The 72,089-nt window shown below is 39.4% G+C and overlaps 3 protein-coding genes across 5 annotated transcripts in view; 1 reads left to right on the forward strand and 2 right to left on the reverse strand.

The window, feature by feature from the left end:
* LOC127657125 (sphingomyelin synthase-related protein 1-like) overlaps nt 1-3,934 on the reverse strand; it is an 8,283-nt gene extending 4,349 nt beyond the window's left edge. Inside the window, exons 1-4 of one of the 3 annotated variants that reach the window (XM_052145782.1) lie at nt 3,789-3,934; nt 2,749-3,337; nt 1,960-2,055; nt 1,353-1,470 (exon numbers count right to left, since the gene is read on the reverse strand). In XM_052145782.1, coding sequence (XP_052001742.1) covers nt 1,353-1,470; nt 1,960-2,055; nt 2,749-3,335 — 801 coding nt within the window. In that variant the 5' untranslated portion in view covers nt 3,336-3,337; nt 3,789-3,934. Of the gene's footprint in view, nt 1-1,352; nt 1,471-1,959; nt 2,056-2,748; nt 3,373-3,788 lie in introns of all 3 variants that reach the window. The other 2 variants (XM_052145781.1, XM_052145783.1) reach the window with 2 other exon arrangements.
* Nucleotides 3,935-22,719: 18,785 nt separating this feature from the next.
* sh3pxd2ab (SH3 and PX domains 2Ab) lies at nt 22,720-35,610 on the forward strand. Its single transcript, XM_052145925.1, has 7 exons — nt 22,720-23,343; nt 26,149-26,253; nt 27,852-27,969; nt 30,560-31,173; nt 31,631-31,680; nt 31,809-31,928; nt 32,758-35,610. The coding sequence occupies exons 1-7, from the start codon at nt 23,127-23,129 to the stop codon at nt 34,345-34,347; spliced, it is 2,814 nt and encodes a 937-aa protein (XP_052001885.1). The 5' UTR covers nt 22,720-23,126; the 3' UTR covers nt 34,348-35,610.
* A 3,418-nt stretch (nt 35,611-39,028) lies between these two features.
* neurl1ab (neuralized E3 ubiquitin protein ligase 1Ab) lies at nt 39,029-52,879 on the reverse strand. Its single transcript, XM_052145177.1, has 5 exons — nt 52,709-52,879; nt 49,905-50,110; nt 47,886-48,207; nt 40,174-40,815; nt 39,029-39,885 (listed from the first exon to the last, which is right to left on the reverse strand). Exons 1-5 carry the CDS (start codon nt 52,740-52,742, stop codon nt 39,650-39,652), a joined length of 1,440 nt encoding a protein of 479 aa, XP_052001137.1. The 5' UTR covers nt 52,743-52,879; the 3' UTR covers nt 39,029-39,649.
* Nucleotides 52,880-72,089: the final 19,210 nt, after the last annotated feature.

Genomic DNA, 72,089 nt, shown 5'->3' on the forward strand with positions numbered 1-72,089 from the left:
GTGGTGTTCATTACATCAGTCGTGATAGCAAGAGCACCACTGGTTAGTTGATCTAGATGAAATATAGTTATAGCCTAAACGGTCAAATACACTTTATAATTTGCCAATGCCCGTCTTGATGAGGCATTAATGTAAATGCAGTCGTTTATGTCTAAAGTGAATTTAAACAGTGGGATAAAAAACGTATTTGCATCAAAATGCGGACTTGAAGTGTACAAGTAACCGAATTGAGCACTGTCTATTAGGCTATGTCATATAAAGGCTATTAATCAAACAACATTAACAAGGAAACAAGAAAACCACTCACTACGTTTGTGGAACTAAATCATTGTGGAACATTGTATCTCAAAAGAAGGACAATGTGCCCCCATGTGCTACTTAAAGAAATAATTCACACAAAATATAAAATTCTCTTAGAATTTACTCACCCTCATGCCATCAGTCTATGACTTTCTTTCTTAAGAAAGTGAAAGTTAAAGTGGCGATTGACAGAGCATGGAGTAGAATTAGTAAAAAAGGAATTAAATATTGATCTGTTTCTGCTTCTGAAGACATGGATTAAACCACTGGAGGCACAATGATTAGATTACTTTTATGCTGATTTATGTGATTTATGGAGCTTCAATATTTTAGCACTGATTCACTTTCATTGTATGGACCAAAAGAGCTGAGATATTCTTCTAAAAATATTAATTTGAGAATTTTCATTTTGGGGTGAATTATTCCTTTTTAAGCGTGATGTAGCCCCTGTGCCATATAATTTTCCCATGCCTGCTCTACCTCCTCTATTGTGCAGGACATAACAAGCCAAGTGATCTGGTTTATTTAGCATTATTTAGCATTCCTAGCATTGTTTGAACATGTTTTATGCACAACAATAACGCTCTGTTGGCATTAAGGAAAATTTAGACCCTCAACATACACTGATTTTAATGTATTTGTTTCATACATTACGATTTAAAATGGTGATCAGTGTATTGAAAAAAACTTTTTTAATATTTTAATTTCTGTTATCATGTCTCCCTTTTATTTTTTGGAATCAGATTCATGTAGTGTTTATCATAGATAAGAGATGTATTTTAAAATTTGGCATACAGCGTTCATTATAATGGGCAATAATTAACAACTCACTACTCATGAGTACTTTTAAATGAGCTACAGTTTTACTCTTACTTGAGTAGTTTTTAGGACAGCTAATTTTACTCTACTCACACTACATTTTTTGGGAAGTAACAGTACTTCTACTTGAGTATATTTTTCAGTACTCTTTACACCCCTGCTATTAGAGCTACCAAAAATATATCTTACTCCATAGTCCACCCCCAAATTGTATATATTTGCATATTCCTCACCTTGCCTGAACACTGCAGATGATGACCAGGTACAGACAGTGAAGTGACAAACATAGTGACACAGCGGAGCAAGAACACTGTCCCCATTAAACTACACAGCCTGCGAAACAGAATGGACCTAAACACACACACATGCACACACACACACACACACACACACACACACACACACACACACACACACAAAAGAAAGAAAGGCAGACATATGAAAATGAAATGAAACTAAATGAAACTGATCATTAAAGGAGCAATAACACACTAATGATGTACAGTATGTAATTTATTGTTTACCATGGTAAAAACACAAGTCAGCTATGTACAATTTATTGAAAATATAAAAACCAAACAGTGTGACCTAACGTGTTTAAACACATTACATCTACAGGAACATTTCTCTCTGATGCCGACAACCTTCATAAAAATTGCTGATAAAATTTACATGAGATTGTTTGCATAGTAATAAAGTATTTGCATATGTCCCAGCACCTTCTGAAAAGAACTCCTTTGTCTCTGAGAGTTTTGTAATTATGTAATATTAACACTGCCCTGAGACCACAGTAAACTTTCTCTCTAAGTTCTGTCTTGTATTTCGACCATTTGTGTTTACCTGTGTTTGTGCATCAACAACACTAGCAGTAATATGAAACCCAGCACCACTCCACATGCTTCAGCCATGGCGAAAGCCCAGGGAATTCTGGGTACACTGACACATAAATCACAAATCATGAGTCTTTAATCATAATTATTAATATATAATACCCAAAAACCACAAGCTACGCAGCATAAACACTAACATAAACAAACTTCACACATTCAATAAACTGTGATCATAACCAGGAAGCAGGTTAGGGATGTGTGAATTTAATATCCAGGTAATCATATTTCAATATGTTTTAGCATTTTGACCAAATTCCATAAATATTTTTTAAATTGTATTTGCAATATTCTTAACCAAACAGCCATTGTTTCCACATGGATTAATATTTTTTAATGAAGGAAGTAAAATACAGTAAAAAAATCTAGTTTCAAATCATATGTTTTTTAATAAGTGAACACATGGAAGAATTATATTTATATGTTCCAATATTTCTACATGTGTACCAAAAATTATTTCTAATAAAACATTTTAACTGAGTCACAGAATCAGTTTCAAAAGAACAGATTCATGGAAATAAATCAAACTGAGTTATAAATCATAGAGGGTATTAAAACATTTATGTCTTAACACTCTCGTGGAAATAGCCTACTGGCACAGATATTAGGATCTAATGATAATAGGATTTAATACAGTATATTCAATATATCACCAAACCCTACACCCAGATGAGCTCTGTGCTGGTGGAGCTATGCAACACAACTCTTCTAAAATATATCCACACATACAAACATAACTCACCTGTCCAGAAATATGTCTGGAAGTGGCGGGTACATCTGCATGTCAGGTACTCGCTCATGCACAAGCACCATTACAAATGATGTCACTCCACACACCAGCATGGCATATAGGGCACCGAGTGCAGTCTTCCAATACTCTGGGTCCAACCGACCAGAATTCTGTTTACGCTTCCCATTAGAATAACCAGTGCTATGTTCTCCACCTACTGTGGTGACCGCCCCTACCCCGTTACAGTGTTGGTAGTTTCCTGACCCTCGTTCTGCAAAGCTGTTACATACTGTATGGTCCAGTCCCACAGTGTGAATGGGAGACAATGCATTGACCTCTGACACCAAGTATGAGAGAGCTGTGTGTTGTCTCTGTAGTCTCCGCACTGCCAGCATCAGTCTCTTTATGTCACCCAGCACCTTAAGCTCTAGTGGAGGGGACCGTAGATCAGTTTCACTAAGGCACAGCATGCTGGCTCCATCCAAACGGTGTTTAGAGCACAGTAGATCCACATATTCACAAAATCCCTGTTCCTTCAGCCAGCTAGCTACCTGCTTACTGCTCCAACCCTCCACACAGACGTACCTGGACCCCGGCATACCTGCAGACAGGGAAAAAGTTCTCACAAGGAGAACTCTTAAATACACAGTACAATAAACCTTAACTATGTTATGTGCAGCTCATCAAGGCAAGATGACACTTATACTTAGATAAATGAACAAATAATCTTATATCTTCTAATATTCCTTAAGCCTTTGCATTTAAATCGACACATTGAATTTTAAATTTTACAAATATTCCATATTTGGTTTTAAATTAGTCCAAAATGTACAGACAGCCTTGTCAATGGCTAATGAACAATTACTGTTTCCAATTATTCTGTGAATTGTGAGTAAATTTGTATTTATTATTCACTGTATATAGCTGCATTATACTGGCAATCGGCCACCCTGCTTGAGTCTAGCTACTGGTATCAGTCATTAAAAAAAAATTTTTTATAAACATATTGGTCGACCACTAATTAAAATTCAACCAAATTAGCAGAGACTTACTTAGAATGCGCTTGATCTCTTTGAATTACTATCTGAAGCTCACCATCTTGAACTGCTCTTTCTGACTCCAAAGGTACTTATTAGTTTTCTTACACTGGGATTTCAGTGCAAAAGTGCAGAGTTTCTTAAAACACACACACACTGTACACTTGCTTATCAGTGATTGCATGTAACCTCTGTATTCAGTTCAAAGAATGTCTGAAATGTGTTCAGATTGGTTCAGTAAGGGGGTGTGCACAAGTTATCAGATATAACACTGTGTAAGTTTAATTAAGTCTTAATTAAAAAAAAACTGACTGACTGGTGCTGACTGGAGAATTGTAAACAGCATTCATGCAATATCTCCAAATACCAAATCTGTCCAAATATACGTGTGATCTCTCCAAATATTAGAATAGATGAGTGAAGAGTACATGAGTTCTACAAATTCTACAGTTGATCTTAAGGAGCAGAAGTCTGCTTAATTGAATTTAAATGCTTGCAGTTGTAACCAGGGCCAAGGACTTACAAATTGTTCCCAGATTGACAGGAACTGATAACATTGATGACTTTTTAAACATGCTGATCACACATAAAATCTTTTACTAGGGCTTTACTTTAGATCTACTGACACAACAGGAAACTTCAAACAGGTCCCATATCTCTTTCACAGTCCAGCCCTGGTCACTGCTGACACATTTACACACAAACAAAAGTGGCATTCATTATTTATGGATAAACACATCAACACAAAAGCTGAACTGAACTTCTGATTTGGAGGGAGATTCATAACCATTAGGGTTTTATATTAATAGTTCAGCCAAAAACGAAATTCTGACAAATTTTCACCTTTATTTCCTTACTAACACATTATGCTCTTTCTTCCATGAAACACAAATGGACATTTTTTGCAGTAGGGCTCAGCAATTAATCGCAATAAAATCAATGAATGAGCATGTGAAATTTCAGAATGGAAGCAAGCTGCAAAAGCTTATTTTGTGATCTTTAATTCACAATTTAATTGGTGCACATTTATAGCACACTGATGAGATCTCCCCAATCAGAATTCAGAGTGCAAACACAGGGACAATTGAGATAACAGAAATTGGGAAGGTGAGTAAAGATAAACAAAAAGTCGAAGAAAAAACTGACGCTATCATCTATTGCTTTTGCGAAGACATTTTTTTCTTCATTAAATTTGTTTTTGAACACTGACATTTTTTTTTAATGAAAGATGTATGAATAAGGCAAAACATTTGCCAAATTTGCATTTAAAATTACAACTGCAATATCTATAAATCTCAAACAAAAACAATATGTATTAAAAACGGAATAAAAAAAATCCATATTGCACAGCCCTATTTTGCAGAATTTCCTTGCTGCTCTTTTCCATACAACAAAAATGGATGGTCATTTATACTGCCATGCCAAAAAACACCAGTGACAAAAAGGACAATGAAATAGTCTTTATGACTCATGCCCTATAAGTATTCTGAAGCCATATATATTACTAAACTGATATATGATGTTTAAATCCAAGCACCACAATGGCATTGTAAGGGTGTAAGTGTACTGTACACAGATACCCAAACAGAATGCCCCTCCATACCAAGACTAATTATTTATTCAGGGACACTACCAAGCAGTTCAAATCGAGCGTCTGTCCTCTTACGAAACGCTGTCTGAACAAACAGACTGTTGTTATCGATTCCATTTTTTTTTTCTATCTGCCACTGAATCTGTAAAACAGAACAGTATTGTCAAATCAAAGAATATACATACTCGCTCAAGCTTAGGACATTGAAACATTACGTAATATGTCACACGCCCATAAAGCGCACTCGCTGATGTTTTCAAGTCGCGTTTGGCGCTTGGTCAACCACTGACTCCGATTTCTGTGTTTTGGCTCCGATATACATTGTACCGGGGACGCGTGAGCCTATCGTTGGCAGTAACCACAGATCCGAGAACGACTGTGAAACTAAACCTGTGCTCTCAAAGACTGATCTTCTTGTAATTCTTGTAACGATACGCGTCCCCTGGCGCGTAAAAACTCCGCACAAGTGTTTTTTTATCCAGTCACTGTATTTTCATAAGGAAGTCTGTTTGGAGTCTCACATTTGCTCACAGTCACAATGTATGCGTGCAATCATCACTTGAAGTCCACTGTTGATTAAAGCACTGAATCTAGCAGAAACGTCAACATTATCCTCATACGTTGAACGACGTCACTGCTTTCAGCTTACAGCCATTGGTCGGCGCACGGCGTTTTTCAGGGAAATGGAAAGTAGCTTGAGACACTAATGTAATCTGTGTCGAACCTTGAACGAAACCATCAACACCCTCATAAAAATATTTTATTTTATTATCATTATTATCTTGGTTTACATGTTCCTGAAATGCACTACTGATATTGAAGTTAAAATAAAGGTCATGGGTAGAGAAAAGTGTATTTTTGTGGTATTTAGGTATTTAAACATTTCTAGGTGAGTATGAATGTGTTTAGTGAGTAGCCCACTTTTGTGCTATCAATAATAATAATTAAAAAAAAAAAAAATCAAATTTGATTAGATTTTTACTATTGAACTAAAAATGGATTAATGGAACTTGTAATGGATTAAATGTACATTCAGTAATTTGGGGCTAATTTAAAAAGTTTTACACATTAACAAATTATTTGTTATTGTGTAGAGTGATCTGAATGGTGTGCACTCACATGAGATTAAGACTGTACTCATAATAGTTTTCTATAAAGAGTTTTTTTTTATTAAACTGTATTTATGTATTTATTATTTGTTGTGGATTTTGAGTAAACCATGACATTGGTTTGCTTGAAAACCAAACATGTTCTTCAAATACAGTTTTCATGGACATGCTAAATATGATCATTGAAAACATTTCTAATCTTTCCTTTACCATAACATTCTCTATCGCTAGATAATTGAGGTTTATTTCATGCTAAGCTGTTCTCTAATAAAGGTAATAACTGTCTTTAGAAATAATGTGAAACATATACAGATTCCAAAGATGACTGATTTTAGGGACAATAATAATCTGTCCTTAACTGTAGAAGTCTGTTCGCTTGAATTATGATATTTGTTTTTATGCAAAGCAAGTATATTATTGTAGTAATACATAACTTTAGAAATGACCTCAAATTCCGACATTTTCCAGATGCAAATGATATTACAAAGCTGGTAGGGGCAGCAGAGACAATCATCCCAGATAACCAAATTACGTGGCCATTTCACAACCGCAATGTAAATTGATGACCATTGTGGCAACATAAATTATTACTGGAAAAGTGAAATTCCTGGATTCGTATCCACAACCAGGGGTATAAAAAGTACTTGAGAATTATACTTAAAGTATGGATACTGAGTGAAAATTGGACTCAAATAAAAGTCCAAGTATCTAGCCAGAAATATACTTGAGTGAAAGTAAAAAAGTACCACATTAAATTGTACAAAAGTAAAAAAAAAAAAAAAAGTAAAAGTAACATAGCAACAATGAAAAACAGATTTGATGGTTAATTTCTGAAAATGTATTTGGTGAGTGGGAGACAAAGGAGACATGTCATCTTGTATGAATCCTTACTAACTCCACTAAAGGAAAATAATTCACTAAGGAAGGGCCTAGGGCTGTATGATAATAAATATGACACTATAGTGCATATATTATATTTTGTTACATGTTTATTGTGTAATAACATAATTTGTACTATTCACAGGTATTTACATTGAGTTGTTCAACACATTCTAAAAACTGGTACTCTCTCTTTAAGAAAACCCAGCATTTCTGTAAAGAGTATCTGTAAATGAGCAAAAGTTAACAAGAGACACAAATGGCTTTATTTCATCTGTGTTATGCATGATTAGAATGAAATGTTTATTTTGTGTTGTTTTTGATCAACAACTGACTGCAAAGAACAGGAGTGTTAAAAGAGACATTATTCATAGACAAATTGGTTGCAAGGATCTCGTCTTTGGAAACACAGGGAACAAATTTTACTTTCAACATGCAGTGAAAGGATTTTGCTGCTGAATACTCCACCACTAAACTACAAAATTAATTCACTGATGAGTGAAATCTAAACATTTACCAGCCAGTTACCAAATATATAACATTTTAGTCATATAACTTGAAATTTGGTAGCAAATGCGAGTACTTTCCTCTCACTGTAATTGAGGGTTGCACAGAGCAAAAGATCGATACATAGGTTTTGAGACTCGATATCGACAATAAAAAATAGATAATAACAAAACAAGGTTTTGGCAATATCGAGGATACATAGTTTTTTGTTTGTAACCAGTTGGTATTTTGAGCTTTTAATGATTATTCTATGGGCGGACATGCAGTAGTCTAACCTAATTTATGTCCTCATTTGCCCAAAATTAATTTAGAGTCTATTTAAACAGTTGTGCATGTGAATAATGAATGCAGACTAAAAGTTAATGTACTTCATTTATTTTGATAGAGATCAGAGAAAACAATGCAACACTAAAATGCCACAGAATTTCAACGAATTATAAGCCTGAATGACTTTTGTACCAACTTAACACCTAATGCCTTGAATTACATTTGTTAATTTAATTTAAACAATTTTAAGGATATGTAAAAATGGTTAATGGCTTCATTATAATATAATCTTCAGAAGATCTACATATTTTTTTCAATAAATATTTATCTTAATTTATAGCAAAAAAAAAATAATTAATCAGTTAGCAAATACTTAATAAAAAATGAAATGATAGATAGATAGATAGATAGATAGATAGATAGATAGATAGATAGATAGATAGATAGATAGATAGATAGATAGATTATATTATATTATATTATATTATGTATCCATTTATTTTAACATATTTATATACATGAAAATTTATCTTGTATAATACACTTCCTTTATAAACATTTGGCATAACGGCATAAGACATTTCAGATGTTTAAAGCTGCCAAATAATCACAGATGCAAACATATTAACAGAACTTCTGATGTAGTTGTTGAACACTGAGACAGAGGTGCAGCTGCAGTCTTCTACAGTTTGGGTTTGGTCCGATTGCCATTGGCAGCTCCACTGCTAACAGTGCTATAATGGTAAAAACAGGTTTTATGTTCCGTTTTTAATGATGGAATGTCCCATATTTGGCTGGTATAAATTTGGCAACCCTATGATATTCAGTTTGCTTATTTCTTAGTTTTTAATATTTTTGGTGACATTTTTATTGGTAGAATAAAAACTGGTAGAATAAAGATCCAAACGGATTTGTAACAAAGCTTGTTATTCTTTCAAAACATGCTCTCAATTGTCATGATGGTTATACATGTTTACTTTCCACATGGTCATTATATTGTAATTAGAATAATAATTTGTTTTAATCACCTAAACAGAACGGTATGGTCCTCTTTCAATTTAGTACTTTTAAATTTCAGTAAATACAATCGCAAACATACCACCTATATATAATTTTATTGTTTTTGTATATGTAAATATATTTGTAGATGTACTTGACACTCTTGAGGCATACCAGTGCTTCAAGTGCACAACATTTCAATTTCAAATGTACCTGTGTATTTGAATCTAACCTGATCTGAAAATTAAATCTGTAAACATACTAAATTAAGAGAGAAAACAACAACAACAACACAAATGTTACTGTGTTTAGCATATACACAAATGAACTTTTGATATTGTAGCTGTGTTATCAGTGGTTTATGTTAATCCAGTGGCTGTGGTCTCTGAGCCTGTGGCAGGCTGCAACATATCTAGCTGCTGTTTGTGAAAGACTTGAGATTTCTCCTTAAGTGTGACTATTTAGTTTCATTTGGTAATGACATGTACTCACATTTTTGGAAGTGCAAGAATGCGTTTGGTATGAACCAGGGTCAGAAAATAACAAGGGCTCAGGGCAAAATTGCCACTGAAGGTGACAAAAATAACCCCGAAATTGAAAATGTGGGGGCAAAAAAATGTAAGAAATTATTTTTATTTATTATTTGTAACATTGGATATATTTATTTTTATTTTAGATACGTATAACATTAAATTATTTGATGTTCATTTACATTTATTGGTAACCGTTTATCTGATTATTCAGGTTGAACATGTTTTAAAAGGAATTGATTAATTAGAAATATTTGATGTAACAAGATAACGTCATATTGTCATATTTTCTGAATATGCCTTAACTTTTAAATCATAATGGTGTAAAATGCTCCTAAAAACAACTCCAGGGGGCAAATGTTTCCCCTTAATAGAAAAGTTAATTTCTGACATGTCTAAATAGCCTCTTTTAGAAGTGCTTTAGTCAATTGTTACATAAATGCTATACATACTCAAGAAAATAATAATAATAAAAAATGCTTTTCTCAAAGTCACCAGACTATAATGCTTTGGTGTCGTTTTGCCGAAAAAACAACAACAACAAAAACAGTAATAGTACACTTAAAATATGTTTTTAAATATAACAGATTAACATGTGTTATTCTACTTTTTTCCAGCTGTATGGAGTTTGCAGGTATGATATAACTGAAATTATAGATTAAAGATGTTTCATTGTTTTTGTTTTTTAGTTAGCCTAGACTTCAATGACATGCTATCGGGATAACATGATAGGTTTTTGCTCAGGCATTACAAACAGAATGTGTCAGGAATTGTGCATCATTGTAGTTGCCGAATTGTGGGGATGTATCTGTGCAATTGGGTGGAGAGCTCAAGGTGCATTTTGGGGTTTCTACTTTCTACACTAGAGGGCGCAAAAAAACAAATTTTGCCAGTGAGAAATACATGAACTCTGTTTGAATGTTATTTTAGACTAGGCTGAAATAAAAACAGTGGTAAATCTAAGATTGTTTTTTTGCATACCCCCATCATAACCTCACTTACCCCAGATTGAGAAACAGTGGTCTGCTTGGTGTTTTTTAAGTTAGGTTTCTGTATAATTCTGTTAGAATCTAATGGATTTGAATGAATCCAGGAATGTAGTTCCCTGTAGAATGGGGACAGATGGATCTATACACAGGCTTTTATCCTATTTCGTGTGTTTATAGGTTTACAGGCATATAAGAACACACACACACACACACACACACACACACACACACACACACACACACACACTGGAACAAACAACATACAAATTTTCACAAAAAACAAGGATTGGCGGACGGTACAATAGCCATAACTCTAACGCAATGCTCCTGAATGGATGATATGCGAAGGAAGAAGACACTCCCGCAAATTTATTAACACAAATGTTTTATTAATATAACATTTTCAGTGTGAATGTGTGCCATATATTTTAATTGTTTGAATGATTAAATCATCAAATATATTATTGTAGGCTGTATTAATACCCTGTGCTGGAAAGTAATCGACTGCATGTAATCAGGATTATGCTAACTTAGTAGAAAAATCAAGTACTTGTAATCAGATTACTTTATTTAAAAATACTTGTAATCAGATTAAAGTTCATTTTAAATCGGTTATATGATATCATATGAATCAGGCAACAGCAGTAAATTGTTTATAATTTAATAAACCCCCTAATTCTTCTTTTTTATGTTTTAAAATACAATATTTGAAGGATGTTCCAAAGAGTAGGTAGCAAAATTACACTAGCCAAAATAAATATAATGATAAACAACAGCTATTATTTGTCCATAACGGAACATTACACAGCACAAGAGTAGTAAAGTTGAACTTAATATCATTTACTGAATAATGTTGTAATATCCATAAAATGTGAGAGTATGCATGCTTTTTCTGCTTAATGTGTGTATGAAACAAGAACTCAGTTCTGCTGTTTTATGCAACTCTGCATTCCTCCACTATTGTCAAATGGAAACACTTACTGTATGTGTGTGTGTGGATATATGAGCCAGATGTAGAGCCTTATTAGAGAGGGAGAAAGAAAATTAAGTTGCCCTTCTGTCACTCACTCGACGTTGTGTCGAATGAAGTGACACAAGGGTTCTTCCTGGGATGCCAAACGTACCTCTGAACCTGAGAAAAGGCCAATGTCAAGTTGGCAGGCAGAATTTGCATGCCCCGCCCCGGACATACGGGTATAAAGGGAAGAGGGCAGTGAGTGCCAGTCAGAATTTTTCTTCATAGCCGAATGGTTGTACAACAGCAAGCTGAGTTCACCATTATTTCGCTCACCTCTACTGGCTATAAGCACTGCTGTTGGATCTACGGCGCGTTTCCAGCTGGCGTTCTCTCTCTCTGCACGCTGTGCAGTCTACGCCCCTGGGCACCTCGACAGCGCTTTCATTGCCTGAAAGAGTGTTTCTCCTCCTAAAAAGAGTTTTTTCCTCTAAAAGAGTTTAATTTCCCACTCATAAAAGAGCAATACACAGCAGGCGTTGAATGTCCTTTTCAGGACGCGTCTTTTTAAAGATGTCTTTCTGCCTCTGTGTAGTTCCTGGATGCGGTTGATTTCTCTCCACTTCTGACGGTCATATAAGCTGCCTCGCGTGCAGGCAGCGTTTTATGAATGGTTCATGTTCTCAGTGTGAGAACATAGCCATGGCAACATTGCGGTCGCGGCTTTCTTTTCTCACGAGAGAAAGCCACTTCAGCCTCCCCCGCATCGTTCCTTCTTCCCACGGGATTGAGGATGACCCGGCTGGCGATGAAGGCGATTTGGGGATGACAACGGGCTCGGGGACGCACAGATGTCCGCTATGCTTTCCCGGGCCGCCGTGAGCATGAGGCTGGACTGGAAACCTCCGTCTCCCCCTCACGGCTACTCAATCGGTTCCTCGGGTCAGGGCGCCGCTCATAGCCACGCCACCCCCCCTCCCCCACGCATGACGAGCTGCCCGGAACCTCTCCGCTCGTCCGCTCTCACTACCCTGGATGGCCGGGTGGCCCACAGTTACACAAAGGTCCCCCAGGTGGACAGAGCAGTTGCAATCTACTTGTGTCCCGAGAACGCCGCCACCTGGCGGGACCACTCGGTACTCCCCTCCAGAGCCTCGCCCTGCATGCCATAGCTCTCCTGCAAGTTCACCAAGCCAAGGCACTCAAAGATCTGCACCTGGGTAGTTCTGGCCCTGAGCTATGAAGAGCCATGAAGGTCACCTCGCTCTCAGAGCCACGAAGGTCACAGCGCAGGCACTCGGGCTGGCAATGGCCACCCTCGTGGTCCAGGAGCATCACCTCTGGCTGAACATGGTCGAGATGCAGGACGTTGACAAGGCACGCTTTCTCAACGCCCCTGTTTCCCAGCTTGGCCTCTTCAGTGACACCGTCAACGACTTTGCCCAGCAGTTTTCGCCGGTGAAGAAGCAGATGGCACATCTTGCCACAGCGCCGCCAAACCAGCGCCCCCCCCCTGCTCGCCAAGGGCATCCCCCTGCGGGTCTCCAGGACCCCTTCCAGGACCAGGAAAGCTCCGAAGAGCTCCTGAGACGGGCGACCCAGGCAGTCAGACGTTTGCTCCGGAGCTGGTGACAAGACCACTCTGTCCCACTGTGGAGGGCTGGTAAGAGAATCCTTGTTTCATTTGAAGCACTGCCTTCGGGCTGTGGCATCCACATTCTCAAGAAAGAGTGATTTCCTCACTCCCTGGGTCATCCATTCGACCCTGGCCCCAAAACTCTACGGTCCTGGCTCCCCGGATGCAGTTCCCTCGCCTCCGGCCCCACGACTGCCCAGCCCCGGCAGGCAAGTGCTGACGAGTTCCGAAGACACCTCTCTAGGATCTCTTCCTCAGACTCCAACTCGCCCCCTGCCGGGTCTTGCCCTGCTAAGGGAAGTGGGCATCCGCATACTCAACCACCTCGACGACTGGCTCATCCTGGCTCACTCTCGTGAGTTACTGTGCGCTCACAGGGACAAGGTGCTCACGCACCTCAGCCATCTAGGGCTTCAGGTCAACTGGGAAAAGAGCAAGCTCGTCCCGGTTCAGAGCATCTCTTTTCTTGGCATGGAGTTAGACTCAGTCTCAATGACAGCTGCGTCTCACAAACGAGCGTGCTCAGTCAGTGCTCAGGTGCCTTGCTCTCTTCGAGCCCTGGACAGCAGTTCCTCTAAAACAATTCCAGAGGCTCCTGGGGAATATGGCATCCTCAGCCGCAGCCACGCTGCTCGGGTTGATGCATATGAGACCGCTTCAGCAATGGCTACAGACTCGATTCCCAGAGATGGGCATGGCACCAAGGCACATACCGTGTGACAATCACTCCGACTTTCAACCCTTGGACAGACCTCTGCTTTCTGCGGACCGGAGTCCCCTTCCAGCATGTGTCCAGATGTGTCGTGGTGACCACAGACACCTCTTGACAGGGTTGGGGCGCTGGCCTCTGGACAAGACCCCGGCAGCATTGGCACATCAACTGCCTAGAGTTGTTGGCTGTATCTCTTGCCCTACGTAGGTTTCTACCACAAATCCGGGGCAAGCATGTATTGATCTGTTCAAACGGCACCGCGATGGTAGCGTACATAAATCGCCATGCCGGCATGCGCTCTCATCATATGTCACAACTCGCCTGCCATCTCCTCCTTTGGAGTCAGCCGCGACTCGCTGCGCACCACTCACATCTCTGGCAACCGCAACACAATGGCAGACGTGCTGTCACGGCAGGTTTCGCACAGTGGAGAGTGGAGGCTCCACCCCCAGGTGGTCCAGCTGATATGGGACCAGTTCGGCAAGGCACAGATAGATCTCTTTGCCTCCCAAGACAACTCCCACTGCCCGCTCTGGTACTCCCTGACAGGAGCTCCTCTCAGGACAGACGTGCTGGCACACAGCTGGCCCCGGGGGCTGCGCAAGTACGCATTTCCCCCAGTGAGCCTTCTTGCACCGGTGCTGTGCAAGATCAGGGAGGACGAGGAACAGGTCATCCTGGTGGCCCCTTACTGGCCCACCCTGGCCTGGTTCTCAGATCTTACGCTCCTCGTGACAGTACCTCCCTGGAAAATTCCCCTGAGGAAGGACCTTCTTTCTCAGGGACAGGGCACCCTCTGGAACCCGCACCCAGACCTCTGGAACCTCCACGTCTGGCCCCTGGATGGGATGCGGAAGATCTAGTGGATATACCTGCAGTCATAGACACAATCAACCAAGTCAGAGCTCCCTCCACCAAGCAATTTTACGCCCTAAAGTGGCGCTTTTACACAAATTGGTGTTCTTCTCGAGCCGAAGACCCACAGAGGTGCGCAGTTCGATCAGTGCTTTCATTCCTACAGGAGAGGCTGGAGGGAAGGCTGTCCCCCTCCACCTTGAAGGTTTATGTAGCTGCTATCACAGCCCACCACGATCCAGTAGATGGCAAGTCCCTAGGTAAGCACAACTTGATTATCAGGTTCCTGAAAGCGCCCAGAGACTGAATCCTCCCCGGCCTAGCCTGTTCCCCTCCTGGGATTTCTCTGTGGTCCTCTCGGGCCTTCAGAGACCCCCCTTCGAGCCGCTTGATTCAGTTGAGCTCAAGGCCCTCTCCCTGAAGATGGCCCTCCTGATTGCGTTAGCCTCCATCAAGAGGGTTCAGGACCTGCATGCGTTCTCTGTTAGCGACATCTGCCTGGAAATCGTTTCGGCACATTCACACATTATCCTGAGGCCGCGACCGGGCTACGTGCCCAATGTTCCTACGACCCCCTTCAGGGACCAGGTCGTGATCCTGCAAGTAAGCTGCCCCGGGAGGAGGCAGACCCAGCCTTCTCGTTGCTGTGTCCGGTACGTGCTTTACGTATCTATTTGGACCGCACGCAGAGCTCTAGATGTGCTGAGCAGCTCTTTGTCTGCTTGGGCGGACAGCGGAAAGGGAACGCCGTCTCCAAACAGAGGTTAGCTCACTGGGTCATTGATGCTATTTCCTTAGCTTATCACACCCAGGATATGCCCGCCCCCTTGCGGGTTTGAGCACACTCGCATCTCCTTAGCAGACATCTTCAGAGCAGCGGGCTGGGTAATACCCAATACCCTTGCCAGATTTTACAATCTCAGGAATGAGTCGGTCTCGTACCTTGTTTGGTCAGGTCCGAGCCGGTAGAACTCGGTAATGCGGCACAACCGAACGGGTGTTCCGCTTGCACACAACGCCCTTCACCAAGTTGATCCAGTGCACCTTTTATCCCAGGTTAGCCACTAAGCGTCACTCCCTGGATGTTCTCCTCCCTAGCCTACTGGGAATTTGCGGCCAGACCCACTACGAGTCACAGGGCCCCACAGGCTTAGTTCCCTTTTCAGGCAAACGCCCCGTTATCTATTTCCCACGGTACGGTCCCCCTGTCGGCAGACCCGCGTTTCCCTTGGGCAGCCCCGCTTTCAGGTTCAGAGGTGTGTTTGGCATCCCAGGAAGACGCCTTGTGTCACTTCATTCGACACAACGTCTCGTTCCTTCCCTCGGGTAACGGATGTTACAACAGTAACCATGACGTTTTTCCTGAATTTGTGGATAAATCTGCTTATGCCTCTATTGGCTGGAGATTGTTTTATAGATTATTTTCTGTTGTGTAATTATGTCTCATAAAATGTGTATAGAAACAATGTGTATTGAGCAATCCGATGGCAAAGTTGTCACGGGGACTCTCGTAGGCGTACATGTCATGCACGGGATTATTGTGCACGGTTTTCTTTTTTCTGTTTTTTTTTTTAAGTTTGGGGGACGTTCAGGGTTTTGATTATTGCACTAATGTTGGAATGCGGTTGTTATAATAATTTTTTTTTTTTACACTATTTATCTATTCTATTCTATAATATGTCAAAATGTAAAATGTTAATATGAGTGGATTGTTTCTCTCCATTTGGAATGTGAATGGGTTGGGGCACCCCATAAAAAGAAGGAAGGTTATTTATTTTCTTAAATGTAATAAATACCTGTATGATATAGTGTTTCTTTAAGAAACGCATCTTTCTCTGCAGGAAGCTGAAAAATGTGCAAAGAAATGGGGTGGACATGTTATCTTTAGTGATGGCTCAAGTAAGAGCAGGGGAGTCATTACATTAAAAAGAAAGCATCTACAATTAAAATGTCTCAAACAGATTAAAGATAAATTAGGATGAGTCATTATTTTTTTTAATCAGAAATACAGGGGCTAAGGTTGATTTTGTCTAATATTTACGCATCTAACACTGATAATCAGGGATTTTTTTATATATGGGAGGAGACATTAATCTTTTGATGCAAAGCCCCCTAGAGACACTTTACAGGATGTGAAAAAATCTTGGTCTCACAAATATTTGGAGACTTTTAAACCCATCTGGTAGGGACTATACATTTTTTTCATCAGACCATAAGATTTATTATAGAAAATATATATATTTTTTATATCTAAGTCCCTCATTTCATCTGTTGTTGACTGTTCAATTAGAAACATTTTAGTCTCAGATCATGCCCTGGTGAGTTTAGAGGTGTTGCCACATACGGAGGAAAATAAATCATATAGTTGGCCCTTTAATAGTCTATATGGAGACCAACTGGTCCTCAGTATCCTCTGTGAGCATGGCTTGGGAGGCACTTAAGGTGGTTCTTTGGGGTCGGATCATACGGTATGCATCATGAGCTAATAAATTTGGGGGATAAACACATAAAAAATTGGGTTCTGACCAGTATCATGATTAGCAGGCAAATTATTTCAAGTGGATGGATGTCGGAGTGATTTCCGGAGTGGTGTGCGGAGATGCTGGAGGGTGGCAGCTTTCAAGGAGGTGGCAAGTAGAAGGCTGGGGTTTTAGGACTTGTTTGTTAGGAAATGGGGCAATTATTTAGCGTTTTTGGGGGAATCTCGGGGAGGGGATGGGGAGAGAGATGTTTAGTTTAATTATGTATATTTATTATATTTTTTTGTTTTCTATTTGTGTGTGTGTGTGTTATGATATGTGACTACAGGGGTGTTCGCTGTGGGTCAGGGTGGTGTTGGTGATTGGGGAGGGATATTAGTGGGGGTTAAATGTTTATTCGATGTTTGTGTTGTGTTTTTCTTTGTTGTGTATTTATGAATTAAAAAAAATTTAATTGGAAGAATAGAATAAAATCTAATAATGCATAAAATGTAGAAAAAGTACAGAGAAGTCTTTCAAACACACTCATGCACAAAACAATATTCTCTCATCATCAAATGTGTTTTATATTTCACTTCACAAATTCATATTCATATAATTTTGAGAGCGATAAAGATAAACAGTTTAGGCCTTATGAAACAGCTTGACTGATAAGACTCAGAGGTTGAGTTTGAATCCCCCAATAAGACCAGTTTAATTAAAGAAAAGGTGTTTTTGGGGTGGTGAGTTAAGGCCAAAATATACTTCATACGAACTCGCAGAATGAACGGGTGTGAAGTCATTTAGAATGAAATCTGGCCAAAAAGACGGTGTTGTTGTGTTTGTTTTGGTGGTTCGAAACAGCTCGGCTGGGAAAACTTCTAACCGGCTGCTAAACACCTTCTTCCTGCCATTGGTCTACATCATTGTTAGATGTGTCCTGGAGCTCCACCTACCTTTAAGCCTACAGCTCATTGTGTTTATCTTGTTCAATCAGTCAACAAGGACAAATTGGTGTGTAAAGTTATTAGCGAGCTGGTGCAAATGTACCAACATCTGTACGATCGTTCCTGTAGAACATTTTTCCGAGACCATGTCATGCAGTTTAAAAAAAAAAATGTTTTATTAGTCTACCAAAGGAATCAAATCTACTCAAACACTCTCAAGTGCCCATTCACCGATGTGCCATCTGCAGTGAAAGCCATTTACACATCTGATCTGCCCAAAGTAAGATATGTCTCCATCACCACTGTTTTATCTTTATTTTGATCTTTTCTGTAGTATCAGTGTCATCATAAATTACAATAACATAGTGTAATCGGCGCATATTATGACTGCGAATTGTGCGTTCAAAATTCAAAGTAGTACAAATTAAAAATGTAAATATGACAAATGAATACATTTTCTACTGCATATATATTACTTTAAATCAATCATCACTGATCTCATGTGAATTCTACTCATAGAATGAGGCATACAATTCATTCATAACACATTTTAATGTCACATTAGTTTAGAATTTACATGTAGCGCCTTATATTTGAATGTAGACCTACTTCTAAAAGCCTCACACAGTGGTATGGCGGGTGCCTAAATGTTCACAAACAGTATGCTGTTGCTCGGCTGATTAAGAAAGTTTCCAGAGGTATATTGTGGCCTTTAAGCAGCATCAGACAGGAGAATGCTGCTACAGTATAATCTGGAGTAAATAGAGCCATGAATCCTCCAGGCATGTATGCACAAACATGCTTAGAAACACACACACACAAATACCTTTTTGTAAAGAAAGCTTTTTGTATTTTTTTATTTTCATTATGTTAGACATCATTTTTTATAAACTATTTTCTTCAGTGGGGACTGTTGGCTAGTCTCCTTAAAATAGGCAAACCACAACACACAAATCTTTACCTAGCAACTGCATCTATGTGAGGTCTTCATTTTGTCATCTTTTGTTCTTAAAATAAGCCACTTACAATTAATCTAGACTAACAAAGAGCATTATTTTTAGACATGACATATACATTATTTAGTCTATTTGTAATCATTTTGCCTTGAGGACATCTCCAAAAAGTAATTTTCTTTTTCAGATTTAGCTTTTAACTTAAATAAATTTGTCCCCAAAATGAACTTAGATCAGAAACATAAACACACCACCCACACACAGAGAGCAGTAAATGTGCTTAACATACAACCACTGAAAATGCATGAGCGACAAACTTTTTTTATGGAAAGAAAGACAGAAACAGACTATTTGAAATAGTCTAGAGACTGCAGAGTATTTTATGTGCAGTCTGATTTATAGAGTAAGAAAGTACACTGTGCATGTTTATTTTGGATGTCAACTGAATTCCTTATGAAAAACGTATAGCAGAAATAAGCAAGAAAGACATGCAGGACATGTAAAATATGATATTGAGGTCAGAAAGAGAGTGTGAGAGAGTATAGAGAGAAATACAGAGTGAGAGAGACAGCTGGAGAAAGAGAACGATAAAGCAGTTCAGAGGGAGGCCGTTGACGTGGCAGAAAGGAAATGGTTTCAGTGTGATGGGGGAATAAGGATGGGGGGGTATAAGGATAGGAAAGAGAGAAAGCTAGAGCAAGGCAGAGAAAGAGACTGTAAGACAAGGAATAAAACATCCCCGATTATAGGTACAATGTGTGTCAAAGTTTTGTGGTGGAGGACTGGCAAATAGTGACTGAATATACTTACATTATAGCACAGTACCTTACTGTAAGTAAGAAAATAAGCAATTCATGTTCTGGATAAGTGTTATGCCAAATGCCTTAAATGTTAATGAGTATATAAAGGCATTTAGCTTTTTTAACATTAATAATATTTTTAGGTTAAAATGTATGTGAATAAATGGGAATTTGTAGAATAAATACAGGTAGAGTAAATAGGGCCACTTTTTGTTTCATGGGAATTAATGGCTAAAATTTTACCCAATTCATCTGAAATCACCCCTTTAATTTTAGAATTTCAGAATCAGATTACAGTTGCTTTTATTACTGACTTAAATGTGAGAGCCGAAGGCCACGTGTCCCCTAATGATTTTTTTGTGAAAATCTAGACTTTAGTTTGAATTCAAACAATAATTAAAAATGTAATTCATTACACTATACTTTTTGTAAAGTAAAAGTGTAACAATTAACGATGGCAAAGGAGGAAGCTGGGGCCAGCTTGACAAACACATTTCTAGGGAGTAAGCATCGACGGGTCACACCGGTCTCTGGATCCGACCTCTGTGTGCCTGGGAGGGGGAACAGGGTGTAAGACAGGAGAAAGGGAAGGGGGGGATAACAAAAGGGAGAGAGAAAGTAGAGAGGGGAGACAGAAGAGAGAGAGAGGAGCTTACTAGCCCCAGATACGCCATCGAGTGGTCCTCAGACTGCTGTCCTGCTTCTGTCCATGACACCGGGTAAGGCACTGGACCCCTTAGCCTTTCCTTCCAGTTGCTGGTTGATGCAGGGTTCCAGCGCCACCCGATCAAACTCTCCCTCTGTGTTGCTACCACCGGTCTGCAGCGAGGGCTCCTTGGATGGCGCATCATTCCTCCTTCCCGGGTTTCAGTTCCAGTATAACAATTAAAGATGGCAAAGGAGGATGCTGGGATCGGCTTGACATACACATAGACATTTAATAACACTTTTCAGTGTATAAAGAAACAAAAACACACAAGAACGTGGACAAGCTTCGTGCATCTCTCTCCCATCTGCTGCTGTCTCTTCTCCTTAAATACTCCTGCCTCCCCTTATTGGAACGATGCCCAGATGCCACTTGGCTCCGCCCTTCTCACCACAATAAGTAATCTGATTATGTAATTACTTTGTAATTCGATTATACATAGTACATGTTTTACGTTTTTCAACATTCTTAATCACATTTCTTTTTTTGCAGTTCACAAATAGTTCTGCAGTGTGGCAAATGAATGTTTAAAAGTACAAATATTCCAAAATGTTAATTGTAATGTGGATGCTCAAAGAGAGAGAGAGAGAGAGAGAGAGAGAGAGAGAGAGAGCTGTAGGATCCAATTGCAGTATTTATTAATCAAAGATGCAAAGACACAACAATAAAGTGAATGAAGCTACAAGAAAGACAGAGAACTAAATCAACCTCACCAACAATACAGTCACAAGTGGACAGGACCAGACAATGAACAAGTGAAAAATGAAGGCTGAAATACACATAAAGCATATTCCAAACTAAGACAAATCTGGGCAAGGTAATAGCAAAAAACAGCAACAAGGATAATACAGAAAAGCAAAAGTCTATCAAAATAGGAGTCAAAAAGCACAAACATAAAAAAACACACCATATACATTAAATTAATATTAGGTCATAAAATTGCATGCATTCCAATTATAATTAAATAATTAATGATAAAATAATTATAGAAAAATGCAGCTGACTGCATCACTGCTGTGACATGTCTTATCAACAGCCCTTATGCAAATTTGTCTAACTGAGCAGAGAGTGGTAAATTTTCGTGCACTATATTTTATAGGTAGCCAAATTCCTCCCCCATCACTAATTTTTATACTCTCTTTAGGCTTGTTCTGTACACACAGTGTGTACATATTTTAATAGATGCACGTGGCACTGTGATTGCTGCAGTCGACACAAACTTTGATTCCAAATTGAAATTAGGTTGATAATTAACTGAGCAAATGTCTTTGAGTGTATTAAGCATGCATTGGCTTTCTGCATCTGCAAACCCTCTGTCTTCAGGTCATCCTAAATCAGTCTTGCATATTCACTGAACACTGTCAAGCAATATCCTGTATGCTCCTGTTCTACCTGCTCCGTATGGGACTCGAACTAGCGTCTCCGGCATGGGAGGCAGGTGCGCTAACAAGGAGGCTAAATGCTACAGCCACTAGAGTCAGTCACTAGTGCACCTCTTGAGGTCAGGAGAGTGAGGTTTATACACATTGCATAGCTATCTATCAGCTGGCCATCATTACATTCACCCCCCTAAACCTCACTCCCATCCGGGTCACGGCACCATTGTGACGCTCCTGTTCTACCTGCTCCGTACGGGACTTGAACCAGCGTCTCCGGCATCTAGAGTCAGTCACTAGTGCATCCCTTGAGGTCAGGAGAGTGAGGTTTATACACATTGCATAGCTATCTATCAGCTGGCCACCGTTAAACTCTCTGAAAGCTTAATTTTTAAGATCTTTATTAAGATAGATAGATAGATAGATAGATAGTTAGATTATGAATGTGAATTAGCTGCTTTTGTTTGTGTATCAGTGAGAGGTTGTATATGTTTCATCAAATTAAGTTGGAGAGAATGTATGCTGTTTTTGTGTGTGCATGCTCTATTTTCATAGGCCATATGTTTCTGTTTAAAACAGTTTTAAAGGGGTGGAGGATAATTTGATTGGCATCTGTTTCCCCTTTCTCCATTGCCCCGCCTCCAAGCCTTTAGCTCTTGGTTTATTTTCTTCATCTCATCTTTCACTCCTTCGTCAGCTACTCCTTCACATTCTCCCTCTTTCTTTCTTTCCCTCCTTTGCTTCATTCCTTTATTCAGTTAAGCCTCTGTCCTGCTACAGAAAACATTTGTAACTTCCAGAGGATTCCTCTGTCCCAGAAAATTGCAAGACACTCGACCCCATTTAAGCTCTGGGCCCAGAGCCGGTAGGATGTGCCTCAAGATGAACTGTGGTTGCTCAAAACTCTTTACCTTGGAATTTTAGTGCTGGATGAAACTGGATCTGTTTACCTGAATTGTGATTTTAAATTTTATTTGTTAAGACTCTAATTCCACAGATCTGACCCTAGGCCTATGTTCTTGTGGATGGCCCATTGATCTCTTACTGCATGCTGATTGGCCAGGGCAGTATTAGTCTTGGTGAATGGCGCGGCGCAGTTCAGGTGGACGCGGGCATGGAGGCAGTTGGCTCACGGCCTGTTTTTTCCCGTCATCCTCAGGGAGAGAGCGTGGAGATGCTCTGGGTGCTGAGGATTGTATTTGTGTGTATGTGGTGACGGCAGACTACCAGCGGCAGGAGAATACAGAGATCAACCTGAGAGCAGGAGAGAGAGTGGAGGTGATCGAAAAGAGTGAAAGTGGTGAGCAATAAACACAGACACACGTTTACTAGCAAAATGAGGACATACTTTAGACTTTAGGCTAATACATTTCTATAGACTAACTCATAACCCATAAAAGAAAACTCTTTGCATTTTTAGAATAAACAAAAACTGTATTTCTATTCTGAACATTTATTAAAATGTAATTAATTTAGAATTAAAAGCCCTAAATAGCATCTGTACTGGCACTAAATCAAAGTGTTAGTGTGTGATGTGTGTGTTCCTGTTCAAACTAAACATGCAACCCTAAAAACAAATCATTCAAACATTCTAACCATGGAGTCAAACTGTCTTTTTGTAAAGATCATTGCATGTGTGTATGAGATGTTTACTAATTTAAACTTTAGGTGAAGGTATTCCTGTTTTAGGTAACACGTTATTCAGAGGTTGACAATCTGACAGAATAGCCAAACCTATTTTTCTTGGTTGTGTGATTTGAGCCAATCCTTTTTTAAATCTAGAAAGACTCTTCCCCTGAAATCCGCTCACATGCAGGTCTTCCAATTTTGACAAACTGTTTTTTTTTTTAATGCACTTGCTGTAACAACAAATCTATATTCTGATTATCCTGTGCTGTTAATGCATTACTTGACCTTTTGCAGATCTATTGTCATTGGAGTTGTGCCATGGTATTGTTATCTGGCACTTTTGGAACCTAAATGAGTAAATAATGATACTATCTATCATCTTGCCCAAAACTGCAAAAAAGACCAATTTAATTCCAAAGAAAATTCTCAAAGGCACTAATTCAAAATGGATCACATTAAAACCAGAAACAGGTTTTAAAAGTTGCATTTTTATTAGTTAAAGCATTTTTGCAACTGTAAAGAGGTATAGATTTGAGAAAATGTAGGAGAGAAAACAGCAAACTCTAAGCGTACCAGAGTTTAAAGACTACATTTGGATTTCATTCTGAGGAAAAAAGGTATGTTTAACTGAAATACTGATTTGAAACAGAAATAAAATTTCCTTTATAGATGCAAGGACAGAGATTTACAAAAAACAAAAACAAATAAAACAGAGTAATATAGAATCGTTTTGAAGTAGTGGAGGAGTTTGGATAGTGTGTGCCAACCACAGCCAGCAACTTGAGTGAAGGTCGTTATGACGTCATAATGGATCCTCCAGAATCTTTCCTCCGCAGAAAAGTGTGTATCCACACGCGTGTATGTGTGTGTGTGTGTGTGTGTGTTTGTATGCGGACGTCTAAGTGTGTGTGGTGCTTAACTCTTTATGCTAAAGTAATCATGAGTTGTATACAGGCCAAGCCAAATATCCTCAACTCTCTCTTCCACTGTCTGTTCTGTCTTTGCCATGTCTTATTTTCTTTTCCCTATTAATAATTTCTCATTGTCATAAATTAGTTTGTAATCTTTTGATCCTGTCCTAAGTCTTTGAAACATGTGCAGACACACAAACTGAAGACATGTACTGTATACTTGCTAGTAGAATGACTGCAGATATCTACTGTATGTTATTTTGAGTCAATCTGCCTGTTTATGTTTGTGTCTTTCATGTTCTTATTATATGTTACTTTGGCAGAGTGAGGCATGCTGGGTAAAGAGCCGGCAGATATGCTTTCACACAGCATTATAAACAGTGGGATATGGCAACCTATCTGAGTGTGTGTGTGTGCATGTGCGTGTGTTGAGTTTGTTTGTTCTAATGACCGGATCACACTGTGAGCACTAACTCATGGCAGGTGTGTGCAACCAGTGACAGTATGCTTGTGTTTTGCATAAACATCTTTGTGGTCCGTAATATTTTTCTGTTTTGAGACATTAGCAAGGGTGCAAAAACCATGCAATTCTGTAAATTAAACACATAGGGGTGCCACATAAGGGAAGTTGCACCCCTGGACATTAGTAAAATATTTTTGATACTCGGGTTTTAAGGGATGATTTCTCTCCATAAGCATGTGTGTGTGTGCACTCTTAGGCCAGAGAAGTACTTTATTAATTTGCAGACGCAAATTAATTGCCGACACATTATTGCAAGAGAGCGGTCCTGCAACAAACTCAGTGTGCACTCTTGCGTTACTGTGGCCGGAAAAGAACAACAGTACTCAGGGGCAATTGAGTTAACTTTAAATGTCTGTGCCATTTGTGTGTTATATGTCAGGTAGCTAGCAATAAAAATGTTGACTTCTCTTCAATCTGTTGCTCCATCATGACATACCTGAAAGAGAAAACTAGCTCAGTCTTTTTGTAGAAGAAGAATATCCACTTAGCACCCCTTGTGACAGCAGTGTGGCTATCCTTATAAGGACTCTCAATAGACATTCATTAATTTTTACACTGTACAAACTATAGATTCTATCCCTTAACCCTAACCCTTCCCATAAACCTCACAAAAAAACATTCTGCATTTATACATTTTCAAAAAATCAAACAAACACTTTGGTATGCTTTTTAAGCAATTTGAATTATGGGAACACTAGAAATGTCCTCATAAACCACATTTATAGCATTATACACTTGTTATTACCAGTATGTAACCTAAAACAATTTCCTCGTAATGTGCACCAAAAACATAACATACAGTAAGCTGGTCTTTTGACTGGTCTTTTCAGCAGGGAACTCATACAAATATATTGACAAATTGCATTCCCTTCAAAATGGTTGCTAATGATCTCCAATGATGTGTTCATGTTGATGTGTGCAGGACTAGTTAAACTATTAAGCCAAAGGAGATGTGACCCAATTCAAATGAACAGCTGGAATCAGTTACATCAGTGGTATGTGCTCTTTTTATCTCTCCCCCTCTCTCTCCATTTCTTTTTAGGGTGGTGGTTTGTAAGAACAGCTGAAGAACAAGGCTGGGTTCCTGCTACATACCTTGTATCTCTCACAGGACATCGAGACAGTCACAGAACATCGAACGGAGAGAGTAGGACAAACATAAACTGTTAAACTACCAATTTAATCACCCACATTGCTGTTGGACTGCATCAAGAACTGTTTAACAAACACAGTACATCTTTCACAACAGATATCAGAGCTGTAGGCTTGTGTAAAACACAAGTACTGGCCAAATGTCCTGTTTTTCATTGTCTTGCACAATCCTTAACTCTTAAAAATTTCCATTCCTTTGCTTTCAAGAGATTTGTGGGCAAAACTGAACTCTTATGGATGCAAGTTAGTGCCATGTCAGCAAATAGAGTATTGCTTGGACAAAGACCATACAGTCATCACATCACCCAGGGACCCCCCTTTCCACACACACACACACACACACACACACTTCTTGGTGAATTTAACAGCTTGGGAGTGGGTAGTTCCAGTAGAGATGTCAGATTTTCCATCACTTCTTCCAAAAGACTTTTACTGCAAGAACTGGATCCAACAGACGCTGACCCATATTACAGAGAGAGAATAACGCTTGCGGTAGAGAGATTCTGCAATGTCTGCATGTTTAATTCGTTTTTTCCAATGCTACACCAGAACGGTGAAAAAACGAATCACAGATGCAGTACATTCAATCATCCAAAAGTGTATTTGGACATTTAACCCACATTTAAAAATGCATTAACAAAATATTCAACCAAGTGGCATTTATTTTGAAGAAAGAAATCACAAGCACCCTATTCAAGCAAGACATTAAAAAATAGATACATGGCTGTGGCTCAGGTGGTAGAGCGGGTCGCTGCTAATCGCAGGGTTGGCGGTTCGATTCCTGGCCCACATGACTCAACATGCCGAAGTGTCCTTGGGCAAGACACTGAACCCAAAGTTGCTCTCAATGGTAGGCTAGTGACTTGCATGGCAGCTCTGCTGCAAATGGTGTGTGTGTGCGTGCGTGCGCGCGTGCGCGCGTGTGTGCGCGTGCGTCGCGTGCGTGCGTGGCGTGTGTTTTTGTGATTTACGAGGACAATTTTGTAAGTTACAAACTGGTAATTACAAGGTTATTATGCTATAAATGTGATTTATGAGGACATCTCTAGTGTCCCCATAATTCAAATCGCTTAAAAATCATACTAAACAATGTTTTATTGAAAATGTAAAAATGCAGAATGTTTTCTGTGAGGGTTAGGTTTAGGGGTTGTGTTAGGTTTAGAGGATAGAATCTATAGTTTGTACAGTATAAAAGTCATTATGTCTATGGAAAGTCCTCATAATGATAGGTAGACCAACATGTGTGTGTGTGTCTGTGTGTGTGTGAATGGGTGATTGGAACACAGTGTAAAGTGCTTTATATAAGTGCAGACCATTTACCATTAATTTACATTTATGTATTTGGCAGAAGCTTTCATCCAAAACAACTTACAGTGCAATTATAACCGGGACAACCCCCCGGAGCAACCTGGAGTTAAATGCCTTGCTCAAGGGCACAGTGGTGGTGGCTTAATTCAAAATAAAAAAACAATTGTTATTTGAAATATTTTTTTTTGCTTTTGTTTTCTTACATTTTTGTATTTTTTTTTATTGGATATTCTTTATTTGTCTCAGGTTAGTATGTAACACAGTTGTCTCTTTTTTTCTCTGTAGCAGAGCGGTATATTACAGTTCAGTCCTACAACAGTTTGAGTCCAGATGAGTTGGGCTTTGAGAGTGGCGTCATTGTTGAGGTCATTCAAAGGAATCTGGAGGGCTGGTGGTTCATACGGTACAAAGTCTTATCTCTCACTCTTTTATTCTGCTTTTTTTTAATAATCTGTGCTTAAATGTGTGCTTAATATTGGCCTTTTGCCACTTTTATTTAGTGTTGCTTGCTAAAGCACTATTATTGCTCATACTTAAGAGTTTGGGATTTAAGCTAAACCTGTAACTTGCTAAGTACTGTTTGTGCTACATAAATACAGGGTTGGGAGGGTTACTTTGACAGATTACAGAATCCATGCTGTAAAATGTTATTAGAGTTTAGATTACTCAAGGTCATTTATGTAATCTAAATAATTTGGATTACTTCTTCAGCACTATTAGATTTTTTAACTTGACTATAAACAATTTGCCAGTACATGAAGACAAAATACACATTAAAAATACATTATCTGATATTGATTTTACAGAAAAACAATAAAAAAAATTATCTACAAGAATAAGATTTTTGCCCTAATGTCAAAGGTTTTACTAGAGAATTTTTTTTTGATCTAATGTGGATTTTTTAATAAAAAATATATGATCATACCTGGTAAATGCTCACATGACAAGTTACACAAGGTTTATTTCTATTCCTGCTGTTCCAAACTTACTTAAAAAAATACTCCTCTGTCGGCTCGTATGAATGTAATGCAGCTTAAGATATTGTTTCACTGCTGTTCAAACACCCTTTTGATCGTATCATTTATATGGATACATGTGTTCCAACTAAACAGACTAAATATTAAATGAAACAAATGACAATAAAATACAAAGAAATCTCTTCAGTAATCAAAATACTTTTTGAATGTAACTGTATTCTGATTACCAATTATTTAAATTGTAAATGTAGTGGAATACAGTTACTTATATTTTGTATTTTAAATACATAATCCCATTACATGTATTCTGTTACTCTCCAACCTTGCATAAATAACTCTGTACCTCTGTAATCATGTGCTTTGTTGTGAGAGAGGTTTGCTACAGGTATAACTTTTCTAAGTGATTGGACTATTCAGAACATCCTAAAAACAGCTTAGTAATCCACTGGCAACTACTCACAAGCATTCTGGCAGTGAATTTTGAATTGCCAAGTACCATTCACATTTTCTTCAGGACATGTACAAATGTATTTAAAAGATACAGTAAAGAAATAAAACAGGAAATGATGAAGAAGAAGAGGGGGATTGGACTTGCATGAGTTGGACTCAATCTTGTGTTGCCTGCACAAGCACAACTGGAACTTTTTTAAGACCACTAAGTGCAGCACTATGCCATAAGTCATAAGCGCAAAGTAAGTGGGCATGGCCATAAAGTTTTGTTAGTTTAGTGCAAGGTAAGTCTAGGTGCAAGTGGGTTTAGCGAAATCGCGGGCTAATTGGGTCAAGTACCAATTAATTCAGAGGTTCTTCTCCGGTTATTGCAGCGTCTGCATCCTATTATATAGTCCATTCACTCAAATCATTCCCAGAGCGATATAAACAAAAACAGCACATTCATAAGAAACTGGTAGTGTAAATGAACTGTATGCAATGAATTAGAGAAATAGAAATATGAAATCATAATTAACAGCATCCTTGTTAAATGGGACACTCTCCTTTTATATGCATGGAAAATGTGGTTCAGCATATGGTTGTAGTCTCCATTAAATTATAGAGATTGTAAGTATTATTATTCATTTTCATCAACTGACACACCAATCATGGCTAGTATTAACAGTGATTGTATCAGAAAGCACTTCACTTCTTCCTGTCGATTTTGATTTTGAAAAATGTAATTGATATATTGATATGAAAAATTTAAACCAAAAATGTAAATTACACTTCAAACAAAATGACAATATAATCTAACTAACTAAGTGTTAAAAAAAAATCATACCAAAACCAAACATTTTACCCTCTCCAACTTCTTCCACCAGCCCATTTTGCAGTGACTTAATCACTCCATGACAACAGATGGAAAAATACCAATACAAATTAAATCATGAATACAACTGTAAATAAACATAATAATAATAATAATAATTTAAAAATAAACCATGACCTATAGATAATTAAACACAAATTGTTTTTCATAAAAATGCTATTGTCAGGGACATCATTTGATGTTCCACCATATATTCAGAGTTTGGACATGAAACTGTAAATGCAGGAACTGAATTTAGACGTTGCACTGAAAAAAGACGTGCTTTTGAAACGTCTGAGCACAATTACCTATTTATCAGGAAAATAGCAAATTGCGCTTTGCGCATCTTCATTACCATACATTAGAACCACATTTGGCGCGCATACACCCACAGTTAGTGCAAACTGCCACCCTCACCCACTTGTTCTTTATGCTGACACGAAAATTCCACTTAGATTTATCGCTCTCGTGAAAATTGGATAAGACATAGGGCACACATAGTGACTAAAATAGAGCCCAATGTCTCAATGTGTTGTATTATGTGCACTAACCACTAGGTTGACCTAAAGGCATTTTGTTGTCATTTAATGGAATTTGCGTTTGAGGTTTGATTGGGATTTTCAGAAAAATTGAAATATGAGGTAACTAGCCAACAAGGTGAACAAATCTCTCTCCTATGTAACTCTCTCTCTCTCTCTCTCGTTTTCTCTCAGTTATGGGGGTAAGGAAGGGTGGGCCCCAGCTGCCTATTTGCGGAAGATGCAAGATGGTGTTATGCCTGGTAACCAGGCAACAGAGACAAATAAACCAGCTGTGCAGGGTCAGGTGGAAATCATCGGAAACCTTATGGAGATCAGCAACCTTCTGAACAAGAAACCAACGCAAATTGACACAAATGCACACCATAACAGCAATGCATCATTGCATTCAAGAGAAAATGCATACATGCACTCAAAAACTGACTCATATACACAGTACAATGGTGATGTAGAACAGACTGATGCTTACAATAACAATATACACTCTAACAATGACAACAGCACCAGCCATAGCACAGCAGCTAACACGGGCATAAGTAGCTCAGTTATACGCTCAGAAAGGGACATTGATGATCAGGTCAGCTCCAGCTGCAACCCACACACAGATACAAGTGTGTGTGTCTCAATCTTGGACACAAGTGTGTCTGTGTCAGTGTCGGATGCTAGTATGTCTGTTTCGGCAGCAAGCATGTGTTCTGCAACATCATCTGCATTGAAGACCAAAACTGTTCCTCCATCTCCTGCCATTGCTCGAGTTGCACCTCAGAGATACCACAGTGTGGAGACTAGTGAGATGCTACCATCTTCTTTTCTTTTTCTTTTTTCTTTCATTCTTTCTTTCTCAGGCTTCAATTTGATAGCGCTTTACTTGCATGACAAACACTGTACATTTGCATTGCCTAACCATTTGCATTATAGCTGCGTACAATAAAGAATTTTGCAATGTAAAATAATGAAATAAAGTAAATTACAGTATTGCAAAAAAACTTAGTAGTTTGGTATTCAAATAAAATGAAATATAAAAAATGCTAAATAAAACAAATAAAATGAAATAAAGTAACATTGCAGATAATTAATGGTATTATAATTAAAAGCAATATAAATAGAATGAGTAATTAAGAAAAATAAACCGTCCCTCTCTCTCTCTCTCTCTCTCTCTCTCTCTCCTTTTTATATGCAATATTTGAAACATTTTTATGTATTAAATATAATTCATGTAAAATAATTAGTTTTCTTCTCATATAGGATCCCCATCAAACAGTCAAAAACCACCTCCCCGCCGAGAAAACAGCCTGGTCAGTGTGCTTGACTTTTTCCCTCCCTACCTCACTCCCTCCCTCACTCTCCATTATACAAATAGGTCATTTTGTTATTTGTTATATTCTTCAGCATATTCAGCATATTCTTCTCTCTTCACATTCAGGGGTTTCAGTTACCTGAGCCCCCAGATCCCCCTAGTGTTGAAGCCGAGTATTACACCATTGCTGAGTTCCGCTCCTGCTTGACGGATGGGATCAGTTTCAGTGGAGGACAGAAAGCTGATGTACGAAACAATTAATTGCATAGTTTGGGAGAATTTAGAGTTGTGAGAGAATAATTTTGAAAATGTTTGTTGTAAAAAAAATTGCTGTATGTCAAGTAAATGTTTGCAAAGGAAAATAGTGGTCGACCAAAATTTACTTTTCGGTAGCCTAACACTTTACAATAAGATTTCATTAATTAATATTAGTTTATGGATTTGGTATCAGGAACTAACAATGAACAATATATCTTTTTTTACTGTATTTATTAATCTTTGTTGATGTTAGTTTACAAAACCACAATTGCTCATTGTTAGTTCATGTTAGTTTATGGTGCATTAACTAACGTTTCAACATTTAAAAAAATTAATTAGTATACGTTTAAATTAACATTAACCGAGATTAGCAAAAAATGCATCTGACTGATTGCTTGCATGTCTCAGTCGCTTCAAGTGCAAGCAGGCGATTTTCGCTGCCCTCGAGCAAGAAATCGGCCTATAATTAATGCCGATAATTTAAAAAGCCAGAATATCGGCCATATTATCGGCCTCTGCAATATATCGTTCGACCACAAACCAAGATTAATAAATACTGTAAAATTATTGTTCATTGTTAGTTCTTGTTAACTAATGTAGTCAACTAATGTTAACAATTGAAACCTAATTGTAAAGTGTTACTGATTTTTCAATGGTTGTTGGTCATACCAGTATCAGGAGGGTAGGGTGAATGATGGCCAATATCAGAGGTGCAAAAAACCATTTATGCAATATATGCAACACATAGGGGCACCATATTAAGGGAAAACTGACCCAAATTGTTTGTATAACCTGGAGACTGTGTGTGTGTTTACAGGTAATTGAAAAGAACTCTGGAGGTTGGTGGTATGTCCACATTGGTGAGAAAGAGGGTTGGGCCCCATGTTCTTACATCGACAAACGTAAGAAGCCTAGCTTGAACCGTCAAACAAGTACACTGACCCGACCCAAGGTCCCACCTCCTGCACCACCAATTAAAAAGCAGAATTCGCTTCCATGTGTGGAGTCAGAGGTCGTGGCCCCATCAAGTCCACAAGTGTATGAAGAGCCAGAATATGATGTTCCAGCCGTGGGCTTCGACTTTGACCCTGAGCTTGAATTTTTCCCAGGAGAGGCACCAACTAAAGTACCCCCCCTTCTGTCCCAGCGTACCATTTCTTTCACCTTGGGGGAAGGGGGTGGAGAGGAAGATGAGGGTGTCTATGCAAATGGTGGGTTCAGATCTTTCCCACAGTTTCTGGAGAACAGCCATTCAGACATACATTCTGGAGCTCATCGGGCATCTATGTGGGACCCACCCGAATATGATGCCCCTACAATTGAGCCAAGCATTGAGATCAGTACTCAACGCTACGCACACTGTAAGGTCAGCCAACAGCAACCAAAGCAGAAACAGCAGGCTGATGAATCAAAATCGAAACCATCCGTCCGTCCGAAACCCGCAAACCCAGAATGCAGTTCCCTAAGAAGACCCCAAAAATCTACAAACCAGGAGCAACCAGGCCAAATACAATACAGAACCTCATGTACATATGAGGAATCTGAGACCAGCTCCATTGTGTCTTTGGAAGACTCTTTGGGCTCTACTGATCTGTCCAAAGACCATTCTTTCTTCTTGTACCGCACAACTGCGGCGTACCAGCAGGAGGAGTCATGCGAGCTTAGCTTCCCTGCAGGAGTACAAGTAGAGGTGCTAGAGAAGACGGAAAGTGGCTGGTGGTTTATCCGTTGGGAAAATGAGGAAGGCTGGGCGCCCACCTTCTACCTTCAGCCAATCAAAAGCTTAGATACAGGTGGCATAGAAGCCAAAACCACAGCGAGGGTAAATTCTGAGACGTCTTGTCCAGAGATGGAGATCGCATTGAATGTTGGAAAGCTGGGTAAAAGCATAAGTCTGGAGAAGAATGAGCAACGTGTTAACCAAAGCCTGAAAAGCGCCCACCGATCGAACCAGCAGAACTGCAGGGTTGGTGTGAAGCAGCTTGCAGTTCGACCTCAAAATGTTCTCACCATAACCCACACCAAAGACAACACAAATAGCTTGACTACTAATATGCACACAACTCCATCAGGATGGAGGAATGATACCCTACCAAGCCGTGCCTCACTCCATAGCTACAATGAACCATCCATCTCCTCCTGTGCAGGTAATACGGAGAGCATGACACGTAAGGTGCCCGTTTCAATGGTTAAGCCGAAACCTCACCTTATCCATAACAATTTGCGTGAGGAATACGTTTCTATTGCTGATTACCATGGCGATGCTGAGACAATGAGCTTCCCAGCTGGTACGAGGCTGGAGGTGTTGGAGAGAAACACAAATGGCTGGTGGTACTGCCGTGTACTTGACACAGCTAAAACACGCAAGGGATGGGTGCCTTCCAACTTCCTTGAGAGGAAGAGCTAATAGGCTTTGGAGGATTGGTGTAATTCAGTGTTTACCCATTTTACCAGAATATATATGGTGGATGTTACACTAACAAAAGATTAACAAATACAGTTTGGGATACAGATTTTGGGATTAAGAAGGAATATTTCTAAAAAGAATACCAGGGCAGTTTTACCTTTTTCATCCATCCATCTATCTGTCTATCTGTCTCAGTAAGTGCCTCTAACAGTAAATTTGTTTGTGTGATTAAAAATGGTGCTATTCCTTTCTTAAATAATATCATGTTCAATTCAAGGCTTGAAATAAATATCTGCTAGAGTGCTATCTTGCAGCTTGATCAAAATTTCTATCTGGTATGGGAGTCTGTGGGTTTGCATACAATCACTCTTCATACAGTAAAACGTTTATGTATTCCAGGTTCTCCAGAAAAAAGTTCACCATTTTTTAATGGGACATCGGCGTAAAGGGGATCTGCCAATATCCCTTTGTTAAATCCAGAGTCAAATACAAATGAGCCCCGCCCAACCGATTGAACAGTTTGTTAATACAAGGCATCGGATACACATAAAAGTTTGACACTGCATTGGCTTTCCTATAATTCACAGAGAACCAGTTCAGAGCCATCGCAATTAGGCACCAGAAACACCGGGCTGGCCCAATCCATGATAAGCTTTTGAGGAATTTTCGATATTTACTGCGTGTCGCTAAAACACAAGAGTTCGGCTTTCTCAGGCTGCGTTTCCACTGGGGCGGACGAAATCCGCTCAAAAGGTGCTCACAGCGCTAAGAGAGAGCTTGCTCCGCACCGCTGCCAATCCTACGATCCACCTTGCGAGCATGACGCTCAGCTTTCATAGGAATTAATTAAAAACGCTCTACGCTTAGAAAACAACGCTTCAGTGGTAATGTAGGGTCAGACTGGATGAACTTGCTAATGCTAGCTGCCTTGCTAACAATTAGGTTACGTCGGACACCAGATTGAATCCATCTGCACCGCAAGACTTCATGACAATGGTTGTGCCCTCACATCGTCTCTAGTGAAGAGCGCAACAGAACAACAGTGATGTGGACAACAGCTCTGATCTTTCTGCACTGTAATCTTGAATATTGTTCTCTAGCAACAAACATGCATAATGTCTGCCCTGTCCCGCTCCACACGCGTTGCCTCTTTTCCCTGCATGTGTGTAGACATGAAGTGCCGCATGAGTTAACGTGGTTTCAAAGCACCTTTTAGACCATAACGTTTTTCCCTTCTAAATGTATCTTTATTAATCAGCATGTTACGAGCCTTTAATAATAAACAAATCGAATAAACATATCGATTTCTGTTCTAATTTTGTGAAAATTAATTAGATGTCTGGAATGGATAAGGAAAGACTAAAATTACTAGTTGGTAGACTAGTCTCTCACTTCAATGAAAATATACAAATGTTTTAATTTCTTATTAAAACGTTTTCAAAATGTTCTCTCGGGACACACCTGAACCCACATTCAGCATCATTCCACAGTCACAAGGGCTTCTATGACCCATACTTGGGTATCTGAATCTAAAGAAATATAAAAAAATATTTCATTTTAATGTAAAAATATTCCAACATATACTGGACTGCTGTCACTATGGTTCAGAACAAACAGATGATCTTTTAACATTCATTTTCAATTGATAAGCGGTAAAAGATGGTACAATTTTTAAAAGATCCTACAGACCCCAATGCTTTGGCCGTCTCTGGACCCCCTGTGCAGTTTTGTAGAGACTCTTTTAACTGTTTAGAATTTAATTTTTTCTTCTTTTCTTTTAAATATCGATATCGAACAATATGAAAAATATTATTGTGATAACAATTATGGCCATATCGCCCAGCCCTAACCCCATATTGATCATGGCCTTTAATTCTAAACATATTACCTGTTTCTTGTGTTCAGGTAGGCAGTAGGGACAACTACGTATCACTACCCCGGGGATTGTCTCGTTGTGGTGTTCTATGAGATTAGTGTGGCCGGGGAGAGGCGAGAACACGTCTGAAAAATACTTTTGCAAACTGGCAACCTCCGTACATTTTGACGGGAAAGGTGGTCTCTATAAGGGACTGGGGTGAATTGAATGGCTTTTAGAATCACGCCAGTCCGAGCTCCTCCCTCTCCAGAACTACTGTCACCAAGGATATGGGAACCACCTCTATTCCATGGTTTTATACGGTTGAGATGGTAAATCTGATGTGCCCCTATATGCACTACCTCAAAATCGACTTCTCCAACTCGCCGTGTGATATCAAAGGGCCCTTGCCACTTAACAAATAATTTCGATCTTGATGTGGGCAGCATGTACTTTATCTCCCTATGCAAACTCCCGTAGTCGAGCTCCCCTGTTATACAGCCGGGACTGACGTTCTTGCGCCTGTAGCAAATTCTCCTGTGATAGTCGCCCCAGTGTGTGGAGTTTTGTTTCAGGTCAAGACCGTATTGAATTTCATTTTTGCTTTGTGAAGGTCCTTCCTCCCAATTTTCCCTCATAACGTCTAACACACCATGGGGCTTACACACATATAACAATTGAAATGGAGAAAACCCAGTGGAGGCTTTCGGGACGTCTTCGGGACTGCAAATAACAGGGGTTTGAGCCACTTATCCTAGTCCAGAGCATTTTTGTGTACGAACTTACGAATCGTATTCTTTAAGGTCTCATTAAATTGTTCCACCAAGCCGTTCATTTTTGGATGTTACACACTTGTCAGAATCGATTTAATACCTAATTATTCATACAGCTCACACAGTGTAAGTGACATAAAAGCAGTGCCCTGATCAGTGAGGATTTCTTTCGGAATCCCACTTGGGAGATAATTCTGAAGAGCGCCTCTGCAACACTACGTGCTGAGATGTTGCACAGAAGTACTGCTTCTGAATATCACATTGTGTAATCCACCAGGACTAATGCAAAGCGATGTCCATGTGCTGTCCATTCTAATGGCCTGATTAGGTCCATACCAATTCATTCGAAAGGGACCTCAATCAGCAGGTGGGGGCACAATTGTGCTTTTGGAGAGGCAGACAGATAAACCAGCTGACATTCACGGCATGCTGCACACCACCGACGAACATCCCCGTGAATGCCTGTGTCACTCTATACAGCTGATCTCTTACTGAAAAATATGGATATGCAAGTGCGATGCCAAATCACTATCACTTGGTCAAATGTGTACTTCACAGTTTCGTCTCACGACTGCTCTAAAGGGAAATGCTCTATCGGAAATTTCCCTAAGGGGAGGGGAGGATGACACCTCCCCTTCCCTGGTGTCAGCCTGATGCGGAACAGACAGAGATGGCCCAGGCCATGCCTCCCCAGTCAGTACTTTGCCATCTCACACAACTCACTTTCTTACAGGACCCATTCACACAACCCCTTCAATAATAATCGAAAAGCTGGCCAATTAGTTCCCAAAACTAGTGGATGGGTGATGCGAGGACTAACCACCACCTCAACATTTTGCCTTTGTCCCCAGTACATTATCGTCACAGTCACAACAGGACAATCCTGAATATTGCCGTGCACACACCTCACCCGATTATTTGCATCCAATGCCCCGTTATGAACAAAGCATTGATGAATGGAGGTATGATTACTATCTGAATCCACCAAGGCTTGGTATGTACCCCCCCTTAACACTCACCGGTGTTCTTGCGCCAGCTGGACCGTTTCATCCAGTGATGCCGGCTGGTGGCTCTGGACACACTCGGCCGTCCCCTTTGGCAGCCGGGAGACTAACTGCTCCAGCACCACCTAGTTGATCGTGTTGTCGGCGGCGCTGTTCTCCCTAGCCAGCACCCACCACCGGCAGGCGCCACGGAGCTGCTGAGCAAAGGTAAACGGGCAGCTGACCTCGCTCAGCATCAAGGAGTGGAAGCACTGGCACTGTTCTTCTGGGCTGCAGCCGACTTCTTCAACAATGCGTAGTCCAGGAGGTTGGTGACCAGAAGTTGTTGTGCCACGATCTGGCCTACCCCGATTAGCAGCGGCAGAAGATGCACCACCCATTGCTCCTGTGGACATCTCAGGGCTTCTCGAGGTGGGCCTCCGGATCATTTTTGTGAGCAACACATGAGGGTTCGTAGCTGCTGGCGAAAGGGCGGCTGTCCCCTCCTTGGGTAGTAGGTGACAGCACCCGCCGGTCATACTCCTGGGCCAGAAAGCAGTATTCTGAGTGCCTCAAAATACTGCTGCTGCTCAATGCGTAGGTCCAGGAGGGCCTGGTGTTGGGCCTGTTGGATGCTGGTCATGGACCTGAAGACCTCCAGCAGTGACGACTCTATGGCAACATATCCTTCTTCCTCAAATCCCGTGTTTTGGCACCAGTGTAACAGTTCAATGGAACGAGGAATCAGGAGATGGTGATTCCAACTCAAGAATGTCTCTTTTTATTAATGCACAAAACAATAAAACATGTTTAAGGTGTAACGGAGAAGCTTCAATCTATCGTTGAGGGTCGGGCAATTAACACACACACACACACACACAGCATCAGGTGTCTGTCTCACTCTCTCTCATCCCACACTCTGCGGACTGGCCCTTTTTATTCACCCCGTCTCTCACTGCGAACAAAGAAACAAGCAATTACCAGGTGAACTCTCATTCCAGACGAACCCTCAACCATGCCCTCACCTCCACACACACATGATAAAAAAAATTCTGAATGAAAGTCGCAGCTATTGACACAGATAATATTATGAATATACATTTTGGTTTGTTAAAACATGACAATTTTTTTTATTTTATTTTTAACACACCAAATCGACAGTGCAGTTCTCAGACTCTGAATTCAGCAAAACATTGTTAAGAAATAAATAAGGTATTCCAGTTAGTAAAAAATTTAAGTCAAATTAAATGTGGATTTTAAACATGGATATTTAATAGTTATATATAATAACACAGCTTTTTATACAACCATGATTTTGTCAAACTGAAAATTTGAAATCTCATAGAGGCTTACTTTCCCATTATGCACTCCCAGCCATTTGCAAGTCCAGAGAGCTGAACAATCTTTTAATCTTGCATTGTGTAAATGTTGTGCCACATCTGTTTTTTCTCAGCTTTTTGGTAATTTAGCAGAGGTTTACTTTTTATCCAAAGTAACATAAAAAGGATAGTCCCCCCAATCATCTTTAAGGTGGAATGTTTTCTCAAGGTAACAATGATGATGGATCACAGCTCATTCCTTGGGGGGTTCAAACCAGGAGTCTTCCACATTCTGGCCCTGAGCATTATCCACTGTAGCACACCACCTGGTTTACATTTTAAATAGGGAATTGTGGATGCCAGGTGACCAGGTTACATGCTGCAGTATATTTTAATGATGTCTCTGATTGGGCTGCGACACATGGGGCAGGATGGGTTTGACATCTCTTTTAGCTTCCCACCACAAATGGAACACACACACATGTGTCCGCATGCATACAGCACTGAGTCCACTGGCCTCTCACAGCAAAGCAAACACTCCTCTCCAGTAATCGCACAGCATGATGGTGTATTGGGAGATTCTGATAACAGTGAGCTGGATGCTGTCCCTAGAAAGCAAGCAAGAAAAGATTTTCACTAGAAACAATGGAATAAAATATCCAGCACAATTTGTGGCTCTAAAGCACAGAAAACTGTTTTGTCCAATGAAATAACGAACAGGGAAAAATAAAATCCATAAAAAGAAATCCATCAAAAAAAATACAAAATGGAAATGCAAAAGAAGGGTTAGGGTTCTTCAACAGTATTTATAATTAGCTTTAGAAGCCCATAGTATGCTCTGTCCCCATTTCTTAATAAACATGTATGTGTGTACACTTTGTTAATTTTACACCTACCCAGTATGCTGATTTGCTTGATATGCGTTTGTAAATTGAAGATCATCCAGAGAGGAGTGGAATTATCCACACAAATCTCTCGGTAGGCTCTCCCTCCGTTATGACTCACGAGCACTTCCCCTTCTGCAGTTACCCGGAAACCAATGGTATCTCCACCCACGAGCGGAGAAGTGAGGCAGCCAAAAGCCCAGAATTCCCTGCGATCCAGCAGGTCCTCTGGATTGACGGGTAAGTGCTTTGGGTTAATGTGAGCTGGGTTACAGGACGTGAATCCATAAGACAAAAAACTATTCAGAGTGGGTGTGGCTGTTTGAGACTTCAGTAAAACCTTTAAGAAAACACATTCGCCACAGCACAACGGTCGATGTATGAACACCAAAGCACAGTCCTCACGCCTGCTATAATAATGTACTGCTATGTGTTCAGTCACTAGACGTAGACCATTGCCATGGACACAATGGAAATGCAAGTCATCGTGAAGCTGAGGCAACAGTACTGAGTTGAGGGAATTTGGGGAGCTTGAGAAGGATTGCAGATCTTCTTGCAGGTCAAGCTCGGAGCAGTTGCTTGACAGGTGCCAGTCATCCATCACATCATGAGTTACAGCAGGACTAAAATATTCATCTGGGACCAACTTACTGTCTGCAAAACAAACATACATATAGTACATAAACACACTACATCTAAAATAATTTGTCATTAGTGGTGCAAGAATCACTATTAATATTGTTCATACTTAGGGTTAAAGACTTGAACAAACCCCTAACATTAAGTATTAATCTTAAGCACATAATTCGTCCCACACCATTTGTGCTACAAACATGCCTCAAGTCATGTGACTTGTTTTTATATTTCAAAGCAACTGGACATTGAAAAAGGGACCCTAGCAATATCCAGAGGGTGTGTTCTTTTGACTTGGGATGGTAAACAACCAGCCACGGCTGTGGATCCCCAAAAGCATGCAAACTTATGTTGATTGTAGAGACCATTGGTGCCAATGGTTTCTACGATTTACTTAGGCTTACAATGCTTTTGGGAAATGCAACCTAGGACAGCCTAGCAACGTCCAAGCAAATAGGGCTGGGAAAAAATATAGATTTTCTAATTAATGGTCAAGGTAATTTCAGTAATTCCAATATAGATGCTCAACCGCCTAAAATGTTTAAATCATTTGCAAATACAACCAAATTCAAAGACCTAACTCTAACCCTGCATGTCTATTTTAATACCCTTTCTGTTCTTTACAGTCAGTTGTTGACCAAAAAAAAAAAAAAAAAAAGAAACCTTTAGATGTGTGCATGGAGTCACCAACACTTAAAGAAGCCGTGTGACTCCACTCTATGTGCTCAACCAAAACACTTCTGTGAGACAGTCGCTGAACTGGTACTATCCTTAAGAGACCATTTTAGCACTTGTTCAACATATCAATGTAAAAACATATATAAATGCAATGTAAATATATATATATATATATATACACTCACCTAAAGGATTATTAGGAACACCATACTAATACTGTGTTTGACCCCCTTTCGCCTTCAGAACTGCCTTAATTCTACGTGGCATTGATTCAACAAGGTGCTGAAAGCATTCTTTAGAAATGTTGGCCCATATTGATAGGATAGCATCTTGCAGTTGATGGAGATTTGTGGGATGCACATCCAGGGCACGAAGCTCCCGTTCCACCACATCCCAAAGATGCTCTATTGGGTTGAGATCTGGTGACTGTGGGGGCCATTTTAGTACAGTGAACTCATTGTCATGTTCAAGAAACCAATTTGAAATGATTCGAGCTTTGTGACATGGTGCATTATCCTGCTGGAATTAGCCATCAGAGGATGGATCCATGTTCTCATTCTGTTTACGCCAAATTCTGACTCTACCATCTGAATGTCTCAACAGAAATCGAGACTCATCAGACCAGGCAACATTTTTCCAGTCTTCAACTGTCCAATTTTGGTGAGCTCTTGCAAATTGTAGCCTCTTTTTCCTATTTGTAGTGGAGATGAGTGGTACCCGGTGGGGTCTTCTGCTGTTGTAGCCCATCCGCCTCAAGGTTGTGCGTGTTGTGGCTTCACAAATGCTTTGCTGCATACCTCGGTTGTAACGAGTGGTTATTTCAGTCAAAGTTGCTCTTCTATCAGCTTGAATCAGTAGGCCCATTCTCCTCTGACCTCTAGCATCAACAAGGCATTTTCGCCCACAGGACTGCCGCATACTGGATGTTTTCCCTTTTCACACCATTCTTTGTAAACCCTAGAAATGGTTGTGCGTGAAAATCCCAGTAACTGAGCAGATTGTGAAATACTCAGACCGGCCTGTCTGGCACCAACAACCATGCCATGCTCAAAATTGCTTAAATCACCTTTCTTTCCCATTCTGACATTCAGTTTGGAGTTCAGGAGTTTGTCTTGACCAGGACCACACCCCTAAATGCATTGAAGCAACTGCCATGTGATTGGTTGATTAGATAATTGCATTAATGAGAAATTGAACAGGTGGTCCTAATAATCCTTTAGGTGAGTGTGTGTGTGTATATATATATATATGTATATATTTCTCAAGACAGCATATTTATTGAAAATAAATAATGATGACCAAAATTATGAAAAACTAATGATAAAATATAATGTATGAACACTTTCATAATGTACCTAGTTCGAAGGTTTCCTGTATAATTAACAGATAGAAGTTATTTCATATAAGCAAAATGGACATTTTAACTGATATAATATACCCAAATGAATCAGAATCAAATTGAATCCAAATCAGAATCGAATTGAATCTGGAAATCTGTATCAATATTCAGCCCCAAAGCCCAGAACACCATAGCAACAGCATAGCAATGTCCTAAAAATTATCAGAACATGTTATGAATTGCATAGCAAAGCCCTGGCAACCACCCACAACACCCTATCCTCATTTTGCACTGGCAAGCACCACTCAGTCAGTAAAAAGCTTGCCACTGTACATTCACAGTTGACAGCCAATTATGAGAACACCAGAAACAGAGTTATGTAAATTACTGGTTTGCTATAACTTTTAGCTTAGCAACTATCATAGAAGCAGCATCAGCAGAAACATTTTCAACCACAGTAGCGGTTTCTCTCTTGGTTGCTTTAAGTTTCCAGGCTTGATGCTGAACTGCCTTCAGCTGACGCTGACTAGTTTGACTAGAAATTATTAAGACATAGAATCTTCTGTGACATTGGGGTCATACTGAAACAGAAGATTAAAAGCAAGGAGACAGGTGCATTGGTTGTTTCTATCTGTCACTCACTCGACGTTGTGTCTTGGGAGCCCGAGACACCTCTGATCTTTGATAAAAGGACAATGGGAATTGGCGAGTGGTATTTGCATGCTACTCCCCCGCACATACATGTATAAAGCTGGCGTGTGAATCGCTCATTCAGATTTTCTCTTCAGAGCCGAGTGCTCGATGTTCACTCAGCTGAATTGACACAGCTTCCCATTCAACTTTGCTGGATTCTGATGGCGCATTACAGCAGCTTCTCCCCCCTCTGAACTGGTGCACTGCAGAGATCGACCTTGGGCGCTTTGGCATAACAAACTAAAAGAGTATATTCTAAAAGAGTATAAATCCTAAAAGAGCATATTCTAAAAGAGCGGCACACACAGAAACGTCTTTTTAACCTGTTGATACTCACCCCCTTTTTGAGCACAAAACATGAAAATGACATACCTGAACTTAAATGGTTGTATTTACTGGACCCTTTGGAGTATGGACACAGTTGTAGTATCTTTTGAAAGAAGACACTTTGTGCTTTATTTCCCAAGTTTCAGAATTAATATATGTTGTTATTCTTTAAAGTTAGAGAAGCTGAAGTTTATAGTAATGGAAATATTTTGTGCTGAACATGTTTTTATAATCTAAAAAACAATAATAAAAGTGCCAAGAAACCCAGAAATACAATGTTCTCAAAGCCTCAAATTATAAAGAAGTTATGTTTCAAATTTGAAGATAAAAATGTGAAAAATTAGGTTCCTGCAAGCTTTTTTCTCTGTAAAATCGCTGGAAGCATACAGAGTAAAATTAAGGCTCCGCCTTTCAAGACGACACAAAATTTGACTGCACTGCTTGACTATTATGAATAAAAATATGCAGCATTTTCAAAAATAGACTTTGGAGACAGGCTCATTTAGTTTACGGGACTCTAATATATAAGATACTATACAGTTTTATAACATGAATGCTGCTCAGATTGCATAGTTTCTTGAAGAATGATAACAAAATGTAATTCTTTCAGACGAGATCTCATGTAAACAATGGAGAATATATCAATATTTCTCATATTTATCACTTTTATGGACAAAAAGTGCTATTGGATGTTTTTCAATGAACGCTTGCCATGGACAATTGACCCAAGTGTGGCGAACTGGATTCATCTGGCAATCGTGTTTTCATAACAAAGGTATGAAGTCCCGTTTTGATATTGCATATTTTCATTTGTACTTCTGGCACAAATAACTAAACTGCTGTTTCTGGAGCATTGCTATCGTGAAACAGAGATCAGATATCAATGTTGAACCCTTAGACATTTGAAAAGATGTATAATTTGTAGGGCTGTCGATTTAATGCGTTAATTCAGTGCAATTAATTTTACACAAAATAATGCGTTAAAAAAATGTACGCAATTATTCGCATGCCCATGGACCATAATAAGGAAGATTCCTGAGAAATGCAAGCTTGTAGTACCACCTGTTTACTCCAGAGGGCGATAAGTGAAATTTCAGCTGTATGAGCAACGCGCAGTTTATACAGTGAAGAAAAACACTTCAGTAGGCAGTGTCACTACTCGATCCACAAACATGCGTTACGTTCTTGCGTTCAAAACACTCGAAGGAGCGCAAATGCGATCTAAGGGATCTCAAGATGTGTTTAAAGATTGAGTATTAAACTATATTTAACTTGACACAGTGACCTAAGCATTTGGAAATTTACGGGCCCTTAAACAAGCCCTCATAGTAAATATCCAACTGATTGACAAATTCCCTTGTGAAATGGATTGCTGTGAACTGTATGCCAATGATTGACTTATGATCAATAATATGGTAGTAAACAATACATTGTATTCTAAAGCTGCATTTTGTATGGCCTTATCAATGATTAACTCTTCTGCTACAGGAATGTAAAGCATTTTAATTATCTGAATATTTATATATATATAATTTTTAAATATTTAAAGATAACTATGTATAATTATATTATTGAGTAATTGTTATATAAGGGGCTTTCTCAGCAAATATTTGTATATGCGATTAATCGCAATTAATTAATCGGGACACCATATAATTAATTCGATAAAAAATTGTAATCGACTGACATCCCTAATCATTTGTTAACATTCATAAAATGTATAGACGGTATATTGTATATTAAACGTAATCAGAGTGGCGTCACCACCGCATGTGGGGAATTGCATATCAACAGTTTAAAAGACACGTCTTTTTAAAGATACCTTTTCATCTGTGTGTTATTCCTGATTGCGGTCGTTATTTCTCACCGTCTGATGACCACGGTCACTGTCTTTTGTGCTTGGGCGCTGTCTATGCGGAGACAGCATTCATGGTTCACTGCGAGAACATGACCATGTCAACATTGCGGTCACCTCTTGCCTTCATAAGAAAGCAATGCACCCCAGCAGCTCCCCGCCTTGGTCCTTCTACCTACCTCCGGCTTGGAGCTGGACTTAGTCTCGATGACTGCGCGCCACACGAAAGAGCACGCACTGTCAGTGCTGACCTGTTTGAAGTCGTTCAGACAGAAAACAGCGGTTCCACTGAAACTGTTTCAGAGGCTCCTGGGGCATATGGCGTCCTTTGTGGTGGCCACACTGCTCAGGCTGCAGACTCGAGTCCCAAGATGGGCATGGCGCCGCGGGACGTGGAAGTCCTAAGTGGCCTACCACCCACCATGGTAGACATGATCACTCAGGCTAGGGCTCCCTCTACGAGGTGTCTGTATCGCTAAGTGGTGTTCTTCCCGATGCGAAGACTCCCCAGAGACGCGCAGTTGGATCAGTGCTTTCCTTCCTGCAGGAGAGGTTGGAGGGACGGCTGTCCCCCCTCCACCTTGAAGGTGTATGTAGCCACTATAGCAGCACACCACGACACAGTAAGTCCTTAGGGAAGCACAACCTGATCATTAGGTTCTGAGGAGGTTGAATCCCTCCAGACCATGCCTCGTTCCCTCATGGTACCTCTCTGTAGTCCTTCAAGGCCTACAGGGAGCCCCCTTCGAGCCTTTAGAGTCAGCTGAGCATAAGGCACTCTCGGCGCTCACATCCATCGAGAGGGTAGGTGAACTTCAAGTGTTCTCTGTCAGCGAAACGTGCCTGGAGTTCAGTCTGGGCTACTGTCACATGATCCTGAGACCTCGATCGGAATACAGAATACAGAATACAGAATTTTAAAAAATAAGTTAGATTCAGAACAATTTGTTAATTAATCATTTGTGAACCATTTCAAAAAATTAGTTGACAAGAACTGAATCAATAGAATTATTATTTACAAAGGGAGCTAAATATTGCTCTGTTGAAGAGATTGTGTAATTAAATATTTTAGACCAGATCAAATCTAGAAAACATTTATATTCACTATAGAACATAACAGACAAATGAGAACAGAACAAAATGTAACACCTTTTTCACTGTACACCTTGCCATTCCAGTCTCCTTGGTGATCAGGATTTCAAGCTATATTACACTTCCTATAGCACCATCTAGTGCTTTGGGCACACATCAAGTTCTAGGAAGCATAATCAAGCTTGAACTCATGATTGTGCATAGAGACTGCAATGGCAAGATGTACAGTGAAAAAGGAGTTATATTTCAGTCTAATCTTGAAGACATGGATTAAACCACTGGTGTTGCATAGATTACTTTTATGCTGACTTTAACTCCTTTTTGGAGCTTCAAAGGCCTGATCACCATTCACTTGCATTGTCTGACCCTACATACCAGAGATATTCTTCTAAAAATCTTTGTGTTCAGTAGAAGAAAGAAAGTCATGCACATTTGGGATGGCATGAGGGTGAGTAAATGATGAGAGCATTTTCAGTTTTGTGGGAACTATCCTTTTAGGGCATAATTAGTGCTTAATTTGTTTAATTGAATCTGGCCTTGTTCCTTAGAGCCCAAAGGTTAATTAACATCTTTGAATGCATTAATTCTGTGACTAATTGGTCTTCAATTTAATTGATTTTGTTAAACTTCTAACTTTTCTCTCATTGCCAGCATTCCGGAATTCCCAAGCATATGTTTTCCATTTTAAAAGAGAAAGTGTTGCTGGGCAACTCTTCCAATCTTTCTGATCTTTTTTCCATTGGGCATTTTTGTAATTAGAATAAGAGGTTATAAATCTTAGATTCTATTTTTAAATGTTTGTGTTTGAATTTAAATTGTTTAAATGTGCCTCTGCCTCTCTAACCTTTTCAACAAATCAAGGGATAGCACATGGTCACTGAAACACAGCTAAGATATGGCCCAACATTAAACGACAAACTGGACCTCAGCAATTTCACTCTGAGCAATTTCAATTTCAAACTTTGAATGGCATGTCATCTGATCTGTGCAGAGAGTTACTGCACAGAGACTTCCGACAATCCAGCTTCAGGCAGTTTTATGGCTTCTTAGAGACATTATAAACTTCTGAAACATGTAATTTCAGTGTGGAAAGAAATGTGGACTCACCAAGTAGCTGTACACCACGGGTCAGCCCGTAAATGTCAATGATCGCCCATACTGGCTCTTCGGCTGGTACACCACTGAAGAAGAAGATCGGAGTGCCCTGGTTAACCTGGTAAAACACTTGCCCTGTATTATCTAACCAGAAGGAGAGAATGGTTCCTTCTTCACACTGCTCCTCGGGAAGCGCTCTGGCCCAGAATCCCCTCTCGCACACCAGATCTGGGCAGGCAAATCGTGGAAGCCAGGCTGAACTGAGATCAGATGGGTCCACCGTAGTGAAACCCACTCGCAGGGCGCCACTCCAGCAACCCTGTCTCTTTGTTATCTAAAGGCCAGGAGAGAATGAGAGAAACATCTATTTTACACTTTTTCACTTCATGTGTCTTAATCAATAAGATTTCTATTGGTTTGGTTCTGCACATTCGAATTACACATGGGAGCATAAATGTGTCTCTACAAAATGGATATAAATCTAATCTACACTCACCTAAAGGATTATTAGGAACACCTGTTCAATTTCTCATTAATGCAATTATCTAATCAACCAATCACATGGCAGTTGCTTCAATGCATTTAGGGGTGTGGTCCTGGTCAAGACAATCTCCTGAACTCCAAACTGAATATCAGAATGGGAAAGAAAGGTGATTTAAGCAATTTTGAGCGTGGCATGGTTGTTGGTGCCAGACGGGCCGGTCTGAGTATTTCACAATCTGCTCAGTTACTGGGATTTTCACGCACAACCATTTCTAGGGTTTACAAAGAATGGTGTGAAAAGGGAAAAACATCCAGTATGCGGCAGTCCTGTGGGCTGAAAATGCCTTGTTGATGCTAGAGGTCAGAGGAGAATGGGCCGACTGATTCAAGCTGATAGAAGAGCAACTTTGCCTGAAATAACCACTCGTTACAACCGAGGTATGCAGCAAAGCATTTGTGAAGCCACAACACGCACAACCTTGAGGCGGATGGGCTACAACAGCAGAAGACCCCACCGGGTACCACTCATCTCCACTACAAATAGGAAAAAGAGGCTACAATTTGCAAGAGCTCACCAAAATTGGACAGTTGAAGACTGGAAAAATGTTGCCTGGTCTGATGAGTCTCGATTTCTGTTGAGACATTCTGATGGTAGAGTCAGAATTTGGCATAAACAGAATGAGAACATGGATCCATCATGCCTTGTTACCACTGTGCAGGCTGGTGGTGGTGGTGTAATGGTGTGGGGGATGTTTTCTTGGCACACTTTAGGCCCCTTAGTGCCAATTGGGCATCGTTTAAATGCCACGGCCTACCTGAGCATTGTTTCTGACCATGTCCATCCCTTTATGGCCACCATGTACCCATCCTCTGATGGCTACTTCCAGCAGGATAATGCACCATGTCACAAAGCTCGAATCATTTCAAATTGGTTTCTTGAACATGACAATGAGTTCACTGTACTAAAATGGCCCCCACAGTCACCAGATCTCAACCCAATAGAGCATCTTTGGGATGTGGTGGAAAGGGAGCTTCGTGCCCTGGATGTGCATCCCACAAATCTCCATCAACTGCAAGATGCTATCCTATCAATATGGGCCAACATTTCTAAAGAATGCTTTCAGCACCTTGTTGAATCAATGCCACGTAGAATTAAGGCAGTTCTGAAGGCGAAAGGGGGTCAGACACAGTATTAGTATGGTGTTCCTAATAATCCTTTAGGTGAGTGTACTTTCCCCATGCTATATACAAATATAATTAATTTCACTTCCGTGATGATGCTAATGCCAGGCAGTGAAATTTTGCTGCACTTATGTGGCTCATAAAAAATCAAAAACAGGAGGTTTTTTTTCAGCATTCCTAAACAACCTCATTCACCAGAACAAGATAACGGCATTTCTAGAATAATCCTTTTCTTTTCGCTGCACTGTGCCGGGAAAGTCTGAGATGGAGTGATGTGAAAGAGGGATATGTAAAGGCTATTTTGGGACGACACAGTGTGGTTTACAAAATAGTATGTGGAAAATGGTGAGAGTTGGGTTACCATACCTTCAGCCGGACCTGTTCGTATATCTTGATAGGTCGGTTGGTGAAGGTGATGGCATTACAGAAGCTGGCAATTCTGCGCACGCTGCGCTTTGTCTTGTCCATCAGGATCTGAGAACCTTTTGTGTTGGCATGGAAACAAAGTGACAAAGTGGCATGCAAATCTGGATACATGCTTTCCTTTGGGGGGTGGAAGTGAAGGGATCCTCCTTATGGGAGAGGAATAAAAAAACAGTTACATTGCTTAACAGTGTAAGTTTTGACAAAGTACTGTTTTCTCTCTAAGAGCTCTGTGCTGTTTGACCAGAACACAGAGAGAATTAGACTAACAACTCTGAATGAAAATCTTTATCAAGGACAGAGACAACAAAGAATTTACAGAGATAGAGAGAGCGAGACAGTATACAGGTTTCGGCTACTCCATCCAAAGTCTGTCAGTGAGCCAAAAATGAGGTTATGTCTCCAAACACACACAAACACTTACACACTAGTAAATCAATAGCCCTGTGTGTCTAACTGTTAAGACAACAATGAAGCCCACCCACGAGCCATCACTGCTCATGAAGTTCCAACTTTGCCCATGAACTTTGACTGCCCATAAGGATTTCATTTTACCCATGAGTTTCTAAATTTAAGATTTTAAAATATCGAATTTCCTTTGCTGGTGCAAAAACATTTCATCATTACAGTATATTATAACAACGTCCATTAGACTTGTCGTAGTACTTTCTGTCAATTCTACTTGATTTAATGAGTTTTTAGAGTTTCAACTCCAATTTCTTCATCAGTACTTAAATTCAAAGTGTCTGAAAAAGTCAAATTAACTTATCACTGCAGGTTGGATCTACCTTAAAAGAAATATTCCGGGTTCAATACAAGTTAAGCTCAATCAACAGCATTTGTGGCATAATGTTGATTACCACAAAACTAGCTTTGACTTATCCCTCCTTTTCTTTAAAAAAGCAATAGTCAAGGTTACAGTGAGGCACTTGAGCTGAATGGGGTAATTTTTGGAGGTTTTAAAGGCAGAAATGTGAAGTTTATAATTTTATAAAAGCACTTAAATTCTGTTAAAACTTGTGTACTATTTGAACTGTAAAGTTGTTTAAATAATAGTTTTTACTGTCGTTATTGGGTTTAAGGCATTATGTCACCATGGTATTGAAGTTGTAAAATTGAATGTAACACCAAATAGGTTAGTAAGTGATTTTATCACAATTAAATCATGTTAACATGAATATTGTTTACGTCTTGTGGCTATACTTTTGAAACAGTGAGTATTTTTACGTTTATGGATTGGCCCCCATACATTTCCATTGTGCCTTACTGTAACCCAGATTTTCAGAACAAAAATAGTTTTTGAGGTAATAAACATTATTCAACAAAGGCTGTCGACTGAGCTTAATTGTAATGAATCTGTCCCAGAATATTCCATTATGGCAGCGATTAAACTTAAGTTTTAAATTTTAGTAGGATTATATTTTCAAGAGTGTAGAGTGTGATGACAAGAATCGCTGTTGAGTGATAAAAACTTAGTTCTGGTATAGTAAACAATAAAAGATTAAAAATAACTGAATACAAAACCAATAGCCATAAAAGAGCGCCAAAACCACTTCACATTGATTCTCACACACTGATAAGACTGGCCTGTGATCAAACACACTCTCCCCAACTCCCTTTCATATTTTCCCAGACCTCTCCAAAACATTAAGTCAAGGACTTAGGATTGTTGTTTCTGAGCCATTTTTCTATTTAATTAACTGGTGTTGACATTTCACTTTGTGCGGGTCAGTGATTGAATCTTTTCAGTTGCACAAGCATGAGACTGATTCCACAGACTTTAACCTACTTTATCTGCATGAGCTCGGTGAAGGGAAAATGAGGGCATGCTGTTGGAGGCGTGAGAGTATTTGTGTATGTGTTATTACGGCATCACAATAAACTGTATACACACAGCTAGCCAAGTGGGACACAAATAAGGCTAATACTCCGGTTAAAACTCCTTGATCTCTATTATCACGATACCAACAAATCAACAATACACCTGATGCTGGACACATTCAAACACAAGCAGGCACACCCACCAACAGTACTATAAATAGTCACAGATATCAATCATTTTTCATCTTGACTTGAAAGGGACTTCTTGATAATAATGTCATATTGCACTATATGTGAGGATTTTCTCTCTCTCTGCTCTAGGCAGTAACTGGCCTAAGTGTCAGGTTGATTCAGTGTGAAATTCGTTTACAAAGTATATAAAGCAGAAGTGGTCTATTACTCCCAGCAAGTAAGAGGAAAAACCTTTGCAATTCTAAAACAGAATGGAGAACTGTAGGTTTAGTTTGGGAAACTACTTTGGGGGTGTACTTAAAGGTAAAAAATATTATTAAAGATAATACTTTTTTTTTTTTTTTTAATTCAAAACCATATATTTTAGTGTTAAGGTAAGAAATGGGTTTGGGTTAGAGTTAGTCTGTAGTAATTATAATTACGTTTAACTTTAAAAAACAATATAGGTATATAGTATGTTCTCTTGTCCTCATCGCTAATGTGTGTGCAAATCTCTGTTGCTCCCTGAAGTGTTGTCAGTTTTAATTAAAATAGGTGGTTACACAGACAGAAAGAATATTTTTAAATATTAAAGTAGTGGAATTTATGGATTTGTACAAGTAAACATATACAAAATAAAGAGAACAACGTTACATAATCATTCATATTCATATATATAAGTACTGTAAAATCGAATTATTTCAGTGATTATACAATTAAAGAAAGAAGAAAATGCATATTTCACTATAACTCACCTTGTAGAATAGTACGGGTTACCTGCCCACCCATTTGAGGACAATGGTGTTCAGACAGTGAAATGTTTCTGATATTCCGTGATTCTTGTTTTCAATAGCTCTGCATTTTAGACAAAAGTATCGCAATTTCTGACAGATATTCCGCTGGTTCTATTAGTGCCCTACAGTACTGAAGCAGTACACAAGCGCACATGCACACGCGTGGCCATTCACCGAGATCGGATTCTCATTAACATAATAGGCGGGACCAAGAATTAGCTCATGAAAATAATTAGCTTGCATGAGTGCAATCTGGAAGAGAAACCTGATTAATATATGTAGTAGAAGAGTCTTCTGAGAGACCAGTAAATGGATCAATACAATGTTACAGACTGAAAATAGGATATTAATACAAAATAAGACAATTTGGAAAATGTATTTTTTTTAAAAGGATGAGACACCTCATATCTGTATTAAATTAAAATGGTACATACTAAAGCACGTTTTGATGGTTTTGAACACATACTTCAGATTGTATGTCTTTGCATTGCAATATATTTTTAGTCATTGAAATGCCTTTTGCCTTGTTATGATGACGTCATTGTAGTCTTAAGACGTCACCGCCCCCCGGTGGTGAGTCTGAGATACTCAAATGAGTCAACGTGTTTTAAAATTGATACTAGCATAATAAATATACTGTAGTTGTTTTGCTATGGCATATAGCAACATTTGAGAATGTCTGCTGCGTTTTTAAGGAGTTTTTGGTCGAGTACTGTGGTATTATTATTGTATTTGCCTATAAATAGGCCTTATTTGTCAGCATGTGACAGTCAGAAACCTGTTTATACATTTTGCTAGACTTATTTTAATGTGTTTCAAAGGCATTTTTTACATATATAATTGTTTCTTAGTTTGTAGCGTAATGTTAGAGTATTACGTCACAGAGCCAGAACTACAGGTTGTAGTCCAAAACACTTTTTTTTTTTTTTTTACCATAATTTTAACAATAATTTTAATTAAAAGTACATGTAATCTCTTGTTAAACATAATATACATTTTTACCATTGATTATGTTGTAAAATCATACTTTTGAAATCTAAAATCATTTGACCATTTTACAACATTTTACTTATTAATTACATGTATTGTCTTATTAAAAATATGATAAATGTTTACCGTATATATTTTACCGTATAGGTAACTAACTACCCGTTAACCAATTAATATATATATTAATTGGTTAATGGGTAGTTAGTATATATATATATATATATATATATATATATATATATATATATATATATAATTTTTTTTACTGTAGCATTTTTAGTCTTTTACCATTAAAATTACAGACATTTTTTACAGTGTAGGTTGCTCTTTTGTTAAACAGAGATGAGCCCTTTAGACCCACAAGAAGTCTTTTTAAAAAATCTGATATTTTGCTATTTTAATGAAAAGATACATTTTGTCCAGGTCATGTGGTGTAACCCTGAGAAAACTTCTTAATATTCCTGAAAAAAATTTTTAACTAGATTTTTAAGATTTATCACTATCACATCTCAGACAACCTTATTTATCAATGACAGTTTCAAATGCTATAATATGCAACTACAGTATGAAAAAAAATATATATATATATATATATATATATATATATATATATATATATATATATATATATATATATATATATATATATAATTTCATATCTATCTAAGTTTACTATCACAGAAAATCAATGTCTTTGTTTATTACAAGAGGAATGAGAACTATATTTATACAAAGAAATACCATATCACATTGATTTTCTTTGCAACAGTGAATTATCTGTATCCCATATGTGTGTATACATGCATAACATACAGTACATGCTATTTCTTACTCAAGGTGGTGCTGTTGTTTCAGTGATTGTCTTGATTTACATTTGACATTACTATTTGATGAAGAAACAACATGGAAGTAAACTATAACAAGCAAAACACGTGAACAGTATGATATGACTATTGTCATTAAGGTGCACTATGAAATTATGTAAGTTGTGCATCAATTTAGACTCAATAAAAGCTTGAGAAAATACTTATATGTAGCTTATGTGTAGCTCAATATGTTTTTGACAGCCAGTTGCATCTCAGGAAGTTTCAGTGTGAAAGTAATGAATCCTGTTCTTGATTTGTCCTGATTTGTTGCATTTTCTGTTTGATATATGAAAAATAAAACATCAAAATATATTTTATTTTATTATTTTATAATTGTCTTGAAACTATTTTGAGAATTTGACACTACCTGAGCATTTTGTAGATCCATTTGTGATAGATATAAGTGCCGGGTCTTTTAAGACCTGAATATGTAAGAATGTATTGTGAAATTCCCATGCATTTAAGGTTTTAATAATTCATTTTTGAAATAATATTGTAATGAGCTTACTGAGGAGAGGTGAGGTTTGAATGTGAGAGACACATTTCAATTACATTGCAGTGTACTATCTGTTTATTTTATACAGAATGAACCCTCAAATCCAACAGCAAGGAGAGTGCTTGCCCTTCCTATTACACAGCAAATTGACAAAAGTACAGACCGGTGATACCATCATCTCAGGTAATTTAGTAGTTTTGATAGTAGTTATATTCTGAAAGTTTACTGTGAAAATTATTTTGTTTTTGGTTCCATAAAAAACTATTGGAGAAAATAATAAAGTTATTAAACGATTGTCAGTTTTTAAAATTAAATATTTTCACTCTGGAACAACTGAAAGGGAGTTTGTTCCCTTTTCTATTTATTTCTGCTGGAGATTTTGTTTTGGTTTTGTTTTTATTTCTTGTACTTCTAATCCCTAATATTAATATTAGTCATTGCTTTACACCGGTTATGGGTTACGCTAAAATGTTAATGTGTACGTTTGCCCACCAGAGGACACATTACTTTGATTGAGGTTTTCATAAATCTCGAGCAGGACAGTACTGGGCTGCTATAGTTTATATACACATGGACAATAATGATGTGTAGTGCCTGATTAAAAATAGGGTTAAGTTTTAAACAAAAGTGTTTTTAGAAAGGTAAAAAAAAAAAGAATACATTGTTCATCTGTTTCTTCCTACAATTGAGGTGCAGTTGGAGGAATTTGCAAACTTCCTCAATATTGAATTGATTCAAGCTTGTCAAGATTGCATGAACACAGAGTGTGTGCGTTTTAGTGTGTGTGCTTAGTTGTTTTTGTTTTTGTGTGACTTTATTGGTTCTGATTCTGGTATGGAAACCTGTGAATGCATTTCACATATGTATTCATTTCTGTCTATGTGCCTGTATGTGTCCTGGGAGTCCAATTTATGACCACAAAGAAGATTTTTATTCCAGAATCCGTATTGGAGTGCAGTGCCTCTTTCTTCCACTGAAGGGTGCTGTGTGATCACTAAGCTTTCGATGTGGCCATGCGCCTCTCAATCTGAGCAATCAAGTACTCGCATCTAGATTATGCTTCAGGATGCGATACATCATTACATTTATCATCATCAACATGGGTAGAGCGTAGCTCCTACCAAGGAAAAACTTTGGCATTAGATCAGAATTTAATCCATGCAGCTGCTATCTGATCTTGTGTGTGTGTGTGTGTGTGTGTGTGTGTGTGTGTGTGTGTGTGTGTGTGTGTGTGTGTGTGTGTGTGTGTGTGTGTGTGGGTGGGTGGGTCCTCTGGTGATGTTCTGACCTCACATTTCCCCTCAGCACCCTCTCAGACACAGTCTAATTCTGTGTCCAGCAGTTTGAACAATTTCCATTGCAGGGAAACAAAAGACACATATACAGTATATGTGTGGGAATATATGTGTAAACTAATGTCCACAGCTGGAGGCTCTAGTGAAGGACGCTCTGACACTGATTAAGCCTCTTGAGGCCTTGACAGATTCTGAAGCTTTAGAGTAAGATAGGTTAGGAAGAGAATAAGTATAAATGTAATGAAAAACAGAAATGGACAGAGAAAGACAGCAGGAGGAAAAGAGACAGACAGACAGTTAAAGTTGCAATAGCAAGATGGTATTAAAGACTACAGTCCAGAAACTCACTCTTGTGAAATGAAGCAACTTTGTTAGGAGTATAAGAAAGTTTGTGTGCTTGTGTATTTGCCATGAGGTAAGGATGAATTACTCCTATCTCCAGAGGACACCATAGAACAGTGTTGCCATGCTAAACCACTTCATAGTAACTTCATATTTGGTCAAATTAGAGTTATGTCCGAAATCTGCTCTTTTACACTTCGATCTGTCTCGTGACAGACAAGTTTGGCTCAACTATGCTCAGATTCAGATCAAGGTATCCATGTGTCATTAAAAAGTATTCAAAGATATTAAATCAATATGGTAAAAAAATTAACGCCATTAAAAAGTCTTAAATTACATTTCCAAGGTATTCGTTTTTTGGTTTGAAAATTTCCTCCATCCCTGGTGGTAAGATAGAATTAAATTGTTTATTCAGACATCTCTGATGTATAGGGTGATTTTGCATGTCTGCATGGAAGCCAGAGGAATCATGTTTTAATTTGACAACACCCATTTGATTGCGCTGTTCTGTGCTCATGATATGCTGCTTTCAGCGGTCTCAGAGTGGTTGTGAAAGCAAAGTGCTGCAGATTCACACATTAGCGCAATCCAAATATTTGTAACCACTACAAATTATTACACATATCTAAAAATGAGACAGTTTCTCTGAAAAGGAGGAGATAACTGCATTTAATAAGATGTAATGAGGAACAATGTAAACAGGTAAACACTGAACTTTCTGCCAAAATAAAGGCTCCAAGTGAAGTAAATATGACAGAAATATATTACTACTTGACTGGGTCCTACAATTATAATATTATTAATAATATAATAAAATAACATCCAGATGGGTTCCAGAAAAAAATCAGTGAGTGAAGTTGTAGTTTTTGCACATCCTATTCACTCACACACACACACACACACACACACACACACACACACACACACACACACACACACACACACGTAGTGTTTCCATGTTTTATGGGGACTTTCCATAGAGATAATGGTTTCTATACAGAACAAACTTTATATTCTATCCCCTAAACCCAACCCTACCCCTAAACCTAACCCTCACAGAAAACTTTCTGCATTTTTACATTTTCAAAAAACATAATTTAGTATGATTTATAAGCTGTTTTCCTCATGGGGACGGACAAAATGTCCCCACAAGGTCAAAACATTCGGGTTTTACTATCCTTGTTGTTTGTCATGTTAATTATGCAGGGCCATTGACGAGAGCCTCAATGAGTGCACCAAAAAAACAAATACAAATGGATGTTCATGTCAGATGATTGGGAGAATGATGTCCAGTCAAGGTACCTTGGGTATAGTAATGAACAAAAGAATAAATAATAAACTTTACTAACTACTACAGATGTCTGCAAAGGCATATAGTATCAAACAGTAAGTACTGTATATGAATGAACACAATAAATGTTTTAGCTATGTACCTTTGATAGTGATTAAAGTGGCGTGCAGATCTAAACAAATTTATTAAAAAGTATTCAACTGGAAGTGCTCTACATTTGGCTGGAAATTCAAAAAGCTTTGAAGACATTTTTTTTAGTTTCAGTGTTGGAGTAGTGTACTGTGAACTATATTTTGGCTTTGTAGGGCAGAACTGTTCTCAACAGGTTGTGCTTCAGTTCCCAAACCGTAGATTGGACATCATGTGGTGACCCAACACAGTATAAAATTGTTTAACGCAGTGGTTTCCAACATGCTTTGATTCAGGGCCCACATTTTTACATTGGACTGTGGCGGCATAACACAGTACCAAAATTGTTTATTGTACAAAATTGAATTTCGATGGCTCTCGGCAGCCAATAATTCATCACACAAAACACAATTGGTCGGCACAAACCATGTTTATCCTTGTTGCAAGTGAGCCCGTATTTAATGTAGTCTGATTCATTTTTTTTGTACCTTGTGTAGGTTTGTTCATGGTTTTCAAGGATGTCACACATCCTTACACATGTTGGCATCTGCCTAATTTGGCTAGCTTCTACCAAGTGACAGATGAATTTGTGGCAAAATATCGTAGAATTTGATTGGCCATATGGGCTTTGTTGACATTTTTTATTACATATATGGGCATGTTTTGCATACAAATATACAAAGCATCAATCCAAAAAACAACCAATAAAGTACCAAATAGGAAATAACATTCTAGTAATAGTATAAAATATTTTATTTTTATAAAATAAGAATTAATGACAATAAAAGACATAAATATTCAAAATATTCTATTGTACAGATATACACAGACAACTTTTAAATGTGTTCCATGAATAGATTGGTTTCTCAGGGTGTGCAGTTATAATATGTAGCCATATATGAATTATACTGCAACAGAGGATAACTGTCCACCCCCAGTCTCACTTGAATTTTGAGACAATTTAGGAAATCTGTCTATGTCTCAGTGAATAACTGTCTGACAGCAAGCAAAAGGAAAACAACATGGGTCAAAAACTTGCATGTTAAAAATCCGGAGTTTGATTTTTACAAGTCTAAGTGTTACCACCAACAAGCTTTACAAGTCTTGCAGTATACGTGTCTTTAGGCCGAACTCTAGGATAAACTAGTAATATACAAAATGTTCCAAGAATATAAATTCTGTTGCATTGTGTCCTTAATGATTATAATAGAATCCCCCAATTTTTTTTTTTTGTTAATGTAGCAATTGTAAAGTGGCGAAGATGTACATTTGATTTGAATACTGAATACCAATGTGTTGTTTAGCAGGCAGGGGGAAATTATCAAATGGTGAATTATACAGCATATAAATTATGTAAGGCTTTGGATTAGAGAGAATTGTGTGTGTGTGTGTGTGTGTGTGTGTGTGTGTGTGTGTGTGTGTGTGTGTGTGTGTGTGTGTGTGTGTGTGTGTGTGTGTGCGTGCGCGTGTGCTTGTGTGGCCAGTATGACCTTATTAGCAGTTTTGAGAGATGTGTGTACTAAGTCTTAGAAGACCACCAACAGTGAAGCCATCAGAGCCCAGGAATCAACACACACACACAGAGTCCTCTCTAATCCAAAGCCTTACACAATAACACAAATTACTGTATAATTCAGTCATTTTTAAGAGGAAAAGGATCATTTCCCCCTGCCTGTTGGTGCGGCTATCCTTATGACGACTCTTCATAGACAATGATTTTTATACTGTACAAACTATATACTATATCCCTTAACCCTAACCCTATCCCTAAACCTAATCCTCACAAAAAATCTTCTGCATTTTTACAGTTAAAAAAAAACACAATTTAGCAATTTTTTTTAAGCGATTTGAATTATTGGGACACTAGAAATGTCCTCACCAACCACATTTATAGCATAATACCCTTGTAATTATCAGTTTGTAACCTAAAAAAATGTCCTCGTAAACCACCCAATCCCGCCCACACACACACACACTGCTACTTTAATAGAGGAGCGACACCATGCCATTCCCTTCTATTACAGACATCAAGGCATGCCTTTTAATTAATATCTAATTAATAATCTTTAATAAAAAGTAATAGTTCAAACCATAATTGTCATGTCCTAAGTGATAATATAAATGCAAAGTAACCAGAAAACATCTGTGTGCTTAAAACACAAATCTTAAATTATGCAACCAAAGAACTTGAAAGTGAACAACCAAACTTCTATTTATCCACCCCCTGTGCAGACCTCCTCAATTGGGATCACTGACTTGACTTCTCCTGAACCACCAACTCTCGAGCTCCACATGAAGACTAGCAATAGAGAAGCAACCCATCAAAACTCACCGCTATCCCTTCTCACTACCATATTCAATTAAAGATTCTCTGTGGTCAAATCAGCACAGAATCTGTGTTCCTGAGCTTCATCCTTCTGCTACAATGCCCATACCATAAACAACAAATCTATTTTTATATCAGTCTTGGTCTGTGTTGAACCACAGGGCACACATTTATGGCATGTTCCCATGCTGGATGAATTTATTAATGTTAGAGAAGTGATGTTTGGAGACTGATGTTTCCAAATGCACTCTAGGAACATTGTGACACTGTCTGCAATCATAATGTTGCCTTGCACTTTTTTCAGTTTTGCCAGTCTTGTGTGGAAGCTTATAAGCTACTCTCAATGGAGAGTTTTTCAATCAAATATAGAGAGAGCATGTAATCTCAGTGTCTAACACAGCAGCAGCAATAGAGGTATAATGCGTACCTGAAAGGTTATAGCAGTGATATAATAGTCTCACAACAGATAGGCTGTGTCTAAAAGCCTAGTGAGCTGCCTATCTAGACATTTTTGGGCAATAGGCATGCTCTTGATGCAATGGCTCCAATTGTTTTTCGGAACTCCATCATATGGAGAAAATAAATTGCGTCTATGAAGCAGGGCTGTGAAATATGAACAAAAAAAATAATATCATGATTTTTACAAAAGTCTTTCCTTATTCACACATTTTACATAAAAAAAATTTCAGTGTTCAAAAACAAATGAGGAGAAATAGTATTTTCTTTGCATAAATGATAGTCATTTATTTCTTTGGGCCTTTTTTTCCTTTTCTTTATTCACCTTATGTTCACTCACTGGTCCGTTATTTGTGCACTGCATTCTGGCTGCAGATTTCTCGTCAGAGTCTAAAAGCTGTGCAATAATCAGAATGGCAAATTAAACATCACAGAATTAGGAGTAAAAAATTAATTTCCATCTTACTGTGATTTAGAAATTATGCATGCTTATATTTGGGATTGTATTGCATTGCAGTTGGAATTAATTGTGCAGCCCTATGAAGGCAGAAATGTATTAAAAGTCTAGCAATGTCAATAATGCCAGGTGTATGTGGTGAAGTTTGTTTTTCTTGTATGTAACCGATGCAAATATTCTATATTGTATCCTTCATCCATTTATACATGCATGCATTTGTTAGATACTTTTATCTAAAGCGACTTGGTGCATTGAAGTAATACACTTTAGCAGTATGCATGTTCACTGGGAATTGACCCTATAACCTTGCTGTTGCTAGCACCATGTGCTTTAATTTAAGCTACAGAATCAATATCCATTTGTGTATATTGACTTGCAATAAAACATTCTTCTACTGATATTGACTTAACTGTATTGTATTAAATATTTTCAGTGACCCTTCAATAAACAATTAATAAAAAAATTATCCATTCAATACAAACTCAAGACTGTTATCACCACAAACTGGTTACACAACTGGGAGGGGTTAAAAACTGATGTAGTTCTTTAAGTTGTTGTGGTACTGCATCACCAACTTAGGAACAGGGAACTTCACCATATGCACATTTATTCATTTAGTAGACACTTTTATCAAAGGTGACTTACAAATGATGAATACAGCAAAAGTTATTTGTCATAAGCAGGCTGCAATACAACATGAGAAGTGCTGCAATACAAAGTTTCAAATTGCCCAGTGTGGCATTGGCGTTGGGGGGGGGGGGTCATGTGTCTGTCTGCGGGATAGCGGTAAGGCTCATCACCTGGGTTGTGATTACTCTAACACCTGTCTCTCATTAGAGTGATGACAGAGCGTCAGTCTGGGAGCGAGAGAGATAGCAGAGAGAGTTGTGGCTGCATTTGCTGGCCTTATTTGTTAAAGTTTTTGTGTGACAAGAGTAATAAAATACTTACGTTCACAGTTTGTTGTCTCCTGACTCCTCCATTGCCCATGAACCTAAACATATCACAGTGTTGCCAAAAACCCGGCTTTGGAGGATTATGCCGTTATGGAGTCTTCATCGCTGGGCGAAGCATCACTAGCATCCAGGAAAACCAGCATCGAGCCCTGATGGATTTACGCCTGGAGCAGGGACAGCGCTTCCAAGTACTGCTCCAGGCACAAGCAGAGGACCAGAAGGTGTTCTGGAGCCTGATCGCCAGTCAGGGGGCTGGTGGTGCAACCTCCCCAGAGCCCACCCCACCCATGACCCTGATGAAAATGGGGCCATTTGATGATCCGGAGGCATTCCTCAACCTGTTTGAGAAAACAGCCAAGGTATGGAAGAGGCCTCCCAACCAGTGAGTGGCCTACTTGTTGCCCTTACTCTCGGGAGAGGTGCAGCTAGAGGCACAGCAACTTCCCACTGCCAGTCTCCTAAACTACCAATATCTGAAGAAAGTCATCCAGCAATGTGTCGGCCATAGCCCCGAGCAGAGTCGACAACACTTCAGATCCATGCATTTCGGAAGGCATGGCCACCCCGTTCGCCTTTACCCAACAGCTCCAGGCTTCCTGCTGGAAATGGTTGCTGGCTGAGGGAACACGCAGCTCCATGGACATCATCTATCTTGTGGTACTGGAGCAGTTCTTCTCCCAACTTCCCAGAGGAATGCCAGAGTGGGTCCGATACCATCGCCCGGCATCACTGGAAGAGGCCTTCCGCTGGCAGAGGACTTCATGGCGGCGTTTCCATGGGCAGAGTATTTGTGTTTTTTTTTCTTCTCTTTCCACCCCCTGTGTCTCAAACTCTGACTTTCCGGAAGTGGGGAGGACCCTGCCAAAACCCCTTCCCCTGGTTCAGGGGACCCCTTCCCCTATCTGTCCCTCCTACTCCACCTGTCTCCCTCCGCTGTCCTCCCCAGGTTGGTGAGACTGCCCACATGAGTGTGGAGGGAAAGCCTGGGTCGGTCTATCGGAGCTGCTGGGAAACCGCGCACTGCCAGGATCGATGTCCAGTAATGGAGGTGGGGACACAGATCCAGATCCCTGATGCTCCGCAGGCCACCCCCGATCTGGCAGGGGCGTATCGAACACTGGTAAGAGTAAAAGGGGATACACATCAAGCTTTGGTGGATTCAAGTTGTTCCCAAATCTCTATCCACCTACGCTTGGTTCAAGGCAGTGTATTGGGTAAGAATACACTGGTGAGTGGGAGGTGTGTGCATGGTGACATTCACAAGTATCCGGTGGTTACCATTGATATATGATTCAGGGAAAAAGGCATAGAGTCGAGGCCACGGTTAATTCCCGCCTCACCCATCCACTAATTATGGGAACCAATTGGCCTGGGTTTAAAACATTTTTGAGTGTAATGTGTGTGGATGAGTCCTGTAAAGTGGTGTCGCAGTGTGTGCAATGGCTGGAGAGGCGGTGCTGGAGCCTTATGCTGCGCTCACATATCCATAATTTTCCATTATTAAAGAGCGGTTGTGTCGAATGACAGGACACTCAGACCAAAGAAAATACGACTCAGCTATTAGTACCAAAGTGCCATCGGGAAACACTCTTCCAGGCAGCTCATCATAACCCAATGGCTGGCCACATAGTTCATGAAAAGACTTTAAACCATATAATTTTTGGCCGGGCATTCATGGTGTATACAAATGGTGTGCAGCATGCCGTGAATGTCAGTTAGTGTATCAACCGGTCACCCCAAAAGCACAATTGCACCCTCTACCAATGATCTCCCCATTACAGAAGACTGCACACGGCCATCGCTTTGTATTAGTTTTGGTGGACTATGCAACGCGATATCCGGAAGCAATGCCTCTATGCAACATCTCAGCACATAGTGTTGCGGAGGCACTCTTCAAAATGATATCCTGAGTGGGGATTCCTAAGGAAATCCTCACTGACCAAGGCACGACATTCATGTCACATACTGTTTGTGAATGATGTGAACTGTTAGGCATTAAAACAATTCGCACAAGCGTTTAGCACCCGCAAACCGACAGGTTGGTCAAACGATTTAATAAGACCTTGAAAAACATGATTTGTACGTTCGTGCAGGATGATTGGGATAAGTGGCTCAAACCCCTGTTGTTTGCAGTACGAGAGGTCCCGCAAGCCTCCACAGGTTTCCATGTTCAAGCTACTGTATGGGTGTCGGCCGCGTGGCATGCTCGACATCATACAGGAAGCTTAGGATGAAGAACCTTCGAATAGTAAGAACCAAATTCAATATGTTCTTGTTCAGGAAACACAGGAGAATTTGCTCCTAGCGCAAGAACATCAATGCAGACTGTACTGACAGCGGCACTTGACTACGCAAATTCGCACAGGGAGATAGAGTGCTTGTATTGCTGGCAACTTCAAACACCAAATTACAAGGACCCTTTGAGGTCACATATTGAGTTGGAGATTTAGAATATGAGGTTAAGCATATGGATAAGGGAGGGTCACATACAATCTACCACCTCAACATCCTCAAACCGTGGAAGGAGGTGGTGCCTGTAGCCTTGGCGATGGTAGTTCTGGAGAGGGTGGAACTCAGGCCGGCGGTGACTCCCAGTCCAAATTCATTCACCCCGGTCACTTGTGGAGACCACCTCTCATCGCCACAGCTTACAGACTGTGCAAGCTGAATTTGCGGACATGTTCTCTCCCCTTGCTGGTCACACAAACCTTGTAGAGCACCATATCGATACCACCCCCGGGGATGGTTGTTCGCAGCCGCCCCTATCGTCTTCCTGAACACAAGAAAAATTTTGTTCAGGAAGAATTAGAGGCAATGCTCGAGATGGGCGTAATACAAGAGTCGCACAGCAATTGGGCCTGCCCGGTGGTTCTGGTTCATAAGAGCGACGGGTCGATTCGGTTCTGTGTGGACTACCGGAAATTGAACGAGGTGTCCAAATTTGAAGCTTACCCAGTGCTGCGAATTGACGAGTTACTCGATTGGTTATGCTCGGCTCAATTTTACTCGACGCTGGACTTGACAAAGGGTTACTGGCAGATCCCTTTAACTCCAATATCCTGAGAAAACCTGCTTTTTCCACTCAGTTCAGATAACACCAATTCGTGACTCTTCCTTTAGGTTTGTTTGGGGCCCCGGCCACGTTTCAGTGCCTCAAGGACTATATCCTCAGGCCGAATACGGCATATGCTGCTGCATATCGACATAATAGACGACATTATTATTTATTGTAATCACTGGCAGTGGCATATGCAACATCTGATGGTTAACCATATTGAAAGCAGCAGACAGATCCTACAGAATGAGAACAGGCGATTTGGATGCTGCTCTTGCCAGGCTTAGCTTCTGTGGAATGACCGCTTTTGTAGCCAGAATTTTTTCTGGGAGAATAAAGAGAGGAGATGGGAGGTAATATGATTGAGGGGACAGGTAATAGGGTGGCTGGAGACAAGTCTAGAGATCTCAGAAAGGGGGGAAAAGAGTGGAGGAGTGGGTTGTGGGCTTGTGATGGGAGTGTGTGGTTTGCGGTGTGAAGAATTGACTGCTGATGTTTTTTGTCAGTGATAAAATTGTCAAAATCATCAGCTGGTAGAGAGGATGTGGGAGGGGGAGAAGGAGGGAAAAGGAGAGATGTGAATATTTTGAAGATCATGTGAGTGTCGGAAGTGCTCTTGATTTTGATAGTATGATGTTTTAGCATTGGAGATGTTTGCAGAGAAGAGAATATTGACCGATACTCAGGTCAGCTGGGTCTTTAGATTTTCACCATTGTCTTTCAGCAGCAATAAGTTTGGACTGATGTTCACAAAGACCATCAGATAGCCAGGGGTTAGGGTGTGTGGCATGGGCTGGCCTGGAGGAGAGGGAACATGTTGTTTATACAAGATATTAGAACATAGAGTGTTAGCAGCATTATTGACATCAAGCAAGGATAATTGGTCAGAGGAGGGAAGAGAGAATGAGACCACAGAGAAATGATGGGTAGTTGGGAGAGTGGAGATTCATAGGAATGACACCTAATACCTAATGAGGGTGCCACAGATGGCTGCCTTGGTATGAAGCTCTCCAATTCTTTTGCTATTTTTGTTTGTTTGTCCTGTGTTTGTAATCTTTTTACAGTCAGTTTTACCAGGGATGAACTGCTGAACATTCGGCAGCACATCCCAGATAATCTTTTCCTGGTTTTTGAATATTCAGACATTTTGAGGCAGACTAAAATGTCTGTTGTTTAAATGTGCTACGAGACGCAGGCGAGGGAACGAACAGCACTGCCGAGTATTCATCTAGTGAATCTCTGCTCTCTTCCTAACATAACAGATGAACTACATCTCCTCACACATACATATAAGGACTTTTCAAACTCTGCTGTACTGTGCTTCACAGAAACCTGGTTGAGTGAAGCCATTCCGGACAGGGTGTTACATCTGCCGGGTAGTAAGGACTGTTAAGAGTGGACAAATGAAGCAGAGCGGGAACTACAAGCCTGCTTCGATTGCACTGATTGGAGTGTTTTTGAAGCTGTAGCTACAGACATGGACGAGCTCACAGATACTGTTACATCATACATCAGTTTCTGTGACGACATGTGCATCCCTACTAGGACATTTTTATCATTCAACAATGATAAACCATGGTTCACAGGAAAACTCAGACAGCTTTGTCATGCCAAAGAGGATGCTTACAGGAGTGGGTATAAAGTCTTGTACAATCAGGCCAGGAACACACATAATAAGGAAATGAGTGGCTAAAAGAAATTACTCTGAGAAGCAGGAAAACAAGTTTTAAGCTTACGACCCTGTATCAGTGCGAAGTGGCCTAAAACAACTTACTAATTACAGGACTCCTACCCCAAACCTGTGGTGGACCAACGACTGGCTGATGACCCCAATGTTTTCTATTGCCAAGCATACTTGGCAGTAAAGCTGATTCTGATTCTGAGAAGTGTGTGGCAGGCAAGGTGGCAAAAATATGTTAAACATACGCAAGGATCCTTTTTGTGGACTTCAGTTTGGCTTTCAACACCATCATCCCAGCTATTCTCCGGACTAAGTTGAACCAACTCCCTGTTCCCATTACTATCTGTCAGTGGATTACTAGCTTTCTGACGGAAAGGCAGCAGCTTGTGAGACGGGAAATTCACTTCCAGCACCTGTACAATCAGCACTGGTGCCCCCCAGGGATGTGTGCTCTCCCCACTACTCTTCTCCCTCTACACCAATGACTGCACCACCAAGGACCCCTCTGTCAAGCTCCTGAAATTTGCAGAAATTTGCAATTCGACACCACTGTCATCGGCCTCATCCGAGATGATGATGAGTCTGCATACAGAAAGGAGGTTGAATGGCTGGCTCGCTGGTGCAATCATAACATCCTGGAGATGAACACGCACAAAACGCTGGATATGAATGTGGACTTTAGGAGGTACACCCCAACACTGACCCCCTCAAAATTCTAAACAGCACTGTGGCAGCAGTGGAGTCATTCAGGATCCTGGGCACTGCCATCTCACAGGACCTGAAGTGGGAGACACACATTAACTCCATTTTGTGAAAAAGGCCCAGCAAAGGTTTTACTTCCTTCGCCAGCTGAAGAAGTTCAACCTGCTACAGGCGCTGTTGATACAGTTCTACTCAGCAGTCATTGAGTATGTCCTCTGCACTTCAATAACTGTCTGGTTTGGTGCAGCTATGAAATCAGATATCAGAAGATTACAGAGGACAGTTTGGACTGCTGAGAGGATTATGTGTTGCCCCCCCCCCCCTTCAAGAACTATACACATCCAGAGTTATGAAAAAGGCTGGAAAGGTGTTCCTTGTATGTGTAAGCATACTTGGCAATAAAGCTGATTCTGATTCTGAGAAGTGTGTGGTAGGCAAGGTAGCAAATATATGTTAAACCTAAGGAAGAAATCGGTAGTGTGTAGTGGAGAAACAAGAACACGGTCAGTGGTACAGTTACATGTGTAGATAAGATTCAGCTGGTTACCTGATTTGTGAGTTGCTGCAGTTGGGAGGCATTTGAAGTAAAACGAGGCAAGCAAACTATACAAGTCTGCAGCCTGACGTTTGTGGGCTGCCATCCTCAGGGAAGGAGGATAGTAGCATATCCATCTCCTCCGAGAAGCTTCCTAGCTGACCTGTGAAATTATATATATAACTACAAATTGATTTTTACAGGCTGGGTGATAGTAATGGTATGTTGTTCAAAGATGATATTGTCACACAAACAGGACAGAGGTGTAAATTTCCATGCATTATACTTGATCCACCAGTTTTCACACTGTACTCTCTCTCTCTCCCTATATTGTGGTCTGAACTGGTGTTTTAAAACCTTGCCTCCACACCAAAAAAGCTTTCAGTAATTGGCAGTGATTATAACAGAAGCTCTCTCATTGGTGTTCGTGGCACAGGGTGGCAGAGCAATTCGAAAGTGATCAGCTGCTTCATTGCTTATTGGACACATCTCAGCTCTCTTTGGCACAGCGAGCAGTAAAAACAAACCTATAACAATGGCTATAATCATAATAGCATATTGTTATACTACACTTTCTACTTTTGTAGAATGCAGTTTATAAGGTATATTGTGCCTAGTATGCAAATTCACTGTTTTCATTTTTAAATAACCAGATGACCTACTACATTTAGCAAACAATTTGTAGTATACGACAGTGCACACTGTCTTGGGGACTGTATACCACAAGGCATTGCGTTCGACTTTACCTTCCATTTCCATTGTGACGAATGAAATAGAAGATTTTTTAACATCTCATCTCATTTTCAACATCCTAATTTTTATGAATATTACTTGGAGGCCACTCATTTAATTAAACTTTCACATAGTGAGGTCATGTGACAACGTAGTATATACTGAACTGTTTGAAACAACATAGTCTCATGACAACTCATAATAATTCGAACGAGATGGCGAAATTGTTAGATATATTGTATAACTTGGCTTGAACGAAAAGGTACAGCTTTTATTCCTAGAGAGACCAACCAAACAATATACAGAATTTCAAATTGATACAACACATGTATCAAATTTTTGCTAGCCTCCAACACTTTATTTTAAGATTGAAATGTCTATAAATGGATTTGGTTAGTTTTTCCATGTTTATTTTTTCAATACAAATGAATATGTATTTCAATAACCATTAATACGCTTCCCTTATTTTATTCCAAACACAGATGTTTTTTTTCTTTCGAAGGACAAAAAAGTTATTTCCCCATTAAAATCATTGTGACGAGGAGGGCAGCGACGAGCCTTTAGGATGGATGCCTAGTGTTGAGTTACCACAATCAGCCGGGAGAGGAATAAAGAGGAGCCAGAGATGCCAGTTCGAGAGAGAGAGGGAGAGGTGCACACAGCCGCTAAACGTGCATTTTGCCCGATGGACTGAAAAGTCATCAGAATGAGAGAGCACACAGAGCTGTGAGTGCATTATGGTTTTGTTATGCTGAAAAGCAGTTTTATGTTGTGTTGAGTTAAAAGTCTTTTGGTTGTAAACCTGGTTGCTGCTTCCTCCTTTAAGATGAGCAAGAGACCTGTCTGCCACAGCCATGGTTAGGTTTATGGTTTCGGTTAGGGGTTAGACATTATAGTTAGGGGTTAAATTTAGGAAAAATCATAACAATGGTTAGGTTTAGGTTATTGTGTAAGGGGTTAGACATTATAGTTAGAGGTTAAACTTAGGAAAAATCGTAATAACAGTTCATTGGTTTGTTTATTTTTCATTATTTCCCATGTGTTAGATTTCTTTTGATTTTGCTGTCTCGTACTATTATTATGACTTGTCATGAGACTGGGTTGGTTTGAAATGTTTATAGTTGCATAATGCATACTGTTTCACAATATAAAAAAATATTAATTATATAAAAATAGTGTTTATAAAGATAATTATCAATAAAATTTAACACATACACAGTCACACACAATCACCTAGATAGGACGTATACAAATTTTATAATGGAACACTAAATGTAATGGGCAGATTTAAACATGCCCACATTTATAAAGCAAAATTGTTATCATTTTGGGAGTATAAATGCACACGGTCTGAATTAAACTGCCCACATGTCCAGCATTAGATGTAGGAGTTTATATGTAAATAATTGGTTTAAGAATCTTGGAGAGATTATGAATCCACCATTATATGTAGTGAATTAGCGACTTTGTGACAGGGTATATTGACACTAACTTACTAATGGTTAGCGTATGGCTTTAAGCTTATGCCTGCATCATATTCCAACCACTAATGCAAGGATTTAGCTCAAAGGAAATTTTGATATGGGGAATAATATAAGTAATCTTTAAGATCAAAGTCTTTGACCAGTGATGAGTTGATTGTAATGTTAATTAATACAGTAATACTTCTTTCAGTGTGATTGAAAGTAATATCACAAATAGATTTAAACTATGTTTATAAGCATACAGCTTCGGATCAACAGGTTTCTAGGGACCAATGTGATTTGATAAAATACACAGTCAATTTCTTTTTGAATACAAACAAAACTTTATTGCTAATATACATAAAACTTAAACTAAAAAAACATAAAACTATGTTCGCTGTCCTTTTCTGCTTATCGCAGCGCCGTTTTGTGGTCCGTTCTGCATAACGTGGTGGCTCATTTTTGCTTATCACGGCCCATTCGGCACATTTCACGGCCAGCCCGCTCGGTCCTCCCGATGGCCAGTCCGCCCCTGATCGACCCCTAAGTGCATCGGCCCAATGGGAAAATGTCCGGTATGGCACATAATGATTATAATGACCGTCACCTGTTAGGGTGAGGGTCTTTTTGACCATTACATGATGTTTTTCTGGTCTTACCACAGAAAAGAGAAGGGGGTGTAAAAGAAGGTTTTGTGCTATCCTGGACAAGTTCCCTTTGCTCTCACAATGATTAAGGTTAGGCAGATTTGCATTTCATCTTATTTCCACAGAGCTGATTCAGAATTTAGGGCGCTATCTTGGCAGAGTCTTTAAATGTATTGCCCTGAGGTATTCCATTGCGGAATATGGGCCTCTGTGTCTTAGTTTTATAACTTGGAAGGAAATATCATTGTATATCCTGCATTCAGGTCGTTCTTCATAGAAATTGTTCATTCTTCTGCCCAAAAGCCCTACAGCTGTGATGGGCACAATTGATTAGAGATCATGAGTGACAGCAGGTAAAGTTCATCTGTGTAATGTGTAGCACTTTGTATCACAAGAGATGCATTTGAGCCTTTGTAATTGTTCAGGAACAACAGTTCAAATAATTTTGTGTTTATGTTTGTGTATTTTTGCATAGGCTTTTGTTTACTGCTTGAGTCCCTCCTAAACCAGAGTAGTTTTACCAACTGAGAATGTTATGTCTAGTTTGTGTGTGTGTGCGTGCGTGTGCGTTTGTGTGTGTGTGCGTGTGCGTATATGTGTGTGTAAGTGATTTTCAATGGTGTGGTGTCAGTGTGATCTTCTGGCAGGTGAAGTATCCTTCAGGGATTCCTCCAGGAGAGCATGTTTGATGTTGTGGTGTGTGAAATGTTGGCATTTTATCTGTAAGCCTTTTTTACACTGTCTTTTAAGTTTCAAGGTAAAAGAACCATAAGTAATAGACAGAAAGAGTGAGGAAGAGAGAGGTGTCAAAGATATGAGATATACTGTAATCAATCACAACCACTAACTGTCCTGCCGTACAGCCAAGGTTGGCTCACAAAATACATTGCCACAGACAATGAATGTGATTTTTTTTGCATTTG

The sequence above is a fragment of the Xyrauchen texanus genome, chromosome 16, assembly GCF_025860055.1.
Source record: "Xyrauchen texanus isolate HMW12.3.18 chromosome 16, RBS_HiC_50CHRs, whole genome shotgun sequence".
NCBI classification, from domain to species: Eukaryota; Metazoa; Chordata; class Actinopteri; order Cypriniformes; family Catostomidae; genus Xyrauchen; species Xyrauchen texanus.

What these genes read in the sequence shown, in the direction of transcription:
- sh3pxd2ab (XM_052145925.1), top strand. Translation starts at nt 23,127, where the DNA reads ATGGCGCGGCGCAGTTCAGGTGGACGCGGGCATGGAGGCAGTTGGCTC. An exon ending in GATCGAAAAGAGTGAAAGTG is followed by an intron (nt 23,344 to 26,148) that starts GTGAGCAATAAA and finishes ATTTCTTTTTAG; the next exon opens with GGTGGTGGTTTGTAAGAACA. An exon ending in CCCGCCGAGAAAACAGCCTG is followed by an intron (nt 31,681 to 31,808) that starts GTCAGTGTGCTT and finishes CTTCACATTCAG; the next exon opens with GGGTTTCAGTTACCTGAGCC.
- neurl1ab (XM_052145177.1), bottom strand. Translation starts at nt 52,742, where the DNA reads ATGGGTGGGCAGGTAACCCGTACTATTCTACAAG. An exon ending in CCGTGGTGTACAGCTACTTG is followed by an intron (nt 40,816 to 47,885) that starts GTGAGTCCACAT and finishes TTTGTTTTGCAG; the next exon opens with ACAGTAAGTTGGTCCCAGAT. An exon ending in CAAGCAAATCAGCATACTGG is followed by an intron (nt 39,886 to 40,173) that starts GTAGGTGTAAAA and finishes CTTGCTTTCTAG; the next exon opens with GGACAGCATCCAGCTCACTG.